At 34.2% G+C, this 72,089-nt stretch overlaps 1 pseudogene; it reads right to left on the reverse strand.

Annotated features, from left to right (window-relative positions):
- Positions 1–25,267: 25,267 nt before the first annotated feature.
- Positions 25,268–26,099, reverse strand: LOC116466443 (nucleophosmin-like; annotated as a pseudogene).
- Between the last annotated feature and the right edge of the window lie 45,990 nt (positions 26,100–72,089).

Below are 72,089 nucleotides of genomic sequence, written 5' to 3' on the forward strand. Positions count from 1 at the left end.
CACAAGCATGACAATATGGCAAGAGTGCTATAGGAATATGAGGAATACATGGAAGAGGGCCCAGTTGTCCCAGCTGAGACCATTCTAAAGCAGCCAGCCATATCCAAGTGCCAACCAACCTAAAATGAACAAGCCCAGCTGAGTTCTACCAAAAATGGCCCAAATCATCACAACTACTTTTCTCGCCTATTGTCTCTAAAAATATAATAAATTACTTTTTTATAGTCATTATGTCTGGGTGGTTTTCTATGCAGCATTATTTTAGTAATAGATAACTGATCTTCCTTGTATGGGAAGTTTACATTGGTCAATACAGCTGATACATTGGATTTTTCTGTTTACAGAAATCAGGCAGAGAAACTAAAAATCTTGAACACTGAAGTTACATAAATGGGAATATTATATTTAAAATAGATACATCATCTCCATTTTAAATAGCTAGATAGTGTTCATGTTTTTAATTTCCAACACAGTTTTCCATAGCTTATTATATATGTGTGCATATATATATCCCTTTCATGAGAAAAGTAAATATTATATATATTATTTGAATTTTTTGATTTATTGCATCATTATTTTAGATTCTGACATAATACTTTGTAGGAGCAAACTTTTTAGTGTTTAAGGTAGATAATTGGCTCAAAAAACTATACATAACTTTCACAAATTTATGTTGACAGAAGATTGTTACATAATCTCCTAAGATAAAAACCTGTGAAATCATTTTAAGTCATTGCTAAAACACAATATCATGGTGAAAACTCAGGATAACGTTTAACGTAAGATGCAGAAAAAAAAAACAACTTTAAAAACAACACATGACTGAACCTAAAAGCTTTTAACTTACGTCTATACGTTTCAGGACTTACATTATTTGTCTGATAACAAAAGCACACAGTCAGGTTAATAATATACCATGTACTTTTTGAAGCAGTATTAAAAATTATATTTTGGCCGGGCGCGGTGGCTCACGCTTGTAATCCCAGCACTTTGGGAGGCCGAGGCGGGTGGATCACGAGGTCAGGAGATCGAGACCACGGTGAAACCCCGTCTCTATTAAAAATACAAAAAAATTAGCCGGGCGTGGTGGCGGGCGCCTGTAGTCCCAGCTACTCGGAGAGGCTGAGGCAGGAGAATGGCGTGAACCCGGGAGGCGGAGCTTGCAGTGAGCCAAGATTGCGCCACTGCACTCCAGCCTGGGTGACAGAGCAAGACTCCGTCTCAAAAAAAAAAAAAAAAATTATATTTTAAGTCACTGACAAGAATCCATAGGCAATAGGAATAGCATTGCTAATTCATCAAAAATACTGAATCCTGAAACACCTGCAGATATTTAATTCAATCTGTTTTACATTTGATGTAATATGCCTGATGTCACATTGCTGGTTTTTGGCAGAGCTTGGATTACTACTCGGGTCTCTTGGTTACTTATTTAGTGATCCTCGTGCTAATCTCTGTTTAGTGATATATTATTTATATATAAGAGCTAAACCTAAGGCAATGAAGTAAAATTATGAATATCCCCTTAGCAATGGGCTACGGCCACATCTATATATTAATGCACCACCAATCAAACAGGAAAATAAATTCTATATGCAGACAGGTATAATTGGTGTGTATAGCTATGCTCATTTTACTATGATCTGCCTAAAAATCACTTTTTTCCCAAAATGACCACTGTGAGGGACTATCTCTTCATATTATTTAACTGGTGAAGAGGGTGTACTTCTAATATTACTTCCCTACTCCTACCTTCGTTGTCTGTTTATAATAAATATTTGAATCTATTTGCCCAACATCATTTTCTGTAAGGGAAGGAATGTTCAGTTCATTGAAATATTTGGATACTGGATGGTGATTCATGTACCATGTGTTTTCAGGGCATGTGTTTTCAGGTGATAGTGAAATGCATGCTTGAATCAATGGATGAATAAATGATTACAGCAGTAAGTAGCTACTGGGTTCCCCAGTGGTATAAAATTCATCTAGAGGGCCATGTGTTATGATTTCTCAATGGCAGCTGTTTTCAAAGGTATAATTATGACATTAAATTTACTTTTAATAGGACTTGCGGAGTTGACAAATTCCTAGTCTGTTTCTTTTGAAAAGACGCTGCTGTTTTTCCTTTTATTATTGTCTGAGAGAACACTGAATTCTACCTCTACCAATTCCCTACTATTGATCTCTCTTCCCCTACTTTTCCTCAGAGTTTAAAGAGCATCCTAATTACTCACAGCTGCTAATTAACTTTCTAGTTTAGTTTGAGATCCAATTTTCTAAAACTACAAAGGGCAAATGGAATTATTTATATAATTGTGCATTTGATGAAATGTTGCATTTAATTTTTTTTAAAAAATCATGTAACAAATATTTACACAGTACTTACTATGTGCCAGCCCCTGTTCCTGTGCTTACAAACTGTTAACTGATTTAATTCTTACAACAACCATATGAAGGAGGTACTGCTTTTATCCTAATTTTACTGATGTGAAAATTGAGGCATAAAGAGATTAAATAATTTGCCCAAGATCATGCAACTAATAAATAGCAGAGCTTGGAGAAATCCAGGCTATCTCCAGAGACTGAGCTTTTATGCTTCTTCTCAGTGACCTCTGAAATCTTACTCATCTTATCCAACTTTTGGCCTGTTCGTATTTCTCTAGAGCATCACTTTGAATTGTACTTCAAGGGCTTCAGAATTTAAGATTTTTTTTTCAAAATTGTTTGGCCAGGTAAATATTTTCATTCGATGTCAAGTTTGAAATGGTTATATAATGCATGTTCTTAATTTTCTGTTATGGTTCTTTTTAATGAATGGGCATTTTAATAATTTGTTGCAGATTTTATTTTTGTCTCTACTTACCATTAAATTGCAATTTATTAATTAGTTATGTTAGAACATTTGTAGAAGTTCAAAGGTTAATAAAGCATAATAGCTGTTCAGAATATTAGAATAATATTACTGGTATCACTGTGCAGATTATTAGTAACATTTGTTGCAACTTGACAGACAAAAAAAAAACTTTCTGAAACTTTGACCACTATGGTAAACTCTAGAATTGTCATTGTCACCATCTTAGATCAAGCCCATTCTGAAGACGACACTGCCTCTGTCATCTATTAATGTTTCTGTACAATAAAAGGTGAATAGAAACTTACTCATCACTCTTGGAAAGTTATGTCTTTTTCAAATAATCTTACATTTATAGGAAGAGAGAAGAGCAAGAGTAAGACAGAGAGAGGAGAGAAATAAAGCAGATATACTCTTTCATATTTATAAAGCAACTATGGTAAGATGAAAACGGTGAATTGATAAAACATCTCACTTTGGTTTTATAGAGTATCTGTCTTAGGCTAGCACCAAGGTTATTTAGAAAAGAAGCTTTCCATTTCTTAGCTGAAATAACTTGTATTTTTTTGTGGATGCTCCTTTAGGGATTATGGTAATAGAGACTATAAGTGCTATCACAGGTTACTAGAAGTTATAGCTGTATTGGAAGTATGTTATGGCAAGAATATCATAAATATGATAAGAACAATGCAATGTTCTTGATTTACATTTACATAGTATATTACAAATGCATTCAAATGCATTTTACTGAATTTAATGTTGGTTGGGGAAAGACTGGAAAAATGCACAAGTCATTTGTAAATTTAAATGACTATAAACTCTTCCCAATAGGAAGTTGGCATTCTATTTAGGTTTACCTAGTGAAAAATTTCTATCTTTTAAAGTAGAAAGGAAGGAATGAGCAGAAATAGAACTAAATGAAATAATCATTGAGACAGCCGACTTTACCCTGTCTGGAAAGATAATGCATTTTTTTCAGTAAAATAAACATAATATCTGTTAAATTTATAAAACCATCGCTATTGAGCATATAAATACAATTTACATTAGTTGCTCTTATTTAAAAAACATTTTTACCTACTTTTTTACTCAAAAATTGTGTTAGTACTCGTACTAAATCTCGATGCTTTAATGTTAGATGAGAAAAGGGTACTCTTACATTACTGTGTTGGTACTCAGGGTTATATTAAAAATAACTTATCAGACTTAATTTGGAGTCAATTGCAATTATATATGATCTATTGTTACATTATATTCCAATAATTGTCTTATGAATCTTTGTATTGACAACTTTGGCATAACATATTTACAGAGCTCCAACTACTTCAAGACAATGGTAATTTATAATTAACAATATCTTTTAAAAAATAAAACAAAACCCTTTTGCTCTATTATTTTAATTGTCATAAAGAACGTATAATATTAGAAGACCAAGAAAAGTATATGAAACTCTGCTTTAATATGTTTAGATTTTTTTGAGAAAAAAATTTAAAAAAATTTAGAAATTGGGTTATTACTTTGATTTTTGTATATTTTTATTAGGTTTTTTTACTGTGGCTTTAAATTTTATCTTTTATTTTAGGGATTTCTTTTGTTTGGTCTTTTGATAGATGCTGTGAGGATCACATGCTGTAAGCCTACCATTTAGAGTTAATAGAAGCCTACTTTACTCAAATTATAAGGTATTTGAAATTGTATAACCCATTTGCCTCACATCCTTGTGCTCTTATTTCCATATACATTATATCTATCTACTAACTTTAAACCACAAGTAGTTATTGATTCAATTAGTCCTATGCTTTTAAAGAGGAAAGTGACAGTATTTTATAGTTTAAACATAAACTATACCATTTCTTGTGCTTGATATTTCTTCCTTTATATTTGACATTCAATTTGCCTTCAATTCCCTTCAACTTGAAGAAATTACTTTAATATTTTGTATCATATATTTGCTGCTGACAAATTTCTCCAAGGCTTAATTTTTTCTGAAAATATCAGAATTTCATTCTTGTATTAGTCTGTTCCCATACTGCTAATAAAGACATACCTGAGACTAATTTATAAAGGAAAGAGGTTTAATTGACTCACAGTTCTACATGGCTGAGAAAGCCTCACAATCATGGCAGAAGGTGAATGAGGAGCAAAGTCATGTCTTATATGGTGGCAGGCAAGAGAGTTTCTGCAGGGGAACTCCTATTTATAAAACCATCAGCTCTCATGAGACTTACTACCACAAGAACAGTATGGAGAAAATGGCCACCGTAATTTAATTATCTCCACCTGACCCCACTTTTGACATGTGCGGATTATTACAATTCAAGGTGATATTTGGGTGAGGACACAGCCAAACCATATCATTCTGCCCCTGCCCCCTCCCAAATCTCATGTCCTCACATTTAAAAACCAATCATACCTACACAACAGTCCCCCAAAGTCTTAAATCATTTCAGCATTAACTCAAAAGTCCAGTCCAAAGTCTCATCCGAGACAAGGCAAGTCCCTTCTGCCTATGAGCCTGTAAAATCAAAAGCAAGTTAGTTACTTCCTAGATAGAATGGAGGTACAGGTAGTTGGTATATACACCCATTCCAAATGGGAGAAATTGGCCAAAATGAAGGTGCTGCAGGCCCCATGCAAATCTGAAATCCAGTGGAACAGTCAAATCTTAAAGCTTAAAAATGATCTCTTTTGATTCTTTGTCTCACATTCAGGTCACACTGATGCAAGAGGTGGGTTCCTATGGCCTTGGACAGCTCTGCCTCTGGGCTTGTGATGGGAAGGGCCGCCATGAAGCTTTCTGACATGTTCTGGAGACATTTTCCCCATTGTCTTGATGATTAACCATCAGCTCCTTGTTACTCATGCAAATTTCTACAAGAAGTTTGAATTTCTTCCTAGAAAATGGGTTTTTCTTTTCTATTGTATCATCAGGCTGCAAATTTTTCAAACTTTTATATTCTTCTTCCTTTTAAACCTAAGTTCCAATTCCAAACCATATATTTGTGAATCTATAAAACTGAATGCTTTTAACAGCACCCAAGTCACATCTTGAATGCTTTGCTGCTTAGAAATTTCTTCTGCCAGATACCTTAAATCACCTCTCTCAAGTTCAAATTTCCACAAATCTCTGAGGCAGTGGCAAAATGCTACCAATCTCTTTGCTAAAGTATAACAAAAGTCATTTTTGCTCCAGTTCCCAATAAGTTTCTCATCTCCATCTGAGACCACTCAGCTTGGACTTTATTGTCCATATCACTAACAGCATTATGGTCAAAACCATTCAACAAGTCTCTAGGAAGTTCCAGACTTTCCCATATTTTCCTGTCTTCTTCTGAGCCCTACAAACTGTTCCAACCTCTGCCTATCACCCAGTTCCAAAGTTGCTCCCACATTTTCAGGTATTTTTACACCAACACTCCACTCTTGGCACCAATTTACTGTATTAGTTTGTTCCCATGCTGCTAATACAGACTTACCCAATACTGGGTAATTTATAAAGAAAAGAGGTTTACTTGACTCAGTTTTACATGGCTGGGGAAGCCTCACAACCATGGCGGAAGGCAAATGAGGAGCAAAGTCACATCTTACATGGCAGCAGGCAAGTGAAGGGGAACTTCGATTTATAAAACCATCACATATTGTGAGACTTATTCACTATGAGGAGAAAAGTATGGGGAAATGGCCCCCATGATTCAATTATCTCCACCTGGCCCCACCCTTGACATGTGGGGGTTATTACAATTCAAGGTGAGATTTGGGTGGAGACACAGCTAAACCATATCAAGTCTTATTTTTAAAATATTTTTAGTTGGGCACAGAATTTGGCATTAACTGTTTATTTCAGCATTTTTTACTATCATTTGATCTCCATGTCCCTAGTGAAAATTCAACCATCTTTCTTACCATTTTTCCCATTTGTGTAATGTTGCATTTTTGTTGGTTCCTTTCAATATTTTCTCCTTTTCATCTGTGGTTATCAGTAATTTGGTTATTATGCCTAGATGGGACTTTCCTTTCTTCTTTTTTTTTTTTTCTTACTTCTGCTTGGGGTTAATTCTGCTTGAGCTTATTGAGTTTGTAAATTGATTTTTTTTTTTTAACCATACCTGAAGACATTTTCATCATTATTTTTTCAGACATATTTCTACCTTAGTTTAACTCTCTTTCTGATAATCAAATTACATATAAGTTAGATACATTTATATTGTCTTATAGGAGCTTGAGTCTCTACTTAAAATTATTTTTCTCTTTGTTCTTCAGATCCAGTAATAACTATATGTCTATTCAAACTCACTGAAAATGTCTTCTGTCTTTCTGTACTCTTACAGCTGTTTATTGATTTTAGTTTTATTTCAGCTACTATAATTTTTATTTATAACATTTTTATTATATATATACATTTTTTTTTGAGACGGAGTCTCAGTCTGTCACTAGGCAGGAGTGCAGTGGCACAATCTTGGCTCACTGCAACCTCCGCTTCCCAGGTTCAGGCAATTCTCTTGATTCAGCCTCCTGAGTAGCTGGAACTACAGGCTTCTGCCACCAAGACAAGCTAGTTTTGTATTTTTAGTAGAGACAGGGTTTCACCATGTTGGCTAGGAATGTCTCAATCTCTTGAACTCGTGATCCACCTGCCTTGGCCTCCCACAGTGCTGGGATTACAGGCATGAGCCACTGGACCCGGCCATTTTTATATTTTATTTTGCTCACAGAAACATGCATATGATTTTTTATAGCAGTTTTATTCATAGTTGCTCAAAACTGGAGGCAATCAAAATATCCCTCATATATAGATGAATGAATAAGCACACTGTGGTACATTCATAAAATAGAAATGAGCTATCAATGATAAAAGGATAAAAATATGATAAAAAGAAATGAACTATCAATGTACAAGAAGATGTGGAGGAACCAAAAATGCATATTGCTAAGTTAAAAGAAAAGGTCTGAAAAGGCTGCATAATGTATGATTTTATCTATATGACATTCTGGAAAAGGAAAAACACATATGGATCAACAAAAAGATTAGTGGTTGCTAGGAGTTGTAGGAAGAAAAAGGAAGGGATAAATAGGTAAAATACAGGAAATTTGGGCACACTGAAACTATTCTGTATGAGACTTTAGTGGTGAATATATGAAACTATGCATTTGTCAAAACCAATACACCTGTACAACAGAGCGAACCCTAGTATAAGCTATGTACTTTAGTTAATAATAGTGTATCAATATGAGTTCATCAATTTTAACAAATATACTACAATAACACAAGATTTTAAGAAAAGGGGGGGTATCGTGAAAGAGGTAAGGTGGTATGTGGGAAATCTCTGTACTATATTCTCAATTTTCCTATAAATGTAATACTGTTTTAAAAGTTGAAGTCTATTAAAGTGAGAGGATCATTTTCTTCTTTTTTTTAGTTTGCATTTTTCTGCATAGATTCCAAATATGTTTATTCAAATAAACATTTTTCAAGTCCTTGAGCATATTATAATAGTTATTTTAAATTTATGCTAATCTCTATGAATTATTATATTCCATATTTTTAAACTCTTTTTCTTTGAAAAGGACACATCATAGAGATTCTGGACTTGTTCCTTCTCTGAGGAGTGCTGATTTCTGTTCTAGCTAGTAGTTTACTTGACCTAAATTCTCCACTCCAAATAGTCTTGCTTAATATGGGCAGCACTTGAAACTATTCAATTCTTTTAAATTCTGGCTATAGATATTTTGCCTGGACGATTGGAGTCTCTCCCATGCTTGCACACGTCTGATGTTAACAAAGGACTAGAGAAATGTTTGAAGGCAGAACATGGGGTTTCTTCCTCTTGTTTCAATTTCTTCCTTAGTTTTTTCTCTTACATTTTAGATTCTCTAGGAATCTTAAATTTCATCCTTTGGATCTTCAAACAAGTAATAATGTTGTACTTTCTTCATCTATACATCTTGTATTGCTTGGTTTGGAGAGCGCCTTCAAGCAAAGTGCTGTGTAAAAATTTTACCCTGTGCAGTTTTCTTTCTGTCACGGTGGAGTCCTTTCTGGTTTCTCCTGCATTAATTTACTCTTAGTCACTTCAAATAGTTGTTTCTATCCAGAATTTGCAATTGTGTTTGGCAAAACACAATTGGTCTGATATAAAATGTACCCTCATTATTGGGAGTAGAAATTTTTATTTTTTCTACTTTTATTTTTTCTGGATTTATTAGAGGAGTTTATTATTTGATGACTTTTATTATTACCATATTATTATTTTATTATTACTAGTATTAATACAACTTTATTGGTAATCCTTAAAATTTGGCTTTCTGAGACCAGACAAAAATATCAATCTATAAATAATTTTGGGATTAAAAATCACAAGCAAGATAAAAAATGTGGTATATCAAATCTTCCTCACAATTATACATTTTGACCATGATATATTTAGGTCATAGTAACTTCCCTCTACCAATAATTTTTTTTAATGAACTCCCAGTTTCAACCCACAAGGTCATATCTGCGCACAGGTTAAAACATGAGAAATGGTGTTGATTGGACCATTAGAAGAGACAGAAACAATCAGCATATAATTGCAGCCACTAACTTTTGCCCTGAGGGTTTCCTTCCTCCTTCAAAAGTAAGCTCCTGGCATTTGGTCCTTGCAACTCCACAATGAAAAGTTTTTTTAAAAATATAACTGGGTTGAGTAATTATTCTTATATTTATTAACTATGTAAACTTTGAAATATTGACTTCTGTTAGTCTCAATTTCTTCTGTCCTGGGATTTTGTGGGAAGAAAATACTATAATTTAAATAAAATTCTATGAAATAAGCACTCAGTCAGTAAAACTTGTAAACTTTCTAAGTATCCAGGGATGTTTCTAACACATAATGGAAAGTATTTGTTTATTCTCTCCCTTCCCCAGAAATGATTGCTGACCACATGCTATCCTATAATTTGGAGACTACGACGTGGATTTCTTCATATTAGCACTAAAATAGAAAAAAAAATTCCCATAAAAAGTTTCCCCTTGCCTTTCCTTTAGTAACAATTGTATTACTAAAGATCTGCTTTTTAGCTAAGACTTGAGGACTAGAAAGTAATTAATTTCATCTTATTTGCATTGCTCTCTTATTTTTCTGTCTTATATTTTGGGTAATATCATGTCATTATGTCTCTTTTCCCCCCATTTCATTTTCAAATCATTTGCTACAAGCCATTCTGCATCTATTCTTTGACAATTATTTTAAGACACTTTCAGGGTCTCTGAAGCTAGTTTTTGAAGTATATTATAGACTACAATATGGCAAGCTAGGTAAGGAAAACCAAGAAGATATGTGTTAGTCCTTATCTATTTCCAATTTATATGGTAAACTTTGACAACAAAGCCCTAGTTTGACATCATCACATGTTCTCATAAAAATGCCTGTCTCACGGGATACATAAAGAATAATTATAAGCCAGTAAAATTATTAGACTCTTCTGCTGTAGATACAACAAATTATCAAGTATTTTGAGAAAATATCTATTTCACTATTACTTTTCTACTTGTAACCTTTTCATTGGTATCAAAATTAATAATAAATTCTGTATTAAAAACAAAATGTTACAACTTTAACACAATTCTTGATTTTGGGGTTGAGTTTAGTTGAATATTATGTTTCTATTTTTTATTGTATGTTTTTTAATTTTATTTTTTATTGATGCATAGTAATTTTACATATTTGTGGGCTACATGTGCTATTTTGATACACGTATACAATGTGTAATCATCAAATAAGCTCAAATATTCATTATATCTTTGTGTTGGGAACATTTCAAATCTTCTGTTTTAGCTATTTTGAAAAGAAATGATTGTTAACTATAGTCACCCTACTGTGCTGTCAAACACTAGAACATATGTGCCAAGAGAAAAGCCGCATCATAATTAGAGTTTGGAATTTTTTTATTTGCACTTTAGGGAGCTTTTGCCAGAGCAGTTAATCAGATATTGTATCTGGCAGGAAGCAAATATTATGGAAGAAAGAAAAAAAACTATACAAACAATTTTTAAAATAAAAAAACTGATCAAGATATTGTTTTAAAATTAAAAAATATAAAAACTACTTTTATTCCATATAAACTAAATACATTATATAAATACAAAAATGACTGAATAATATTATAATCCACCAAACTTCTTTCTCTTCTTTATTGTAATTGCCACAATAGTGTCAGCTACATATCTCCTTCAAAACACTCACATCAAATATGGAGGTTCCAACTTGGTTAAACCCAATAATTTCCAAAGAAAAATATCACATTTAATTGATTTTATTGTAATGTACTTTGAGTTCCGTGTGATGTTATGACCTTCAGCTATAGTCTTATTGCTGTTCCCTATTATCAGTTTGAGGCACTAGATTAAAATATGACCTTTAACAATTACCAAAAGGGATCATCTGTGTTTTCTCAATTTGAGAAGTTATGGGTTCTTTTAACCTTTCGAAGAAAACTTTTATTCATCTAGTGTTATTTAAAAATCCAAATGACTTTTTGAGACCCTTTCAATTCTGAAGAAAGAAGACATTTAAAGAAGGACAAGATAAGTATTAAAATTAAGCATTTAGTAATCAGGGTATGGATTCTTTCCTGTGATGTATTCAAAAGCATGTGAACATTCAGTATTATTGCAACTTGATGTCAACCCTATTTAGAGAACCAAAAACCTTGAAAATCTTTTGAGCTTCTGAATATGACTGAAGAAGTCTCTGGTGATACGCAGTTTGTCCGACAGTGTATAAATTCAAAAATTTTGAAGTTTTACTTTCCACGTAAGTTGTCAAAGACTTTGATTTAACATTTATTTATTTAACATTTTCCATAGATTAAGAGCATTAATTAACAATTAATTAATAAAATGTGAAAAATATTGTCATAGGGAATGCTTGGATTCCATCTCAAATTAACTGGTGAGTTGAAAGAACTATGTCACTACAATAAGGATCTAGTCATGTATTTGGGTATATTTTATGTTGACTGTAATTTTAAGGCAGAGGACAATTTAAATTTGACAGAAGGGGGCAAGTTCCTAAAAATAAGAGGAGGCATATAGACATATCTTGTAGCTCTGGAAGACAAAATTATGTAAGAAATTGTCCCCTACTTTTACCTATGTATAATAGATGGAAATACAGTGTTAGCTATCCTAAATAATATAGCAAAATAAGATAGTTAAGTGCTACATCAGACATAATTGACAATGTTTTAAAATATATAAATGAAGAAATTAAAAGATTTTGTGAATACAAAAAATAATTGTGAAATCAATATCAGAGTGAAATTAAAGTTAAAAATATCAGATAGTATAAATAATAATATTATGTTGTGATAAGAGATGTAGATTTTGAGGGTATTAGAACACACGTAATATAATATATGTAGAAAAACATAGATGCTAAATATCTAAAATAAAAATTTTATAAATGCAAGATTTTGATACATTTTTCTAAGAATTTAAGAAATACTGTACACAAAAAGAAAAGAAATGGAAGGATTTGACAATATAGTTAACCGATTGTTTCCTCTAGTTACTTTCTTAGGGAGAAATTACTTGAACAGAATAATCAACTTCATCAAAAACCCATGGGAAATTTATGATAAGTCAATTTGATAGTTATAAAAAATGCAGCAAAATTAAAAGAGAGAAAAATAGTGAGTCATCTAGTATTCTAAGGTGTTTCTCTTTGACTATAATCCAACATAATTAAAAATAAACCAAAGCATAATAGATGTATGTAAAAGGTGCCAATAGAATTCCATGAAGATAGAAAAATCTTTATAAAAACATCTAAGTGAAACAACTGGATCATATGGTTAAGAAAATGTACCTCAACCCATACTTCAGGAAAAATGCTATAATTTCTAGAAGAAAATAGAAGAAGAAATCCTCACCACATATGGCAGACAAAGATTATTTAGACAGAATACAACATTAACATTTTAAAATGATAAACTGAACTAACATAAACATTCAAACCACCTGCTTTTCAAAAGATACAATTTTAAAATAAATTAAAAGACAAGTAACAGTCAGTGATAAACCTTCTCAATACATATATCTGTCAAAGGACTTGTGTCCAGAGTACATGAAAGATTTTTATGGCTAAATATCAGTAAGTTAAAAAAAAACTACGAATGAATGAAAGACTTGAACTGATACTACAAAAAATATATTATGAATAAATGTCCGGTAACCAAATGAATGAATGTGTAATATAAAGTATATAAGGGAAATGCAAATTAAAAAGCAATAAAATATCATCTATCATTCATTAGATGGCAAAAATTAAAAATTCTGATGATAATTGTTTGCTTGCATGTGGAGCACCTAGAACTCTCACCAATGTAAAAGTAAGTAGACAATGACATGACTACTTTGGAAAACAGTTTGGCAGATAGGACACAGCAATTGCACTCCTAGGATTAATTTTTAAAATGAAAACATTTGGCCAAACTATACCTATGCATAATTATTTATAAGTTTTATATTTAACAGTTGAAACTGGAAACAACCTAAATAACAAAAATAGCAAAGGAATACATAAACCATGGTATATTAATATTGTGGGATGCTAATAAGCCATAAATAAAAAAAGTGAACTACTGATACACAAAACTAAGTGTCTGAATTCCAAAAGGAACATGCTGTGTAAAATCTACCAAGATTTTTACTGTAGGATTATCTTTTCTGAATTTCTGTAAGTAGATTTACTTAACTACGGTAGAAATCCAATCAATGGTGTTTGAAGTAGCGATTGGGGATGAAGATTTACTACCAAAAGGTAAATGAAAACTTAATAGGTTGATGGAAAAGTATTATAACTTGATATAATATAGCCCTGGTAAATAAATTTTTTCAAGTCCACTGAACTGTTAACACACAATATGTGTGAATTTTATTTTAGGTAAATTGTACCTCAATAAAGTCAATAAAAATGAACCAAAATGAGTACAATTTCCTGATTATTAAGAAACCTGTACAGGTAACACAAGTTAGCATGTAATATACTAGTATCAAGCAGAATTTATTAACTGAGTATAATTTGGTTACCTATCAGAAATCTATCTATTTATCTATTTCTCTCTCTCCAACAATTAAAGATGAAAATTCATATGATAATAAACTCAATAATGCTATTTGACAAAGATAAGCTTTCTCAATGAATGAACTATGAAAAATAGGAATAGAAGATTATCTTCCGGAAGAGTAAAAAATATTTATTGTAAAAAGCAAAACAATAAAATGATCTGTTACAATCAGAAACGTTTGAAGATTGCCTCTAGTCACGATGACAGTAAATAGGTTCGTCAGTATTATAACAACTTCAGAAAGGCTAAAAAACAAACTATCTCATGCATATATTAACAAAATAAGCATTTATGCTAATATTAGAATCATATAACTACAAAACTCAGCAGACAAAGTTTTTCTTAAAATAAAGCAATAAAATGTTTCAGAATATGGTTAGGTAATTATGAAATATATATTAAAAACAGGTAATACACTTCTATTACAGGAATAATTATCTTAAAGACAAGGAGGTAATATTGATACCAGTATATTATCAATGGCAAAGCTAAATAATTTCAAGTAATAAAGTAAACACAAAGTCAAAGGAAAAATAGTTTATAAAATTATATTTAGGTATATAAATGGCACTCAAAATTCTGTAATGTTTCTCCAAGGAGTGTGTGTGAAAGAGGAGAAAAAGACACACACACACCACACACACACACACACACACACACACACACACTGGGGTGCTGTTTGGAGGAACATAACAGAATTTTATGACTCTCCAAAATATCATAAACAAAATCCAGATACAATTGACAGAACTCAAATTGCAAAATCTTGACCCTTGTGAAGTGAGCGGCAGTGAAAATCTGTGTTATTAATTAGCCTTAGCTTTTTCTGGGTTGCTTGAAACTGCCATAAACATGTGTGACTGATTCATAATCTCAGGGATGGACTGAATTTATGCTCAGAATTTGGAGTGCCCCTCTCTGTTTAACTCTTATCTGGCATTTCTCCCTTATGTTCCAGTGTCTTCAGTTGCCTCAACTTTGTTCTCTAGTACTCCAAAAGTAAGACCGCTAATTTTATATCCAAGTTTTAGCCACCCATATGACATATTCTGGGTTGTAGTTTAAGACTAAAAGCCATTAAAAAAATAAAAACCACACAAAAATATATCCAGTGATGTTTTCTTTCTTCGAGGTTTCAACTTCCTTCCAGTATCTGCCTCCACTTGGTTGCTGTCCAGTGCCCTTAGACAGCTATTTGTTTGTCTGGAGTTTAGATGTTATCTACAGGGTGGTTGGTTTGAAAGGAGATACTTGTGTTAACACTAGGGGCAGAAACTTCTTTTTTTAATGTTTCCAGAAAAAAATATTATTTGAGCAAAAACAAAAAAGTCAAAATTTACCAGTTCTTGAAATGTTAATTTTAGAGGTACTTACATAATTGTATGAATTGAATTCAAATTCATCTAGAATTAATGTAATTTATTTATTGTGGAATTGAAAGAGAATGAGAGTACAAAAAGATAAAAACCAATGAAGAGAAGACTTGATTTGCAAGATATCAGAATGTTTGGAAATGTAATCAAATAAATATGAATTTGTTATCTGAACAGATTATCAGAACAGCAAATTCAGAAATTAATTATAGTACTAAAATAAGATACTACAAACAAGGCATTTCAATACAATGAGAAAATAATGTGTGATTTATTTAGTGATTTTTTGCACAACTTAATATTTACCTGGAAAAAGGTAAAATTTTATCTATCTATATATAGTTTTTAAAATACAATTTTAAATGTATAACATAAATATTTTAATAAATCTTTGAGCAGTTGTTTGAGGGTGGTGGTAAGAAGGAAGACCTCTTATCCAAAACTTGAAGCCTAAAAACTGTAAAATAAGAAGAAAAAATATTGTGTACAAATTTCAACTTTAGTTTGGTAAAAGATAGTAGAAACAAAAGCAGTATGTGACTAATAAACTTGGATTAAAAATTACGTATAGTACATATTCATGCAAAGAGGACAAAATCTATAATATACAGAAAGCACTTACACGTTGATAAAAGAGAAGACAAAATTAAATATAGAATGGGCAGCACTATGACTAAGATACAGAAAGGCAATCCATTTGGCCATCAAATGTAAGAGTAGAAAATTTAAAACATTTGGACAAGAAAACAGTCAGATTAGCAGATTATAAGAATGAATAACAAACTTTATTTTGCATAGTTTGGAGATGGTAGGGGGTATATTTATACATTGCTACAGGGAAACTGAGTGTTGGAAAGCAATTTATTAAAATCAATTAAAATACAACAAGTTTAATTTACCGATCCCTTGTAGAAATCTACATTACGGAAATAACAGACAAGGCCTCTCTTTACCAAATAGTTTAGAAGTAGTATAAGAATATGACTGAGTGACCATCCACACAGAGAAACTATTCTTTTCTTTTTTTTCCTTTTTTTTTTTTTTTTTTTTTAAGACAGGTTCTGGATCTGTTGCCCAGGCTGGAGTGCAGTGGTGCAATCTTGGCTCACTGCAACCTCTGCCCCCTGAGTTCAAGTGGTTCTCGTGCCTCAGCCTCCCAAGTAGCTGGGATTACAGGCATGTGACACCACACCTGGCTAATTTTTGTATTTTTTGCCATGTTGGCCAGACTGGTCTCGAACTCCTAGACTCAAGCTATCTGCCTGACTCAATCTCCCAAAGTGTTGGGATTACAGGCATGAGTCAGCTTGCCTGGCCTCTTATTAATGTATTTTTTCCCTTGATAGGTATCAAAACCAAGGGTTGATAATTTCTTTTTTTTAGTTAAGTATTTTATTTTATACAAATGTTAATTCACACACACTTGTGAAAAATGTACAAAGGTCCTTTGTACTCTTTACCCCATTTCCTCCATGGTAACTTCTTTCATAAGTATAATACAAGATTATAACCATGATACTAACATAGAAACAACAAAGATACAGAACATTTCCTTCACCAGAAAGATCAGATATGTTGTAGTTTCTTAGTCACACCTACTTAACTCCCATCCACATACCTTCTTCTTTGACCCCAGCTACTGTAATTGCTTTCTAATTTTTATAATTTTGCCATTCAAATTTTTTTCTTTCCTTTTTTCTTCTTTTTTTTCTTTTTTGAGGTGGAGTTTTGCCCTTGTAGCCTAGTCTGGAGTGCAGTGGTGCGACCTCAGCTCACTGCAACCTCTGCCTCCCGGGTTCAAGCCATTCTCCTGCCTCAGCTTCCCGCATAGCTGGGACTACAGGCATGTGCCACCACGCCCAGCTAATTTTTGTATTTTTAGTAGAGACGGGGTTTCATCATGTTGGCCAGGATGGTCTCAATCTCTTGACCTCGTGATCCGCCCACCTCGGCCTCCCAAAGTGCTGGGATTACAGGCATGAGCCACTGCACCCGACCTAAAATATTTTATATTCATGGAATTGTATAGTTGTTAAACTTTTGGGATTGATTTTTTTTCTGTCAGCATAATTCTCTGAAGATCCATGCAAGTTGTCATGTCACTAATTCCTTTTAAAGCTGAGTAGTATTCTGTGATATGGATGTACCACAGTTTATTGGAAAGACGTTTGGGTTGTTTCTAGTTTTTGACTACCTTTGTTATAAATGAAGCTTCTGTAAGCACTCAGGTACAAGTGTTTAGGTAAATATAAGCCTTCATTTCTTTGGGATAAATGGTCAGGAGTACAAATGCTGTATTACATGGTAGTTGCATGTTTATTGTCAAACTGTTTTCCAGAATAATTATAACATTTTACATTCCCATCAGCAATATCTGCGTCATCAGTGTCTCCATATAGATGCTGGCATTTAGTATTGCCGTTGTTTTTTACTTTATCCGTTTAGGTAGGTGTGTTGTGATATTAAATTTTGGTTTTAATTTGCAATTTTCTAATGGTTAATGATGTTGAAGACCATTACCTGTGTTTATCAGAATATCCACTTCTATAATAACTGTTCATGTTTTTTTCTCATTTTCTAACTTAAGTTTTACATAGTAAGAATTTGTAAAATATATACTAGATACTAGTCTTTTGTTGGCCATGTGGTTTCTATGTCTCTAGGTAGTCTTTTCATCTCATTAAAAGGGATTTTGCAGAGCAGAGTTTATAATTTTGATGTTCAATTTGTCATTTTTTTCTTTTTATGAAACATGTTTTTGACATGATGTCTAACAGCATTGCCTGACTTTAGATCCTAAAAATGCTCTCCTATTTTTTCCTAATAGATATAATTTTAAAATTTTATTTCTCTCTACTAGTATCCAATTTTAGTTTTTTAATTTTTATTTTAGGTCCATGGATACATGTGCAGGTTTGTTATATAGGTAAATTATGTGTCATGGGGGTTTGGTGTACAGATTATTTCATCACCCAGGTAATAAGCATAGTGTCTGATAGGTAGTTTTTTGATTCTCCCTCTTCTCCCATCCTTAACCCTCAAGTAGATCCCAGAGTCCGTATTGTCTCCCTGTGTCCATATGTACTCAATGTTTAGCTCCCACTTATAAGTGAGAACATGTGGTATTTGTTTTTTTGTTTTTTGTTCCTGTGTTAGTTCACTTAGCATAATGGACTCCAACTCCATCCATGTTGCTGCAAAAGACACGTTTGTGGTCAATTTTGAGTTAATTTTTGTATAAATTTTGTAAAAATTTTGTATAAATTGTAAAATTAGGTTGAGGTTGTTGCTATTATTATTGTTGTGCTTGGATATTCAATTGCTCTAGCATCAATTTTTGAAAAGATTGTCCTTTCTCCATTAAATTGCTTTGGCCTATTCGTCTGGTCCATTTTTGGGTTCATTCTGCCTTGCTCCCTGTCTTAGGGAGAAAGCATTCAGTTTTTCACCATTAAGAATAATCTTAGCCAGTTTTCCCAGCACCATTTATTAAATAGGGAATCTTTTCCCCATTTCTTGTTTTTGTCAGGTTTGTCAAAGATCAGATGGTTGTAGATGTGTGGTATTAAATGGGATCTAATTAAACTAAAGAGCTCTGCACAGCAAAAGAAACTCTACCATCAGAGTGAACAGGCAACCTACATAATGGGAGAAAATTTTTACAATCTACCCATCTGACGAAGGGCTAATATCCAGAATTAAACAAATTTACAAGAAAAAATCAAACAACCCCATAAAAAGTGGGCAAAGAATATTAACAGACACTTCTCAAAAGAAGACATTTGTGTAGCCAACAGACACGTGAAAAAATGCTCATCATCACTAGCCATCAGAGAAATGCAAATCAAAACCACAGTGAGATACCATCTCACACCAGTTAGAATGGCAATCATTAAAAAGTCAGGAAACAACAGGTGCTGGAGAGGATGTGGAGAAATAGGAACACTTTTACACTGTTGGTGGGACTGTAAACTAGTTCAACCATTGTGGAAGACAGTGTGATGATTCCTCAACGATCTAGAACTAGAAATACCATTTGACCCAGTCATCCCATTACTGGGTATATACCCAAAGGATTATAAATCATGCTGCTATAAAAACAAGTGCACACGTATGTTTATTGTGGCACTATTCACAATAGCAAAGACTTGGAACCAACCCAAATGTCCATCAATGATGGACTGGATTAAGAAAATGTGGCACATATACACCATGGAATACTATGCAGCCATAAAAAAGGGTGAGTTCATGTCCTTTTTAGGGACATGGATGAAGCTGGAAACCATCATTGTGAGCAAACTATCACAAGGACAGAAAACCAAACACCACATGTTCTCACTCATAGGTGGGAATTGAACAATGAGAACACTTGGACACAGGCTGTGGAACATCACACACTGGGGCCTGTCGTGGGGCGGGGGAGGGGAGAGGGATAGCATTAGGAGATATACATAATGAAAATGATGAGTTAATGGGTGCAGCACACCAACATGGCACATGTATACATATGTAACAAACCTGCACGTTGTGCACATGTACCCTAGAACTTAAAGTATAATAAAAAAAGAAAAAAGAATAATCTTAGCTATATGTTTTTGTAGGTGCTTTTCATTAATTTGGAAAACTTCTCTATAGTTCACTGAGTTTTATCATGACTGTGTGTTGAATTATGGTTTTCTTTATCTTAGAATTTCTTGATTTTCTCTTTATTCCTGAAAGATATTTTTGTTCATATAGGATCTGGGTTGACAGTTATTTCCTTTCATCATTTAAAAAATGTCATGCCATTTCCTTATAGCTTCCATGGTTTCTGATGAGAAATCCTCTGTAATTCAACTTATTTTTTTCCACTAAAGGTAAGCTGTCATTTCTCTCTTGCTACTTTCAAGATTTGTTTTGTTTTTAGTTTTCAGAAGTTTGACTAATAGGTGCATTGGTGTGGATTTCTTTAGGTTTATTCTGTTTGGGTTTTGTTCTGATTTTTGAAACTATAGGTCTATGTCTCTTTCAAATGTGTGAAATTTTCAGCTGTGATTTTTTCCTATGCTTTATTGTCCCTGCTCTTTTTCTCCTCTCCTTTAAGAACTGGGATGACACAAAAGTTAGCTTTTTTTTTTTTTTTTTTTTTTTGGTTGTAGTCCCAAAGATCCAAGGGTCCAAGTGTCACTGTTAATTTTTTTTTTTTGGCAGCAGAGTGGGGGATGGGGGAAGTGAAAGATGGTACTATGTTATGAGACTCTGGATCTTATATAAAATTTTAATTTTAGCTGCCTTCTTTTGATAGCACACTGGTAGCAGGTAGAGGGTGCTGCTTTGTTAATGCTGAGGACAGGTGGAATTCCTGGTTCCCTACTCAGCTTCTGTTGACATTATAAGTGATGGGCTTTTCATTATTTCTGGCACAGTGTGAGTACTGCTCTCCATGAAGACTTCACTGATACCTCCCTGACTGGAAGACACCTTGTTACTATTTCCAATGTGGTCTCCACTGACTCCACAGTGGGGGGCTTCATTACACATTTGGATGACAGTCCTGACTCTGTACTTGATTTTCTCAGATAACGCCTTGGTGTGGGAGGTAGGGTGAGGAGTGGTTGAGTGTCTCCTTGAAATGTGGCATGGTTGGAAATCTAGGCTCAACACTTGACATTTTGTAGTGAAATTGAGTGTAGGACCACTGTTATTTATGTGGGCTTTGGCTGCTGGAAAACAATTATGGTCTAAAAGTTTTATATCTTCTTAGATCACCTGTTTTCTGTTCTTTTGGCTGGAAAGAGTAGACTTATGTTTAGTTGGCTGTTTGTGTGTGTGTGTGTGTGTATATGTGTGTATGAGTGTGTCTGTAGCTATTATTGTCCCAGGTTACTAGTTTCTCCAGCATTTATTCTATGATATAGTAGTAAAAAGAAAACTCAGAGGCTTCTCTGCCATGCCCATCTTCAGATTTTAAAGCTCCTAGCTAGTCTTATTTTCTTTACCTTTCAAAACACTACTACATCTCCCCAGCAACAGAGTTAGGCACTGGGATATTTTGAGAGTAAAAAAACACAACTTCCACTGTAAAATTAGGCTAGCATGTACACACAAATACATACAGCCACCCTAGTAATGTGGAATAATAGAAAATAATGTCAATGCTAATCAATAGAGGAATGTATGTTTTTAAAAGTGTGATACATTTCACAAAAGGCAGCCATAGAGAGATAATGGACCCCTTAAAACCGTGACTAAAAGGTTTTAGAATTGACTTGGAAGGATTCCAAAGGTTACTAAGAGAGAAAAAGTGGGATTCAGAATAGTGTGCATACTTCTCATTTTTTAAAAACAATGACATAAAATGAACCTTGTATATGTAGATGAGCATCCATCTTTGTATGCTTATGCGTGTATATACATATTTACATTTTGAAAATTGTTAAGATTGGTTAAGGGACAGGTGTAGGGAAAGTGATGATTTGTTTGAGAGAGTGAGAAATGGGAGAGTCAAATAAAAATATAAAGATAAAACTACAATTAAAAGAAACTCATTTTGTATGATATGATCATATTTACGCATTTTTACAAAATTGAAGGGGCATACAAACCTGCAATCATGAAGGCTTAAAGATAATGATATCATTATTCTCTGCCTGAGGTACTATTTCTTAATACTATCATTTAAAAGAAATGAATATTAGTTATTTTTTTCTCTTCCATTAATTCCTTAATTTTTTTTCTCAGTCCAATTAGCAAAAAGACAAATACAGTCATTTGTCACTTAATGATGGGGATACATTCTGAGGAATGCATCCTTAGGTGATTTTGTCATTGTGCACACATAATAGAGTGTACTTACACCAACCTAGATGGTATAGTCTGTCACACATCTAGGCTCTAGTGTACAACCATTGCTCTTAGCCTACAAACCTGCTCCACATGTACTGCATGGAATATTGAAGTAATTATAACACAATTTGTGTTTGTGTATCTAAATATGTATAAACATAGAAAAGATACAATAAAAATACAATACAAAAGATACAAAATGGTACTACTTTATGACACCTACCATGAATGGAGCTTGCAGGACTAGAAGCTGCTGGAGGTGAGTCAGTGAGTGAGTGGGGAGTGAATGTGAAGGCCTAGCACATTGCTATACACTACTTCATTTCACCTACACTAAATTTATTTTTTTAATTTCCTTCTCCAATAGTAAATTAACCTTAGCTTACTTTAATTTTTTTCTTTATAAACTTGTTTTCTTTAACTTTTTTTTTTTTTTTGCGTGACAGAGTCTCACCCTATTGTCCAGGCTGGAATGAAGTGGCATGATCATGGCTCACTGCAACCTCCACCTCCCGGTTTCAAGTGATCCTCCTGTCTCAGCCTCCTGAGTAGCTGGGACCACAGGCATGCAACACCATGCCTGGCTAATTTTTGTGTTTTTTATATTTATTTATTTATTTATTTATTTACTTATTTTTGAGATGGAGTCTTGCTCTGTCGAGAGTCTCACTCTGTTGCCCAGGCTGGAGTGCAGTGGTGTGGTCCCAGCTCACTGCAACCTCCACCTCACAAGTTCAAGCGATTCTCCTGTCTCAGCCTCCCCAGTAGCTGGGATTACAGGGCTACGCCACTGTGCTTGGCTAATTTTTCTATGCTTAGTGGAGATGGGGTTTCACCATGTTGGCCAGGCTGGTCTCAAACCCCTGACCACAAGTGATCTGCCAACCTCAGCCTCCCAAAGTGCTGGGATTACAGGCATGAGCCACCAGGTCTGGCCTTTTTGTGTTCTTTAGTAGAGACAGGTTTTAGCCATGTTGCCCAGGCCAGTCTTGAATTCCTGAACTCAAGTCATCTACCCACCTCAGCATCCCAAAGTGCTGAGATTATTGGCATGAATGAGTCACCGTGCCTAGCCTTTTTTTTTTTTTTTTCTCTAACTTTTTTGGCTCTGTTATAATAATACTTCACTTAAAACACAAATACATTGTACAGCTGTACTAAAATACTTCATTTCTTTATATTCTTATTTTATAAGCTTTTGTCTTTCTAAATTTTTCTTTTTAATTCTAAACTTTTTCGTTAAAAACTAAGACACAAACACATCTTAGCCTAGGACTACACAGTATCAAGATAATCAATATCACTGTCTTCTAATTCCATGTCTTGTCTCACTGGAAAGTCTTCAGGGCCAATAATATGCATGAAGCTGTCATGTCCTATGATAATGATGCCTTCTTCTGGAATACCTCCCAAAGGACCTGTCTGAGATGGTTTTAAGTTAACTTTAAAAAAAAAAAAAGTACAAGGAATGCCCTCTAAAATAAAAATATAAAATATGTCAAATATATAAACCAATAACATAGTCTCATTATCATTATCAAGCATTATGAATTGTACATAATTGTATGTGCTAAATATTTTATAGGACTGGTATCAAAGTAGGTTTGTTTACAACGGCATGATCACAAACATGAGTGATGCATTGTGTTAGGACATTGTGGCTGTTACAGTATCACTAGGTGATAGGAATTTTCCAGCTCCATTATAATTTTAGGGACCACCATAGTATATACAATCTGTTGTTGACTGAAAAATCATTATGCGGTGCATTCCTGTATAGAAAAATGTCTCTATGGACTCCCTCTGGGCACGAATGTATATATTTTTCTCTAAGTCACCCTCTAAAAAATATAATTCAGGCTTTGTTCATTTCTCATCCACATAGTTACATGTTTAGAACTTGTGCATCAATTTTGTGACACACAAGGTCACAAATGTGACCTAGAGAAAAAAATATATACCCTTCACCTCTACCACAATCTCCATACCCTAAAACCTCTTAAATATCTGATGAAATACATGGAAAAAATCTAATTACTTACCATGAAATAGAAAACCTTTCATGGTGTTATTCTTGTTTATTTAAGTCCTAAATTTATCATATATTTATGAATTAATAAACACTGCATACACTTGTTGGCAAAACTTGCCACACTTAAATATAGTTTTAAACAAATATTCAGATTTGTGCATTAGGCCCAAAGAATGTTGGGTCCCAGAGGCTGGAAAGGAGTGTGGAGAGCAGGGAAAAAAGAGAGGATGGTTAATGGGTACCAGGATTCAGTCAGATAGAATGAATACCTAGTGTTTGGTAGCACAATAGACTATGGCTAACAATAATTCATTGTATATTTTAAAATAACTAATAGAGTGGAATTACAATGTTCCTAACACAAAGAAAAGAAATGGTAATACTTGAGGTGATGGATACTCCAATTATCCTGATTTGGTTATTACACATTGTTTGCTTGTATCAAAATTTCACAAATACCCCATAACTACATAAAACTATTATACACCCATAATAATTACAAATAAATATCTATAATTGATGATATAAAACATATATTTCCCATTTTGCATCTCTTTTGACACTGACAATAACTTTTTAGCAAGTTAAAACCAACATGTAGTTGAAACAAATAATTCTGCCATCACTTTCTTCATTGCTTACTGCCAATCTACTTGTGGCTTCATTTCTCATCTGTGACAAAATTTTCATTTTCAAATAATTTATTTTGTTTCTTTGAATTGTTTGACATGGTGATTAAATTTTAAAGGTAATACATTGAGTTTTCCTTTTTAATACTGTTTTATTTCACATGTATATTTTTGTCTCCCCACCATTTCCATGTCTGACTACCACTACTACTATGTCCTATCATAATACTCCATACATACTTAAAACCAAGCAAAGGGTGGAGTTCCATCTTTAAAAACTAAACAGGCATTTTGGACAACACATCCTTGGTAATGGAATCTGGACAACATTTATCAAACATGGTAGGGAAAGTTCTCACTCTGCATTATAAAAAGGACAGCCAGATATCAACTGTTACAGAAATAAAATAAGAGGGAAAACTTTTAACAACTTGTTTGAACTATTTTCTTAAAGAGACTTCCTCCACTGTCAGAGATCTTGAATAGCCTTCTGCTCAGTCATCCGGAAGCAATTCTTCACATAATTGATGAACTTGGTTTCCACTTTGGGAAAGGAATCACCTTTTTCTATACTTGCTTGCATTTTTGCTTTAATGCCTTCTACAGAACTAGATTCTTTTGGTGTTTTAGGAGTTTTTTCCTGTTTTTTGTAGGATTTTTGTGCTTTCATCTTGGTGTCGATGATGGTTTTCAGTCTTTTCCATTCTGATTTGAATTTTGTGCATTTTTGGTTGGAGTATCTGGTACAGATTTCTTCACTGGCGCTTTTTCTTCAGTTTCCTCATCATCAAAATCATCATCATCTTCTTCATCATCATCAGCTTCATCATTATCTTCATCACTAGCAAATTTACTTTTTTCTGTGGAACCTTGCTACCACCTCCAGGGGCAGAAGGCTTTCCAGATATACTTAAGAGTTTCACATCCTCCCCTTCTTCATCTTCTGACTCTGCATTTTCCTCCCCAGCTACTAAGTGCTGTCCACTAATATGCACTGGCCCTGGACCACACTTCAACCATAAGAGCACTGGTGGTGTTATTTTCAAAGCCCCCAAGGGAAACCATTGGCTCTACAGGCATTGTCAGAGTTGTCAGCGTTACTTTAATTGGAATCCCTTCATAATTCATTGCCTCTGCTTCAACAATGTGCAATTCATCCTTTGCACCAGCCCCAAACTGACCGTTCTTAAAGATAACTGGTGCTCATTTCCATCATTATCCACCTTAAAGTGATCATCTCTGTCGGCCTTTAGTTCACTACTGAAAAAATAATTCTAGGGCCTCAGATAATTCTAGGGAGAAGGCGGATGGAGATAAACGACCACTGATCAAGAGAACAGCCGCTCATGACAGAATCACATCAGGGACATTGAGGGGTTTTTTTGTTGTTTTTGTTTTGTTTTGTTTTTGAGATGGAGTCTCGCTCTTTCACCCAGGCTGGAGTGCAGTGGAGCGATCTCGGCTCACTGCAAGCTCCGCCTCCCGGGTTCACGCCATTCTCCTGCCTCAGCCTCTCTGAGTAGCTGGGACTACAGGCGCCCGCCACCACGCCCGGCTAATTTTTTGTATGACATTGAGTTTTTAATATCGCATATTTTAATCTTATATGAGCTTATAAAAATTTATTTTTAAATTGTTCTCTTCCAAGGGTCTGAATTAGTTCTGAGAAATGTGTGAACAATTTTGTCCTTTTACACCAAAGCAGAAGAATTTCAATTGTTTAAATACATGCTTTCAGCTCTAATTACTCATTAGAGAAAATAAGTTAAAAATGTGTGGTTTTAATATTTATGTTAAAGAACAAAATCAAAACTTTCCCTAATATATGGATTAACTGATTGGTATAATTAACTAGTAATGAATGTAAAATTACTCTGTGGCATATCTCATTATGGTGTTAGTCTAAATTTAAATTTATAATTTAAATTTATAATTATATATAGGCATATATAAAATGAAAGAATTGCATGTAAATCACTTACAAAAAAAGACTTTATGAAATGAGGTTAAAAAAAATCCAAAGATAAATCAAGCTACTTCCCTTGGAAAGCTGACACCTTTCATATGATTTTATTAAATTTTGACCCATTTAAGTCATACAAAATAGTGGACTCATATTAAATGAAGCACGAATAAAGAAATATCCAAACAACAATTTTATCAAGGGGATATGTCAAATTACCTAGAAATTATACTACCCTTTTGCAAGCACTATCCTAAATAATTTGAGAGCAGAGATGACATTTAAAAGTAAAGAAGAAATAGGAAGAGAATATTATAGGAGGAAAGATGTATTTCCTTTGCTGATATTTAACACTATCATTTTTCTTAATTATTCTTGACATTTCAGACATTTCGCCCATTATTCCCTGAGCTCCCCTAGAGCACAGTTTTTTTGTTGTTGTTGTTAAATGTAGGGCTACTTACTGTTGAGGACAAATTGTACATTGCTGTTCTTTAATAAATTCAACCTTTTATTCTTGAACCTATCCCTCATATATAAGCAGATAGCACCACCTGTCTTATAAGCAGGTGCCTTTATGGCATGGATTTCTGTAAATATGCTGCTAAAAGTAGAATTAATTTCTTAGATTGAATGAAGTAGGGAAGCATTTGAATATCTAGCATTTAGAATAAGTAAACTATTGATAATTAAAATTATATACTCTTTAGATATTTACATTATATATTTTGAATTTTAAAGAACATCAAAAGCTATGCAAATTCTTAATTAACATCGATAGTATAAATATCTTTCATATCTTGAACCTACCAATTCAAGAGTCTAGCTATATTGTTATTCTTTAAGCAAAATAACCACGTTTATTACTTTGCTTCTTTTAGTGTTTGTCCTTTAGCCACATATATCCATATTAATTATTTAAAGTACGTGTATTACTTTAAAATTTGTTGTGATACCTTAGATTTCATGTTTACCTATATAATATGCAAAATCATACACAGACATTGTATTGTAAATGAAAGCTTTATCTTATTCTCCTTCACATAATTTGTATTTCAAGAAGTATAGATATTTTAATTAAAATTAGTCTACTTTAGTATCCATAATTTTATCTGTATTGTATGAAATTTACTGAAGAAAAGCTAAAACCAAGTAATTGGCCATTTTTACCTATCTGAGATTTCAGAAAATCATGCTTTCTAAAAAGTAGGATTTTGGTAAAACAAACCAAAACTATAGATTAAGACATTGTCTAGCTGAACTAGATGAAAGAAAAATACAAATATTTGTATTGGTACATCTTCAGTATTCACAAGGCGAGAAAGCATAATAGCAAGTAAAAAGAAAAATTAAAATAAACTAATGTTATCACCTATTTAATGTTACATAGTAATATTGTGGATGAATAAATATTTCTATAAAGTATCAGAAATTAAGATTCCAGTATATAGCTAGAAGAATCACTTTTAATAATACATATCTATGTGTATATCAAGTACAATTTTTTTAAAAAAAAAACTAAAGATATTAAAAGTAAAGTGTCCCTTAATTTATACTCAAATATTTTTGGGAAAAAATATAAAAATCTACTTTTTTCTTAAATGATTGCTTGCCTTTAAACTTTTTATTTTATAAGTTAATTTCTTAGGCATAGAAAACTTTTTAGTAGCATACATTGCATTAAGTCTTACAAGTGCGTGCAACAAAACTAGTGGATTTCAAGATTCCATTTTCGAGGCTTGAATGCTATGCTTAGTAGTGTAATGACACTCACTACTGAGTGAGTGTCAGATATCTGGTGGTGTTTTCTCCAAAGCATAGGGACAATGGGCAAAGCAAAACTAACGATTCTGTGAGAATGTAATTGTATTACCATTATTATACATAAAGGTGTATTTTAAACTGTAATATATCACAACCAAGTTTTTACACTTCTATCCATTATTTGATGGGTACTTTCATTGAAATTTGTAATATTTACAAAACTTATTAATTTGAAAATATGTTCATGTACTTACAATTGCATTAAATTATAAATTAAATAATACTTCAACATTTGAATTATAATATTCAAATGAAAGTTGTGAAGAAAGCAAATGCCACCTATAATTGCCATGCATATTAATATGTGAATAAAAACACATAAGCACAAATACTCAAAAAGAATAACATACTAAAATAATTTCATGCAATACTGCAGTTTTAAGTTGTATGTTTGCTGATTCATTAAAGGAACTTTCGAATAAATATACAAAAATCGCTAGCATTCCTTGACACCAACAACAGTCAAGCTGCAAACCAAATCAGGAATGCAATCCCATTCACAGTAGCCACAAAAAGAGTAAGATACCTAGGAATACAGCTCACCAGGAAGGTGAAAGATTTCTACAGTGAGAATTACGAAACACTGCCCGAAGAAATCAGAGATGACACAAACAAATGGAGAAACATTTCATGCTCATGGATATGTAGAATCAATATGAATAAAATGGCCATACTGCCCAAAGCATATTACAGATTCAATGCTATTCCTATCAAACTACCAATAATATTCTTCACAAAACTAAAAAGAAAAAACTATTTTAAAATTCATATGGAACCAGATAAAGAGCCCAAACAGGCAAGGCAATCCTAAGCCAAAAGGATAAAGCTGAAAGCATTACGTTACCCAAGTTCAAACTATACTACAGGGCTACAGTAACCAAAACAGTATGGTACTGGTACAAAAACAGGCACATAGACCAACACAACCGAATAAGAGCCCAGAAATAATTCTGCACACCTACAGTCATCAGATCGTTGACAAAGCTAACAAAAACAATAGGCCAGTTAACCCAGCACCATTAAAAAATGTGATGTGATTAGTGCTCAACATCACTAATTATCAGAGAAATGCGAATCAAAACCAAGTTGAGATATTACCCCACAGCTGTTAGAATGGCTATTATCAAAAAGAAAAAAAGTCTTGGAGAAGATTGGAGAAAAAGGAACCCTTGTTACTGTAGATGAGAATGCACAACCATTATGGAAAACAGTATTAAAGTTCTTTAAAAATTAAGAATAGAACTACCCTATGATCTAGCAATTCCACTTCTAGTTATATATCCAAAAAGGGAAAAAGAATCACATACTTGCAGAATTATTTGCACTCTTGTGTTCATTGCAACATTATTCACAATAGCTAAAATATAGAAACAAGCTATGTGTCACACAACAAATGAATGGATAAAGAACACAATGCATTATTATTTGGCCTTAAAAAAGGAAATACTGCCATTTGCCAACAACATGGATAAACCCATAGAACATTATGTTAAGTGAAATAAGCTAGACATAGAAAGAGAGATACAGCATGATCTCATTTGCACGTAAAATCTAAAAAAGTGTTAAATGCATAAGTAACAGAAAGTAGAATTTGAGTTGTTAGGGCCTGGGATGTGGCAGAAAAGAGAAGATATTGGTCAAAGGGTCAAAGAAATTTTCAATTATAAAATGAATAAATTCTGGAGGCCTAACCTATACAGTATTAAGTATAATTACTGTAATAACTATACTTAATACTGTATTGTGTACTTAAAATATGTGAAGAGAGTAGATCTCAAGTGTTCTTACCCCGCACTCCCCAAACATACACATACATACAAAATAGTAATTATTGAATTGATGGATATGTTAATTAACTTTAGTATGTTAATAATTTTGCAATGTATATGTATATCAAAACATTATGTTATACATCATAAACATATTCAATTTTTATTTTTCAATCATACTTCAGTAATACTGGGAAAAAAGCACTCCAAAAGGAAACAATGGGGGGCAAAAGAAATAGCTGATATGTTTTTCCATTAAAAAAAATCCAACAGTGAATAAAATTGCTAAGCAAAAAATAAAATGTCCATTCTGTAGTATACCTGTTGGCTTTTTGTTGGCCTTTGGAGAAATGTCTGTTCAGATCCTTTGCTATTTTTAAATCAGTTTTTTTATTTTTTATTTATTTATTTTTTGCTATTCAGTTGTACGAGTCCTTTTTATATTTTTGATATTAACTCTTATCAGATATATAGTTTACAAATAGTTTCTTCCCACTCTGAATATTGCCTTTTCATTTTATTAACTCTTTTCTGTGCGGTAGCTTTTGAGTTTGATGTAAGCCCATTGATTAATTTTGCTTTTGTTCCTTGCACTACTGGTGTCATACAAAAAAATCAGTATCGAGATCAATATCAGGGAGACTTTTCCATATGTCTTCCAGGGCTTTTATGATTTCAAGCCTTTAATTCATTTCTAGTTGATTTTTGGGTGTGGTGTAAAATAAGATTCCAGTTTTACTCTTTTGCATATGGACATCCAGTTGTCCAAACATTATTTCTTGAAGTGACTATCCTTTACCTACTATATGTTTTCAGCACCTTTGTAAATGATTAGTTGACCATATGCATGAGTTTATTTCTAAATGCTCTATTTTGTTTCATTCATATATGTGCCTGTTTTTATGCCAGTAATATATTGTTTTGATTGCCATAGCTTTAAAGTATAGTTTCAAATCAGGAAATGTGATGTCCCTAGCTTTATTCTATGTGTCTAAAGATTAATTTTCCTATTTGGATTTTTTTTTGTGGTTCCAAATTAATTTTAGGATTATTTTATTCTGTTTTGTGAAAAATGCCATGGGAATTCTGAAAGGGATTGCATTTAATCTGTAGATTTATTTGGGTAGTATGTCTTATAGTTTTTACTGTACAGATCTTTTATTTCCTTGGTTAAATATATTTCTAAATATTGTATTGCATTTTATGCTGTTTGCAATGGGATTGTTTTCCTCATCTCTCAGAGAAGTCACTATTAGTGTTATTAGTGTATAGAAATACAACTGATTTTTGCACACTGATTTTGTATTCTGTAACTTTATTGAATTATTTTATTAGTTCAAACAGATTTTATTGTGGAGTCTTCAGAGGATTCTATATATAAGATCAGGTCATCTGCAAATGGATCTAACTTTACTTTTGCCTTTCTCTTTTTGATGTCTGTTACTTCTTTCTCCCACCTAATTTCTTTGACTAAATTGTCTTGTTGAATAAAAATGGTTACAGTGGGCATCCTTGTCTTGTTTGGGATCTTAGAGGAAAAGCTTTCAGCGAATTTTTCACTATTAAGTATGCTGTTAGCTGTGTGCTTGTCATATATGGCCTTTACTGTGTTGAGGTGCATTTACATTCCTTCTATAACTAATTTGTTGATAACTTTTATTATGAAAGGATGTTAAATTTGCACATTGAGATGATCATAGAATTTTTATTCTTCAATATTTTAATGTAGTCTATCACATTTACTGATTTGCACATGTTAAACCATCTTTGCATCCCTGGGATAAATCCCACTTGATCTTTGTGGATGATCCTGCTAATGTGCTACTGAATTCACTTTATAGTATTTGTTGAGAATTTTTGCATCTATGCTTATCAATGATATACGTCTGCAATTTTCTTTTCTTGTAGTTTCCTTGTCTGGCTTTGTTATCAGCATAATGCTAGTCTTGAAAAATAAGTTTGAAAGTATTCCCTCCTCTTCAATTATTTGGAAGAATTTGAGAATTAATATCTGTTTCTTTAAAGAATTGGTAGACTTCATCAGTGAAGCCATCTGGTCCTGGGCTTACTTTGTTGAGAGATTTTTTCATTGCTGATTCTATCTCCTTAGTCACTATTGGTCTATTCAGATTTTCTACTTCATTATGATTTAGTCTGGCTAGGTTAAATGGGTCTAGGAATTTATTCATTTCTACGAGGCTATCCAGTTTTATGTGTATTGTTCACAGCTGTTGCCTATGATTCCTCGTATTTCTGTGGTATCATTCATGATGTCTCCTCTTTCATTTCTGATTTTATTTATTTGAGTTTTTTCAATTTTTTTCTCAGTTTAGCTAAAAGTTTGCCATTTTTGTTTATATTTTTAAACATCAATTTGTAGTTTCATTGGCAGTTTGTATTGTCTTTCTAGTCTCTATTTCTGTTCCTATGTTGATCATTTTCTTCCTTCTGCTAACTTTGAGCTTAGTTTTAGTCTCCTTTGTTTTGTTTCTTGCGATGTAAAGCTAGGTTTTTCATTTTTTTGAGTTCTTTCTTTTTTCTTTTTCACTATGAACCTCGCTTTTAGTAATATATCTGCTTTTCCAGCATCCTATAAGTTTTGGTATGTTATGTTTCCATTTTCAACTGTCTCAAGACTTTTGTTTATTTCCATTTTGATTCCTTCTTTGACACATTACTCTTTTGAAGCATGTGGTTTAATTTCCACATATTTGCTTATTTTTCAATTTTTCTGTCTGTTATTGATTTCTAGTTTTATGCCATTTTATTCAGAAAGATGCTTCATATGATTTCAATATTCTCAGATTTCATAAGATTTGTTTTGTGGCCTAACATATGATCTATCTGGGAAAATATTCTGTTGCTTTTGGAATATTCTATATATGCCTGTTAGGTTTATTTGGTCTGTGGTGTAGGGTAAGTCAAATGTTTTCTATTGATTTTCTGTCTGGATGATCTATCTATTGTTGAAAGTAGGGTATTGAAATTCTCTATTATTTATTGTATTGCTTTGAGTCTGCCATTGATGCTCTAATTTTCAAACTCAGTTGTATTCTGCAGCTCAGAAATTTGTTTGCTTCTTCTTTTTCTTTTTGAACTTCTCATTTTGTTCTTTTGTTGTGGTCCAGGTTTTGTTAAATTGTTAATCTGTGTTCCCTTGTAGCTCACTGAACTTCTTTAGACCTATTATTTTAAATTATTTGTGATGCAATTTGTGAATCTTCATTTCTTTTCTTTTTCTTTCTTTCTTTTTTTTTTGAGATGGAATCTCGCTCTGTCGCTCAGGCTGGAGTGCAATGGTGTGATCTCGACTCACTGCAACCTCTGCCTCCCAGGTTCAAATGATTCTCCTGCCTCAGCCTCCTGAGTAGCTGGTATTATAGGCACCTGCCACCAGGCCCGGCTAATTTTTGTATTTTTAGTAGAGAGGGGGTTTCACCATGTTGGTCAGGCTGGTCTTGAACTCCTGACTGCATGATCTACCCACCTCAGCTTTCCAAAGTGCTGGGGATTACAGGTGTGAGCCACGATGCCTGGCCGGATCTTCATTTCTTTGGTGTCAGTTATTAGAAGTTTACTGTGTTCTTTTGCTGGTGTCATGTTTTCCTGATTCTTCCTGATCATGGCCTTGCATAAGTATCTGCACATTTGAAGAAGCAGTCACCTCTTCCTGACTTATGGACTGGGCTTGGTAAAGAAAGACCTTCAACTGCAGGGTTGGGAGGCATGCTAGAGAGTGCTATAGCACCTTACACCATGTGTGGAGGGATGTGGTTGCTTCCAGGTCTAGAGGAACATGGTGCCTTGTCAGCTCACGCAACTAAGGTTTATGATGTTGGCAACTGTGAGGTCCTTATTGGTGAGAGCTATGGAGGGTCTGCAGGGAATGTAAGGGCTGTTGGAGTCCTCCACAGTGCCTCTGGGCCCAGCAGTGGAGAACTAAGGCTAAAGGCAAGAGTGGCTTCGATTAGCAGTGTGCATGAACATGGTGGCAAGCACTGGGGTCTACTGTATGTACATCCACTGAAGCAGATGCCAGCAGCAATCATAACCATGACTATGGGGTTTGGGGCTGAAAATGTGTATGCAAGTGCCTGCAGGGACCAGCTGTAGGCCAGGGCTGGTGGTGTGGGTATGAGCCATTTTCAGGTGCATAAGCAGTGGCCATGATGAATCTTGAGGCCAGGGTATCTGTAGTGGCACCAGCTGGACAGCTCTTGGGTAGAGTGAGGAAGAGGCATGGAGGTTCAGGCAGCTGGAGCCTGCAGAGGCAGAAGACTGGAGCTCTTGGTGGCAAAGCTGTGGTGGTTGATGTTGCAGTCTTCAGTGGTGAAAGCTGCAGAAAAGTGTATGTTGCAGCCCAACCGCTGTTGATGTTCTCATGGTGAAGGCCGCTGGTGTCCTGTGCAGAGCAAGTCACCAGGGACCATGGTGGCACCCTCTTGTGGCTGATACTGATAGCCCTTGTCCTTCTTTGTTGCAAGCCATCTCCAGATGTCTCAGCTATGCTGATCTCCCCAGCAATCCGGGTGCCCTGAAAGTGAGGCAGGTTCTTTGGACAGTGCCCTAAAAGAGTGGAAAAGCTGGTCATCCATTTGTTCTCCTTTTCCATGCAAGGAAAACCCACAGAACAGGACTTCCCTTTTTCATGCTGAGCAGTGCCAGTCTGCGGGATGGCATAATGTAGGTAAAATGAAAATTTTCATCTGACTTACTTTTAACAGCTATTCCCAGGTTTTTTGCTCTACCATGCTGCTGCAGCTTCTTAAATGGAATCCTGAGCTCTCCAGTGCTGTTTTTGTAAATAGCTGTCTAACTGTTGTCTTCTTGATGTTGTTGCGGGAGAAAGCTGGGATCATCTACTATGCCATTTTGCTGACAACATTTATCCCAACTATTAATTTATTTATGCTCCTTAATCTCCTTAGAAGATTCACCAATTCTACTAGAATTATTTTGCTAAAAATAACTGCCTTATTTCTCTAGATCTTCATAAAAAGATCTACTATTAACACAGAAATTCTAATCTAAGTATTTTTCAATAAATGCTTTATATACGCAGATGAATTGTAATACTTCAATGAAACTGATTGATTCTAAGGGGAAAAAAACATTAAAAACTCTACAGATAACTCAATAATTAAGAATATATACCAAGAACTTTATAGTGGCCTATTTATATTGTTTTGAAAAGCAAGTAATAATAGAAAGCATCCATAAATGCAGTTAAAATGCTATTATTTCATTAACGCAAACCAATAAAGTTTCTCTAAATATTATAAACTCCTGTAATCCAGGAAAACTATCTGCTGAGCATTTAGTAGTAAATATGAACAAAAGCATTTGTTAATAAATGAAATTATAACATTTACATTTATGGTGTTAAAAGGAAACCATATAATTTACCACATACATTATGAATGGCTTTCCAAATATAAAAATAATTAAATATAAATCAAAATAACAGCTGTGAAAACTTATAACTACTTTAATGTGTTGAATGCCTCAAAATTACATATTAATACAGACATACACACACACATGCAGTTATCTCTTGGTATCTGTGGGAAATTTGTTTCAGGACCCCCACTGATACCAAAATTCATGAATGCTCAAGTCTCATATAAAATGGTACAGTGTTTGCACACAGCTTACATACATCCTCTGCTGTACTTTAAATCATTTCTAGATTACTTATAATACCTGATATAATGCCTACACATTACTTCAGTCTCATTGATTTAACATAGTACTCTGGGTTCAACAAATTTAACTTTTGCTTTTTGGAACTTTGTGGAGGGTTTTTCTGAAAAATTTTAATTAATATTTGGTTGAATTCATGGATGTGAAACCCACAGATATAGAGGGCCAACTATATACATACATACATGTACACATATAAGCATACATATAGATACATGTACCTCTGCATATATATATTACAAAATTATATATAAACATTTATTGATGTGGTAAGCAGAATATCATAAGTACATGAAACAGTTTAAGTATTTTCTTTGTAATGAAAATCAAAGTTTGGGAATGGCATTTTATAAAAAATAGAGTGTAGCAAGTCCACAGATCCAAAGAATAGAAGAAAAATCTGAGTAAAATTAATGAGCTTATAAATTAGAAAGTTCTGCTTGGGGAGCCAAGTTACTTAAAGACTCTTTCCTTGCTCCTTTTTCATAGAAACTAAATTTTTTAGTTTGAGCCAGAGCTCAACGCCAGGTAGATATTGAGTCTCTGGGTTCCCTGTATACAAAGCTAAGTTATTCTCCAGAAAATAACATTTTTTAGAACGTTTAGCTATTATATATCAAAATTATTCTGGAATTTTAAAAATAAAAGCATGAGGAAAATAGCGCTGGCAATTCACAACAATAAAAACAATAGAAAATGACCCCAAAAAGGTGTTTCAAATTTATATAAGATCAAACACCACAAAGAAGACATGTAATCTGAAGTAAAAAAAAAATCAACTGACCTCATGGCTTTACAGTGTATAAAGCAAGCACTATTGATTAATACAAGAATAATAAATTCACAATTCTAGTGAAATAATTTAACTTATTTCTTTTAGAAATTGAAAGATGAATTTGATGAAACGCTAATTAGGATATGAAGTATTGATTGAGATGATGAAAATGACAAGTTCAAATTAATGGACATATATAGCATTATTCCCAAGACAGCACACGCATTTCATTTAGACTCTCAAAGAACATTTAAAAGTGTTAATTAGGTAATAAGCATTTAGGAAAAAAATTGCAATGTCAAAAATCTTAAAAACAATTAGGAAAACTAGTAATGTAAAAACACAGTAGTCCTGTTCAAATCATCTGGTGAAACTAATAAAAATTGTTTGCTAAAAAAATTTTAACTTATTTTAAAAGCATAAAACTAGCAAGATAGTGAGTAATTATCAAGCCAAAAATATTTGTGATAGTAGCAACCAAGAGATATAAATATTACTGAAGCTGTTTTTTTATGAAATTATTTTACAAAATAAGGGAAATGGAGCATTGATGTTTTTCTTTTTTTTTCAGTTTTTTTTGAGGTAGAACATATATAAGAACCAAACATATTTAATGTGAACCATCTGATGAGTGTGGACAAATGCAAACATTTGTGATAGCACTACCACAATCAAAGTAATAGACATGTCTAACACCACCCAAAGCATCGTTTTTTATTTTGTTTTTGTTTTTTCTTGTGGTAAGAGCACTTAACATGAGATCTACTCTCATAAATTCTTAAGTACATGTTGTCTATTGTTAACTATAGCCACTACGTTGCAGAGCAAATCTCTACTTATTCATATAGCAGAACTGGAACTTTATAGATATTCAAAAACAACTCTCTACTTCTCTTTTCTTTAGGCCCTGGCAACCACTATTGCCTTTTCTGCTTCTTTGAGTTTGACTATCATGGATACTTCTACAAATATTGATTTTCAAGATCAGGAAAAGTACCGGGACCAGAAGACATACTTCAGAGCCACCTGAATTGTGGAGTCTAATAAAAGATTCCTTTCTCCTAATTATGTGACCATCCAAAGGATACACTCTCAGTGTAAATGTAAACCCAGAATAAAATTTTATCATCAATCTTCAGAGAATGTGGCTTTAAATTAAGCGGAAGTTCTTTGGTGCTAAGCAGAGCATGGGGAAATGATGTTGAGAAAGTGTAAATATAGCGCCTCTCTGGCAGACACTGAGCTGAAGTTCACCATACCTAGGTGGGGAAAACCATCCAATCACTAAAGTAGTTCCTAAAATTAGTGCCTTCTGAAGCATAGAAGTATACACAAATACCTGCTACAGTTACTCCTTCATTCTGAGCCCTAAAATGGCCTGACGCATAAATTTTTTGGAAATGAATCACTCACTCAGAAGCCACTTGGCACAAAGACAAGGAAGAAAATAAATAAATGAATATGTATGTATGTGTGTCTGTGTTTGTGTGTTCACATATAAATGCATATTCATTTATATATTAATATATGTAGGTATATCTGCATATAACAACAGGAAGGAAATAAAAGACCTTCTGCTATTGGAATTACCAGACACATGTAAAATAAAAATTCATAAGAGTGAAGTAATATAGTCAATGTAATAATATAAATAACTCCAGACTTAGAAATCTATACACAGAAAAATCATCCTCAAAAACCAGGACAAATTTGAAATATTTTCATAAAACAAAAGTTGATAGGTTGTACTACTGGCAAAACAAAACCAAAAGAAATTGTAACAGATACGTTTCAGGCAATAAAATAATAATCACAGAATGAATACCTGATATGTAAGAGATGAATAATACAAGCTTACACCTGTAATCACAGCACTTTGGGAGGCTGAGGTGGGTGGATCATGAAGTCAAGAGATCGAGACCATCCTGGCCAACATGGTGAAACACCGTCTCTACTAAAAATAGAAAAATTAGCTGGGCATGGTGGCACGTGCCTGTAGTCCCAACTACTTGGGAGGCTGAGGCAGGAGAATCACTTGAACCCCGGGAGGTGGAGGTTGCAGTGAGCCAAGATCGCGCCACCGTGCTCCAGCCTGGGCGGCAGAGGGAGACTCCATCAAAAACATAAGAAACAAATAATACAAAGTAAATACTTAGATCTATATAAATAAACAATAAACATTGTTCACTAAGGTAATACTGATAATTACTTCTGATTTTAAAGAAAAAATAAACTATTTTTTTAAAAAAAAAGTAATATGCAAGCCTGGTGAGGGACAAATAAATATAAATATTTTCTGATTTTGCATTATCCAATAAGAGGATACATTTTTATTACAATCAGATTTCAAGTGAAACTAGTAATGGAAAATAAAAGATGTTAGAAGTGGTAACATAGTAGAAACATCTTCTAAAACATAGAAGAAAAAACGGAAGATTAACAACAAAATTTTATGAATCCCAAAATACAAAGAACATAGAAAAAGAAACACAAAACAGGTAGAAAATGAAAAGTTATCACAAAATAACTTTCAATATTTGAATATATTGACTATGCCACTTAAAGATTGTCAAATTGGAAATAAATTACATTATCTTCCATAGGGCACAAGTGAAAAAAACTCCAACAATTTAATATACAGAACATATTTCTAAACCTCAAGGCAATTGAGATGGAAATTAATGACAAAAAGCTAATTTAAAAACCCCATGTGTTTAGAAATTTAAAAAGATAATTGTTAATGCACCAAGAACAAATAATAAAACATAAGGACATTAGAAATATTTTGAAATATACTACATGCAAATTATAGCATATGAAAACTGTAGTGAAGCTATCTAAAATATACAAAGTTTAGAGGAGAACTAATATTCTTTAAAGACTAATACAACTGAAGAGATCAACTGTACTAAGCTAGGCATTCATCTCAAGAAGTTATTTTTATTTTTTTATTTATTTTTTATTTTTATACTTTTTTATTATACTTTAAGTTCTAGGGCACATGAGCAAACTATTGCAAGGACAGAAAACCAAACACTGCGTGTTCTCACTGATAGGTGGGGATTGAACAATAAGAACACTTGGACACAGGGTGGGGAACATCACACACCAGGGCCTGTCATGGGGTGGGGGGAGGGTGGAGGGATAGTGTTAGGAGAAATACCTAATGTAAATGACAAGTTAATGGGTGCAGCAAACCAACATGGCACATGTATACCTGTGTCACAAACCTGCATGTTGTGCTCAAGGAGTTATTTTTAAAAACAACAAAATTAACTCCAAAAAATTTTTAACAGGAGGAGAATGATAAAGAACAGTAGAAAAAATTGATTAAAAATCAAATTGATTAAAAATCAAACAAAATAGGCCTAATCAAAAAGAAAAAATTATTATTCAATAAAAGTGATAAAATTAATATATAACAATTGACTCAAAAAACACAACTGACCAATACTGACAATAAAAGAGAAAGAATTATGTATGCTATCGACATTTTAACATTATGAGTCATAAAAATTGTCTGCAAATACATTTGAATAGTTAAATTTAATAAACAATTTTCTAGAAAAAAAGCACTAAGTACAGAAGGATAAAAATAAATGACACAGAAATTGAACAAGTAATTAAAATATTCCCAAGGAAAACTGCAGATCAGGTTGGCTTTTCAGTCAATTAAGCTACACATGTAAAAACCATTAATTAAATAATATATATTATCAGCAATATTAGTAAAAATAATTTAAAAATACATAATAATAACAATAAAACATCACACCCTTCCTGAGACCAGAAGAAGAGACAATTATTCCAAATTACTTTACAGAATTAAAAAAACTAGAAATCGATATAGAGGTGGAGCCAAGATGGCCGAATAGGAATAGCTCCGGTCTACAGCTCCGAGCCCGAGCGACGCAGAAGACGGGTGATTTCTGCATTTGTTTGAGCTTTGAAGAGAGTAGTGGTTCTCCCAGCATGCAGCTGGAGATCTGAGAACGGACAGACTGCCTCCTAAAGTGGGTCCGTCACCCCTGAGCAGCCTAACTGGGAGGCACCCCCCCCAGTAGGGACAGACTGACACCTCACTTGGCCGGGTACTCCACTGAGAAAAAACTTCCAGAGGAACTATCAGACAGATGAATTTGTGGTCTCACGAAAATCTGCTGTTCTGCAGCCACTGCTGCTAACACCCAGCCAAACAGGGTCTGGAATGGACCTCTAGTAAACTCCAACAGACCTGCAGCTGAGGGTCCTGTCTGGTAGAAGGAAAACTAACAAACAGAAAGGACATCCACACCAAAAACCCATCTGTACATCACCATCATCAAAGACCAAAAGTAGATAAAACCGCAAGGATGGGGAAAAAACAGAGCAGAAAAACTGGAAACTCTAAAAAGCAGAGCACCTCTCCTCCTCCAAAGGAACGCAGTTCCTCACCAGCAACGGAACAAAGCTGGATGGAGGATGACTTTGATGAGTTGAGAGAAGAAGGTTTCAGACGATCAAACTACCCTGAGCTATGGGAGGAAATTCAAAACAATAGCAAAGAAGTTAAAAACTTTGAAAAAAAATTAGAAGAATGGATAACTAGAATAACCAATGGAGAGAAGGGCTTAAAGGAGCTGATGGAGCTGAAAGCCAAGTTTTGAGAACTACGCGAAGATTGCAGAAGCCTCAGTACCAGATGCGATCAACTGGAAGAAAGGGTATCGCTGATGGAAGATGAAATGAATGAAATGAAGCGGAAAGGGAAGTTTAGAGAAAAAGGAATACAAAGAAATGAACAAAGCCTCCAAGAAATTTGGGACTATGTGAAAAGACCAAACCTACGTCTGATCGGTGTACCTGAAAATGACGGGCAGAATGGAACCAAGTTGGAAAACACTCTGCAAGATATTATCCAGGAGAACTTCCCCAATCTAGCAAGGCAGGCCAACATTCAGATTCAGGAAATACAGAGAACGCCACAAAGATACTCCTCAAGAAGAGCAACTCCAAGACACATAATTGTCAGATTCACCAAAGTTGAAATGAAGGAAAAAATATTAAGGGCAGCCAGAGAGAAAGGTCGGGTTACCCACAAAGGGAAGCCCATCAGACTAACAGCTGATCTCTCGGCAGAAACTCTACAAGCCAGAAGAGAGTGGGGGCCGATATTCAACATTCTTAAAGAAAAGAATTTTCAACCCCGAATTTCATATCCAGCCAAACTAAGCTTCATAAGTGAAGGAGAAATAAAATACTTTACAGACAAGCAAACGCTGAGTGATTTTGTCACCACCAGGCCTGCCCTAAAAAAGCTCCTGAAGGAAGCACTAAATATGGAAAGGAACAACCGGTACCAGCCACTGCAAAAATATGTCAAATTGTAAAGACCATCGAGGCTAGGAAGAAACCGCATCAACTAACGAGCAAAATAACCAACTAACATCATAATCACAGGATCAGATTCACACATAACAATATTAACGTTAAATGTAAATGGGCTAAATGCTCCAATTAAAAGACACAGACTGGCAAACTGGATAAGGAGTCAGGACCCATCAGTGTGCTGTATTCAGGAAACCCATCTCACGTGCAGAGACACACAAAGACTCAAAATAAAGGGATGGAGGAAGATCTATCAAGCAAATGGAAAACAAAAAAAGGCAGGGGTTGCAATCTTAGTCTCTGATAAAATAGACTTTAAACCAACAAAGATCAAAAGAGACAAAGAAGGCCAGTACATAATGGTAAAGGGATCAATTCAACAAGAAGAGCTAACTATCCTAAATATACACGCACCCAACACAGGAGTACCCAGATTCATAAAGCAAGTCCTGAGTGACCTAAAAAGGGACTTAAACTCCCAAACAATAATAATGGGAGATTTTAACACCCCACTGTCAACATTAGACAGATCAACGAGACAGAAAGTTAACAAGGATATCCAGGAATTGAACTCAGCTTTACACAAAGTGGACCTAATAGACATCTACAGAACTCTCCACCCCAAATCAACAGAATATACATTTTTTTCAGCACCACACCACACCTATTCCAAAATTGACCACACAGTTGTAAGTAAAGCTCTCCTCAGCAAATGTAAAAGAACAGAAATTATAACAAACTGTCTCTCAGACCACAGTGCAATCAAACTAGAACTCAGGATTAAGAAACTCACTCAAAAACTGCTCAACTACATGGAAACTGAACAACCTGCTCCTGAATGACTATTGGGTACATAATGAAATGAAGGCAGAAATAAAGATGTTCTTTGAAACCAACGAGAACAAAGACACAACATACCAGAATCTCTGGGACACGTTCAAAGCAGTGTGTAGAGGGAAATTTATAGCACTAAATGCCCACAAGAGAAAGCAGGAAAGATCCAAAATTGACCCCCTAACATCACAATTAAAAGAACTAGAAAAGCAAGAACAAACACATTCAAAAGCTAGCAGAAGGCTAGAAATAACTAAAATCAGAGCAGAACTGAAGGAAATAGAGACACAAAAAACCCTTCAAAAAATTAATGAATCCAGGAGCTGGTTTTCCGAAAAGATCAACAAAATTGATAGACCGCTAGCAAGACTAATAAAGAAGAAAAGAGAGAAGAATCAAATAGATGAAATAAAAAATGAAAAAGGGGATATCACCACCGATCCCACAGAAATACAATCTACCATCAGAGAATACCACAAACACCTCTATGCAAATAAACTAGAAAATCTAGAAGAAATGGATAAATTCCTCGACAAATACACCCTCCCAAGACTAAACCAGGAAGAAGTTGAATCTCTGAATAGACCAATAACAGGCTCTGAAATTGTGGCAATAATCAATAGCTTACCAACCAAAAAGAGTCCAGGACCTGATGGATTCACAGCCAAATTCTACCAAAGGTACAAGGAGGAACTGGTACCATTCCTTCTGAAACTATTCCAATTGATAGAAAAAGAGGGAATCCTCCCTAACACATTTTATGAGGCCAGCATCATCCTGATACCAAAGCCTGGCAGAGACATAACCAAAAAAGAGAATTTCAGACCAATATCCTTGATGAACATTGATGCAAAAATCCTCAATAAAATACTGGCAAACCGAATCCAGCAGCACATCAAAAAGCTTATACATCATGATCAAGTGGGCTTCATCCCTGGGATGCAAGGCTGGTTCAACATACGCAAATCAATAAATGTAATCCAGCATATAAACAGAACCAATGGCAAAAACCATATAATTATCTCAATAGATGCAGAAAAGGCCTTTGACAAAATTCAACAACGCTTCATTCTAAAAACCGTCAATAAATTAGGTATTGATGGGACGTATCTCAAAATAATGAGAGCTATCTATGACAAACCCACAGCCAATATCATACTGAATGGGCAAAAACTGGAAGCATTCCCTCTGAAAACTGGCACAAGACAGGGATGCCCTCTCTCACCACTCCTATTCAACATAGTGCTGGAAGTTCTGGCCAGGGCAATCAGGCAGGAGAAGGGAATAAAGGGTATTCAACTAGGAAAAGAGGAAGTCAAATTGTCCCTGTTTGCAGATGACATGATTGTATATCTAGAAAACCCCATCATCTCAGCCCAAAATCTCCTTAAGCTGATTAGCAACTTCAGCAAAGTCTCAGGATACAAAATCAATGTACAAAAATCACAAGCATTCTTGTACACCAATCACAGACAAACAGAGAGCCAAATCATGAGTGAACTCCCATTCACAATTGCTTCAAAGAGAATAAAATACCTAGGAATCCAACTTACAAGGGATGTGAAGGACCTCTTCAAGGAGAACTACAAACCACTGCTCAATGAAATAAGAGGATACAAACAAATGGAAGAACATTCCATGCTCATGGGTTGGAAGAATCAATATCGTGAAAATGGCCATACTGCCCAAGGTAATTTATAGATTCAATGCCATCCCCATCAAGCTACCAATGACTTCCTTCACAGAATTGGAAAAAACTACTTTAAAGTTCATATGGAACCAAAAAAGAGCCCGCATCGCCAAGTCAATCCTAAGCCAAAAGAACAAAGCTGGAGGCATCACGCTACCTGACTTCAAACTATACTACAAGGCTACAGTAACTAAAACAGCATGGTACTGGTACCACAACAGAGACATAGATCAATGGAACAGAACAGAGCCCTCAGAAATGATGCCGCATATCTACAACTATTTGATCTTTGACAAACCTGACAAAAACAAGAAATGGGGAAAGGATTCCCTATTTAATAAATGGTGCTGGGAAAACTGGCTAGCCATATGTAGAAAGCTGAAACTGGATCCCTGCCTTACAGCTTATACAAAAATTAATTCAAGATGGATTAAAGATTTACATGTTAGACCTAAAACCATTAAAATCCTACAAGAAAACCTAGGCAATACCATTCAGGACATAGGTGTGGGCAAGGACTTCATGTCGAAAACACCAAAAGCAATGGCAACAAAAGCCAAAATTGACAAATGGGATCTAATTAAACTAAAGAGCTTCTGCACAGCAAAAGAAACTACCACCAGAGTGAACAGGCAACCTACAGAATGGGAGAAAATTTTTGCAACCTACTCATCTGACAAAGGGCTGATATCCAGAATCTACAATGAACTCAAACAAATTTACAAGAAAAGAACAAACAACCCCATCAAAAAGTGGGCAAAGGACATAAACAGACACTTCTCAAAAGAAGACATTTATGCAGCCAAAAAACACATGAAGAAATGCTCATCATCACTGGCCATCAGAGAAATGCAAATCAAAACCACAGTGAGATACCATCTCACACCAGTTAGAATGGCCATCATTAAAAAATCAGGAAACAACAGGTGCTGGAGAGGATGTGGAGAAATAGGAACACTTTTACACTGTTGGTGGGACTGTAAACTAGTTCAACCATTGTGGAAGTCAGTGTGGCGATTCCTCAGGGATCTAGAACTAGAAATGCCATTTGACCCAACCATCCCATTACTGGGTATATACCCAAAGGACTATAAATCATGCTGCTATAAAGACACATGCACACGTATGTTTATTGTGGCACTATTCACAATAGCAAAGAGTTGGAACCAACCCAAATGTCCAACAACGATAGACTGGATTAAGAAAATGTGGCACATATACACCATGGAATACTATGCAGCCATAAAAAATGATGAGTTCGTGTCCTTTGTAGGGACATGGATGAAATAATGGGTGCAGGAAATCAACATGGCACATGGATACATATGTAACAAACCTGCACATTGTGCACATGTACCCTAAAACCTAAAGTATAATAATAAAAATTAAAAAATAAATAAAAAGAAAATAAAAAAATAAAAAATTAAAGACAATGATTTTCAGGCTAGATTGAAAAATATGTAACTGAGTAAAAGACACACATTTTAATTATAAGAAAGGATTGAGAATGATTTACTAGGCAGACAAAAAACAACAGATAGCTAGTATAGTGACATTAGTACCAGACACAATAATAAAAAAAAAACCTAGAAATCAAAATCTAATAATGGCAATAGTAGTAAGATTGTTAATAGGCCTGCCTCACATATCTTAACATATTAGCAAAGAAAAATCCAGCTATATGGAAAATTGTGTTTATTTCCAATTAGTAGAATTTAGTTTTCTATAAACTAATCTTGGGTCAATGTATTAGTCCATTTTTAAAATGCTGATAAAGACATACCCAAGATGGGGCAATTTACAGAAAAAAGAGATTTATTGGATTTATAGTTCCACATGGCCTGAGTAGCCTCACAATCATGGCAGAAAGCAAAGAGGAGCAAGTCACATCTTACACGGATGGCAGCAGGCAAAGAGAGGGCTTGTGCAGAGAAACCCCCATTTTTAAAACCATCAGATCTCATGAGACCTATTCACCATCATGAGAACAGCATAGGAAAGACCTGCCCCCATGATTCAATCATCCCCCACTGGATCCCTTCCACAACAAGTGGAAATTATGGGAGCTACAAGATGAGATTTTGGTGGAGACACAGAGCCAACCCATATCAGTCAATTATATGTTGGGTTTAATATCAATTATTTTAATCAACTGCACTAAAAAATTAACATTTAAAAAGCCCACAAAATTATTAATATTGATGGTGTAATTCTCTAGGAAACTGACTCTAAAATGGAGATGTGCTGCAATTCAAGCTTAATGGCAGCCTTTATCAACTCCTTCATAGTTGTCCTGGGTTATATCCCATGGTCATTTGATGTGGGTTGCATTAAGAAGCTGTCTGAAGCTGAGGCATCCATGAAAAAGCTAAAAGCTGCAGCTGGCCACTGACAGCCCCCTCAGATTTGATGTTTTCATCAGGGATGCCCATAAACTCCACACAGCATATTTTTTTATCACCTCTATTTCTAATGGCACAGTGTGTGAAATTTATGGATCAAGCTTTGGAGCTGCTTTCACTTTAGCCTTGTCCCGATGCAGAGTCCTTTCCTGCTCTGTATCTCACACAAACCCGGCAGCTTTTCAAATCACCCAATGTATGGTGTGGAGCAGCATTCCCAGATGTTGCGTAGGCTGCCTCCAGTGCTTGAATAGGCTACCAGGCACTACTACTTCTTCATGGTGTAAAATGTAAAATATATTAATTTTTCCTTTGGAAGAGTATTTCAACATGCCTCTGACCACTGGTCTCTTGATAATTTAACTGATTTTGTAGAAACATCGGCATAGGGTTTATTTTACACCCTCTGAGGCTTGGGTCATAATAAGGTCTCTAATTTAGCAGTCCTTTCTTATTCATTTGGTCCAATTAACATGATATGAACAGTAAAGTGGATCAATGTGATTTTCAGAAGAACCAGGCAGTGCAAATCTCTGTAGACTTTCTTAATACAAACGGTAAGAGAGTAAGCACACCCCTGATGTTAATATACAGCATATACTATTTTCCATTCCATGTGAACATAAACTGCTTGTGATCCTCTTTTCTGATAAGGAGATAAAAGCAAAGACAAGCAAGGAAGCCAGAAAACAAACAAAAAACACCTTCAACAAATGATGGCCACATACCGTTTACCTAAGGTTGTATTTGTTAGTACACTCTGGCAAAGGCACTGCATTTGGCATCGTGGCTGTGATTAGGGACGTTATTTCATTATGACTGTGATAATCTACCATTATTCTCCGGGATCTGTCTTGAATATTAATTGAGTGTATGTCCAAAACTATAATGCCTGCATTCTTTCCTGGACGTCCAGTCTTTGGGCATCCCCAGGCCACACTGGAAGAAGAAGAATTGTTTTGGGCAACACATAAAATATGATAGCACTAATGATAGCTGATGAACCAAAAAAATATATAGCAAAAAAAGTCTCATGATGTTTTAAGATATTTTATGAATTTATGTTGGGCTGCATTCAAAACCTTCCTGGGCCACACGTGGCCTGCAGGCTATAGGTTGGATGAGCTTGCTTTATATACTTAAAAATGGTAATAAATTTTATGCTCTTATCAAAAAATATATATTTGATTTTTTAATTGTTGTTTTTAATTTACTTATCTGGCTGAGGCTGGGGGCAGAATTATTACAGGCTTACACTTTCCCTTTGCCATGATGATATCATGATCTCATGTCATAGGCCAAAATCCCTGTGCCAACTACCAATTATGTCTGTTTTGATTATACATTCTTAAACCAGGAAACTGATCACTGGATGGATTCAAGAACTAGTGGAGACAGCAGGAGTCAAACCTTGGACAGGACTTCACTTGTTACATGTATTCCAAATCCCCCTGATCTATTAAGAGTGCCATTATGATTCTCCATATCCTTCATTATTAATGTCCCCATATCCAAGACACATCCAAGTATTTCAAGATTTCCCTTTCCTCAGTGCATATTTATCTTTGATTGGTGCTGCAGGACATTTCCACCTGGGATTCGAACACTTGAAGAGTCTGGGTCAAAAAGCATTCTTAGCACTAAAAACTAGGAAAAAGGTGCTCACTTTTTTTTACAGTGATATCCCTCAGCCTCCTGGTCATCCATTTTTGCTTTCATTAAATGATTAAAAATGAGTAGGTCCCTTTTGCTTAATGCCCAGTCATTTTTTCCCTGAGGTGCCAATTTTTATAGTTAGGGATGCCATTTCTGTAATTTGCTAAGAGTGAAGCTCCTCATGTGCCCTTTTGACCTTGCCACATATCACAATAACTGCATCCAGTTAACGGTCAATAATTAAGTACCATTGTTTCAGAGGCCTACCACCCTGCTGGCTGTCAATAAGCCTAGTTCCCTTGGCTTCTCATACTATCAAAAGTGGCTTACACAGAGGGCCACCATCAAACATTTCCTGGTGCCCCCTCACTAACATATTGCTAGCACACTTGGTAAATGGCATATCATCTGATATTCCCCTGCAACATAATCTGACACATTTTGAGCCCTTATATAAAATTGCCATTCCAGTAAGCCTAATTCTGACTATTTTAACCCATTGCTTCACAGTGTGCAATGGCAATTCTGACATTTCAATGTCACTTAGAGTAGTCCATTGATTTTTCCCTGTTTCTACAAGTCATTCTAGTAGCAAGTTTGCCTCATGTCCTGGAGTTTTTTTCAAGTAGCTAAATAGTTTATTTCAGGTCAGTGCTCCAAAATCAATAAATTCTCTCATCATCAAAGGACTTCAAAATTCAGTCCCTCACACTCTTGTTTTCTGGTGGTACATGCTAGCTAGGTCTTTCAGATTCTTTTTTTTTTTTTTTTTTAAGTCTCTTTCCTCTCTGTCTCTCTCTCTTTTTTTTTTCTTTCATATCTTCAGCAGGTGTAACTTAATTCTATAGTACTAGTGGGAAGTGGGAGCAGATCCTGATTGGAGAAGGAGTATTACAGTCCTGAAACAGAACTTTGCAACATCTCAAACAAGAAATGTGTGCCAATGCAAAATGTGGATGAGTGGACCATTTCTGCAGGACCAGTAAGTTCAGAGGAATCTGAATATACAAAATTTCAAAAAAAAAAAAAATCAAACCAGATATTCCTATCACATGGGTTAAGGTCACATTATTTCCCAGCCAAAAATCAGAGCTTCATATAGCACGCCAGCCTTCTTTGGAGCTCAACTATTCTGACAATGAAATCCTCTGCTTGGTCCTCAGCTTTGTTTGCATTTCCACTGCTGCACATGGGAGCCTCTTTGCAAACTGTCTTAAGACTGGCCTTTGAGGATGGATGCAATGGCTCATGCCTGTAATCTCAGTACTTTGGGAAGCCCAGGGGGGAGAATCTCTTGAGCCCAGGAATTTGAAACCAGCCTGGGTAACATAGTGAGACCTTGTCTCTACAAAATGTTAAAAAATTAGCTGGGCTGGGCGTGGTGGTGCATGCTTATAGTTCCAGTTCCTGGGGGGTCGGGGGACTGAGGTGGGAGGATCAATTGAGCCCAAGAGGTCAAGGCTGCAGTGAGCCATGATCCTGCCACTGCAATCTAGCTTGGGGGACAAAGTGAGACACTGCCTCAAAATAAGGAAAAAAAGACTGGCTTTTGTAATTTAAAAACCAAGATTTTGACTCTCTCATTTTCTAAATCTACAAATAATAATAATAAATTAATAATGGCTGGCACTTTTTATGAACTTATTATATGCTAAGCAGCATTTCTCTAAGCACTTTTTTTTTTTTTTTTTTTTTTTTTTTTTTGAGATGGAGTCTCGCTCTGTCGCCCAGGGCGGAGTGCAGTGGCGTGATCTCGGCTCATTGCAACCTCCGCCTCCCGGGTTCAAGCGATTCTCCTGCCTCAGCCTCCTGAGTAGCTGGGACTACAAGCACGTGCCACCATGCCCAGCTAATTTTTGTATTCTTAGTAGAGATGGGATTTTGCTTTGTTGTCCAGGCTGGTCTCCAGCTCCTGAGCTCAGGTGATCCGCCCACTTCAGCCTCCCAGAGTGCTGGGATTACAGGCATGAGCCACCATGCCCTGCCTCTAAGTACTTTTAATGTAGAAAAAGTTATTCTGACAAAAATGAGATTATTCTATTGTGTACATCCTGGTCATGTTCCAGAGAATAACTCTGATTGATCAGCTTACACCTACTGCTCATCTCTGGACTAAGCAATTATGTCCAGAGTTTCATCAGGATGTAACTGCTCCTTGTTGCTGCCACATGATTGGACTTGGAGTGTGAGGTGGAGAGGACAAAGAGTCTTTAAAGGAAAAGATTGATAATGGATAAATGTAATTTTCAATGTAAATTTCAAAGTCCAATTATTTATTAATAAGAGAAGAACAAAGGGCAAATGGGATTGCAAATAATTATGTTTACACATTTTAACTACTCAAAATATTAGATTGGTGCAAAGGTAATTGCAGTTTCTGCCATTAAAGTAATGACCAAAATGCAATTACTTTTGCACCAACCTAATAAATAAGTTGTAATTTGAATTCATTAAGAGCCTAATTATTCAGAAGCAATAGGGTTAAAAAATATTACACACATTAAAGAGGAATCATAAATTCTGAGAACATTTATATTTTTAACACAAAAACTACCATTTTAGTGCAGTTATTAATAATAAATAAATAACATATATCCCTTAGAATATATTTTCTAAAATATACTAATTGGTAACTTTGTTTTCAGTGAGTAAGCATCAAGAATTATATATTTTCATTAGTGAGTCTACAAACACACACACACACAGAGGCATGCACACAGACTTTTTCACAGTTTTAACTTTGTTCACCAATTCAGAATTCAGATTTAAGAATGTTTGAGAGTTTTTCATGGAATCTTCAATGTATATTTATTTATAAACCAAACATTAGACCATTTGAAGTACTAAAGGATTCTGTCAATTTGGAAAGAGTTTGAATCTTTCTATGTCATTATTGATTAGAACAAACATATGTGCAGCTTCTAACATTTTACCTTCTTCCTTCATCATCCTCATTTATGTATATATAATATGGTTCTGATATTTATACATAAACTTGATTAGCTAATACAAATGATCATTGGATATGGCTTTGAAATTAAAAAGTAATTATATTACTTATTACTTTTCTATCTATAGTAGTTCCATTGTGACATTTTGATACCAATATAATTTCAAGAAAAATACAAATGAATATTTGTGGCTATTATATGTAGCCAATATAATTTAGGTTTACTGTTGAGTTATTTCTTCGATCTGTTAACTGGAAGCAGTAGACACACTAAGTTGTAATGTATAACACTGAACACTATTGGTCAATTCATTAATCTTGATATATGATAGAATAGCACATTCTTCTCTCCTTTTCTTTTTATACCTGTATCTCTATATATACAGATATACACCAAGACATACATGAACACACATACAGAGAATACTTGGTGCAATGAGACTTTTAAACTGTAATATACATATTATAACTTCCTCAATCTATATCAACTACTGCCTTGAAAAGGATTGAAGTTTAATTCATTTACTGTAGATCATATTAGAAAGCAAACAAGTGAAGCATATGGCCCCATCAATGTGAGTCACTTTCTGTAACTGTTATTAATAATAAGTAAATGACATATATTTTCAGTTCCGAGAGAAATAACTCAATGAAGTCATGCAGGCAGTAAGGCAGCCATTGTACTAACCCTTCAAGAATTTAGGACTATAATATGAGTAGAGGACACACATAAACCAACAAAATTCAGCTTTGCTTCTGATTTGTAAATGAAGTTCAAAAATACAATTTTGAAATTTAGGAGAGATAGTAACTATGTTAAAATATGTGGACATTTGACCACATCACCTAGTGCCTTATTTTCTAAGCGTCCAGCATTGAACCGAAAGTGCTAAAGTAAATCAGATGAAATACCTTGATGTCAGTCAAAGGGAATATAGCCTGATTGCTCAGCCATCCTTTACAATCTCCCATTGAACCAGGGAGAGGTGAAACGATGTATATAGCAAAGTCATGAAGATTGATGGCACCCGCTGCTTCCAAATGTGCCCTATCTGCATGCAAACCACTTGACACATGAACTGATAGAAAACAAAGAGTGTTTGCCCAGGAAAAGTGCTTCAGCAAGCTTAATTTCCATAGCCATTTGCACAGCAAAAGCAAGATCTAATAGGTCCCAGAGAAATCAGCAAAGTCATGATAAGAATTCAAAGCCACAAACTAAATAAAAAGAGATTATTAGCTACATTGCAGTAGGCAAACAGTAAAGACTTAAGTGATCAATACTTGACAAGAGACATGCCACAAGCTTCATGTATAGGTCAGTCTCACACACCGTTTTTTAAATAAATCGACTGACTTTTGGACAAGGCACATAAAATGTCACTTTTTATCTCTCAGTTGATATTTTCCTCCAAGAGGGAAAAAAACCTATCTATTCACCTCCCTAAGAGATTTGATCGAAAAGATAGTCACTCCTGATATAAGGTTTAAAGGGGAAAACTGCAATCAAGTGGAAATTTTTGTCAGTACCTTAATCTCTGATTTGTAGAAGGTTTTGCTTTGGGATATTTGGTATGTCTGAGGACTGCCACCAAAGAGCCCTTCTGTTCTTTAATGGCTGCACTAAATCTTAACAAACGTGAGCATGAAAACTATTGTGCTGCACTTGTGAGACATATATCAAAGTTATATTTTTTAAAGCTTGGGAAGGCAGTTGAATCATGCATGCTCTTTATGGTGCTCTGATCAGGCTGATAAAGGCAGTTCAGCTTCAATAAATGCTTTTTAAGTGAATGTTTTGGAAAGTGAATAGGAAATTCAAAGCTCAAACTGTTGCCAAACTGCTCCCACAGCACTTTGATCACTTTGTTTCTGACATTTCGTTGAAAATGTCTTTTTTATTAAAATGTTGGCATCTAGAGACCGAGAAAGTTAACTGTAGTCACCAAAAATATAATATACAGTAAATCATGGGATGACATGACTTACTAAGTACTTTGTACACATTCCTTAAAAAGAAAAATATTTCCCTGTGGGGTCACACACAGCATTGCACTTGTCTGAGAAAAAGTTTATATTGTTAACAGAAAGACAAGTACAGAAGATAAATCAAATAATAGCACTGCCTCAGGCAAAAGGATAAGAAGTTATACAACTCTACTATCAAAAAATTAGTAATTTTATCATATAAATATTTGAAAAAAGTATAGAGACAAGTGTTGAAATAAACCTGATGCATTTGTATGCTATCTTTAAATTATGATCACAGAATGTATGTTTAACTTGAAGGACAGAGAGGATAAGATATTATGACCCTTTCATATTTTACATGCTGGAAGAATGTTTCAATAATTAGGGAATGCAGATTTCTCTGATCACAAATGTCACAGTTTAAACTGTGTGGCTTCTGCAGTTGAGGTGTTGAGTCAATCTGAAGAGTAAGGTATATGTGCAAATCAAAAATAGTAACTAGAAAATTACTCAAATACAGACACAAACATTGGTATTAAATCTATAGGATGTTCTTAATATATTTGGACATATGTAAAAGGCAAAGCATAACATTCTATGCTGATGTTGCTAGCAAAGTAATAATGATGATGATGACTTGAAGAATAAGCAGTACATTGCTTTCTTCCTTGTTCTAGTTAAAAATCTAATCTCTCCAACATTTGCTTCAATATTACCAGCTGTAATTTTTAATACCTCTTTCCAAAATTTTCATTTCATTATCTTGTTAACTAATGATATCCCTTTGAGCCACTACATGAATTTGTGATAATTTTCATAGTTTTCATGTGCTCTGCAGTATCAGGGAACATGAAGTAAAATGATAGATCTGAAAAACTGAGAAAAAAAAGTCAGCAAATAAAAATTCAACTCCAAATCAAACTATCAAGAAGTACCAATAATAGGAGATATACATATATACATATGTGGATATATACATACTCATGCATATGTTTTATATATACATATGTAGTTATACATACACACACGTTTTATATATACATATATAAACACACACTCATGCATCACTTAACAATGGGAATACATTTTGAGAAATGTGTCATTAGACAATTTCATCACTGTGCAAACATCATAGAATGTACTTCCACAAACCTAGAGGAAATAGCCTACTGTACACCTAGGTTATATGGTATAGCTTACTGCTTCTAGGCTACAAACCTGTACAGTATGTTACTGTTCTGAATATCAAGGCGATTGTAAGTTAATGTATGTATTTGTGTATCTAAATATATCTAAACATAGAAAAAGTACAGTCAAAAATGGCATTATAAACTTATGCAACCACTGTTCTTGGCTGACTGCAATGTCATTATGTGATACACGAATGTATGTAGAGCTTTCCACCCAGAGAATTACAGCATTATTACTAAACACAGACCTGGATGTTTAAGTCAATATATTGATATGTGCCACTATTTCAAAAAAGCTTAGATTTTTTTGATTAAATAATTATTGAACCAGAGATTTGATTGAAGATTCATAAAGACAGGTATCTCTTTAATAATAGTGAGTGAGTAATGTGGAGATAAACTCGTGCTGTTAGCAGGGCATGGCAGGAGCCAGACCAACTGTGTGGGTGAGGCCTACTGCTACCGGCTTTTCCCCCACTTCCCTGGCGACAGATGCAGCCATAATTCCCTCTGAACCCCATTGGCTCAAGAACCACCCCTCCATCCCCCACCCAAGGATAGTCTGAGCTCAGATCCCCCTAACCCTGCCCCCACCTGATACTATTTCTCTACTGCCCAGTACCTGAACACAGAAGACATAAACTCTTGGGAATTTTCTGACCTCGCCCATCGTCTGAGAAACCCGAATGCTTATCCTGGGCGTCTTGGGGCAAGCTTATATCCCCCTTCCACTAACGCAGCTGGTGCTCTCTTAAAAGCGTCACCTCCTGGCTGGAGGCCAACCAACTCAGGACATTACAGCATCTGGTAACAGAACAACCCTGCTCTAAGGAAGGAGAAAAATAATGGTGAGTTAGTAATTTGGAACAAACCTCACTCAGGATTGCTGCTGAACAGCAACAGCAATAGTAATCTCCTTGAATAAGTGAAGGCACTGGCAAATTAAGAAGATAACAAATAAATACCAGACTAGAAGCCAGGAAAGGCTCAAAACCAGGGAGTGAGCCTGGCAATAGAGACTCCTGAAGCTATTTAATTCTGGAGGTGGCCGCTGAAAGTTAGGAGGTAGAGTGGAGCATTGATAGCCTTCTAGGAAGGTGGGGAGAAGGATTTGATTCCATGTCTTGCCAAGGAAGGATAGTCTAGTGAACCCTATCACAGTGGGTGGAGATACTGAAGGTCTGAATTCTATGAGAAAGGTTAATTCAGAATAATACAGAGACTGCAGTGCACCTTCAAATCATTCTAATCTTTGACACTGCGTTAGGATGGTGCTGGAGTGATTGTGCCCTCTATCTCCTTGGAAGAAAGAAAAAAAAATCCCTGGAGGATGATATTGTTATAATCTTCAAAATATTTCTAAAACAATTTTCTAAATATAATATCCACACACAAACAAACATAGCTAGGTACAAAGAAATGCTGGTAGACAACATGTAGAAAAATCAGTGTAACAAAAAGAACCTACAGAAATTATGTGTAGAAATAAATATAATTTCTGTATGCTAGACAATAAAATAATAGATAATTTTGTTAGAAATCTAGAAACTCTTAAGCAAAACTTAAAAATAAACTGACTAAAATGAAGAACCTAAAGGATGGATTTAATATAACATTAGAAAAGGTGAAGAGATTTTTAGTTAAATAGAACACTGCTCATAAGTAAATATTTAGACTCAATTACAAAAGGACAGAAAGTTTAAAAATTAAAAAAAGGGCTGGGTGCAGTGGCTCACACCTGTAATCCCAGCACTTTGGGAGTCTGAGGTGGGTGGATCACCTGAGGTCACATGTTGGAGACCAGATTGGCCAACATGGTAAAACCCTATCTCTACTAAAAATACAAAAATTAGCCGGGCCTGGTGGCGGGCGCCTGTAATCCCAGCTACTCAGGAGGCTGAGTCAGGAGAATCGCTTGAACCTGGGAGGTGGAGGTTGCAGTGAGCCAAGATCACACCATTGCACTCCAGCCTGGGCAACAAAAGTGCAGCTCCATCTCTAAATAAATAAATAAATAAATGACATGGTAGGGTATATAGAATACAGTGATATGGTTTAACATATATGTAATTAAAGATCTATAAAAGAGAGAGAATGGACCAGAAACTACATTTGAAGAGATTGTGGTTGAGAATACATAACATTGATTCAAGATAACACACAGATGCTAGATTTGCATACCTTAAGCAGAAAAAATAAGAAAGTAATCCACATGTAGAAACATCACAGTACACCTTCTGATAAATCAAGACAAAAAGCAAATCTTAAAAGCAACTGCAGAAAAAATTCAAGGTTACCTTTCAAAGTGCAAAATGCAGGATGAAAATTGATTACTCAACACACACGTACACACACACACGCACACACACACACACACACACAAATAGAAGCCAGACTACAATATTGCTAGCCTAGAATTCTATGTCCTTCAATTATTAAGCTGAAATGAAGACATCTGCAGACACAGAACCCATTGGTTGGCATAGTCCAATACTATTAAATACTATTCATATGTTGATTACCAAATACCTATCTCAAACTCCTGCTCTATTCAACTCTTTCACATCTCTACTTGAATGTTTCATAAATATCTCAAGCCCTATACAGTATCTTCTATTAAAAGTGAACTCTTGATCTTAATGCCAAAATCTGCTCCACCTACAGCCTTCACAGATGATAGCAGTTGCATGTGCCTGACTACACTCTTCCCTATATTCACTAGGCAATCACCATCCATCACTTTTTTTTAACCAAACATATCCAATAAACTGCTAAGCCATAGCAGCAAGAATTATCCTTTCACAACCTCATTCCGATCATGTTACTCTTTTCCTAAAAACCTTCAATGACATCCCATTTCACTCATCAGAGATATATTTTTCTTTCCAATGGACTATAAAATGCTGCATGGTATGTCTTCCTTCTTTCCATTTCCTTCCTCTTTGACATTATTGTATAATACCACTCTACCAAAGCAACAATTGAGCTGGAAAGAGAGATTTACAATTAAGTAATTCAGAACAGTGGTACCTGCTTAAACACTTACAACAAGAAGCAGAGTGTTGGATGAAGGGAGGGGTTGCTACATTTTGGCAAAAATGTGGCATGCATAACCAAGCTACCATCTCCCATTCCTCAGTACATAACAAAAGCTGGGGAAGAAGGAGTGGCCTGCACTTCAGGAGCAGCTGGCCTGTGCCAGAGCAGGCAATTGGATCCATGTTCTCCGAAACTTTGGGACTGTGCACTTTAGTGGATATGGCAGTGCCCTGAGGAACTGGCATAGATTTTTGCCTTGGTTTTAGTCCTCTAGGACACCATAGCTTTCCCAGATACATTGATCAAGAAGACTTAAAGCATCAGTGTACCTTTGTTGTTTTGTAGTTTTTTTTTTTTTTGGAAACAAATTTTAAAAAATCTTAGTCACTGGCCGGGCATGGTGGCTCATGCCTGTAATCCCAGCGCTTTGGGAGGCCAAGGAAGGTGGATCAGGAGTTCAAGACCAGCCTGGCCAACATAGTGAAACCCCATCTCTACTAAAAATACAAAAATTAGCTGGGCATGGTGGCGTGTGCTTGTAGTCCCAGCTACTCAGGAGGCTGAGGCAGGAGAATCGCTTGAACCCAGGAGGTGGAGGTTGTGGTGAGCCGAGATCACGCCACTGCAGTCCAGCCCCGTAACAGAGTGAGACTCCGTCTCAAAAAAAAAAAAAAAGGACAACAACAAACGTAGTCACCATTAGACTACAGAGCCAACAGAACAGAAACTTCAGTGACTGCACACAGCAAGGAATACACAACTTACAAAAATAATTTGGAAAAATAAAAAACAGCTTCACATGTCACCAAACAAAAAATCAGAAATCCCAGAGGAGTTAGAGAATCAAATTTCTAGAGTTACTGCATAATAATACTAAGAATGTCTCAGGCTCTTTTTTGGCTCCACATGAATTTTAGAATTTTTTTCTAATTCTACGAAAAACAGGGTTGGTAATTTGATAGGAACTGCATTGAAACTGTAGATTGCTCTGGGCAGAATGGTCATTTTTGTGATATTAATCTTTCCAATCCATGAGGATGGAATGTTTTTCTATTTGTTTTTGTCATCTATGATTTCTTTCATCAAATGACTTGTAGTTCTCTTTGCAGAGATTTTTTCACATCCTTGGTAAAATATATTCTTAGGTATTTTATTTATTTATTTATTTGGTGACTATCATAAATGGGATTGAGTTCTTGATTTGATTATCACCTGAACATTACTGGTGTATGCAAATACTACTGATTTTTTTACCTTGATTTTGCATCTTGAAATTTTACTGAAGTTTTTAATCAGGTCTAGAGTCTTTGGGGAGAAATCTTCGGTGTTTTCTAAGAAATGAATAATGTAATCCACCAGGAGATAATTTGACTTCTTTTTTTTCATATTTGGATGCCTTATTTCTTTCTCTTGTGTGATGGCTCTGGCTAGGACTTCCATAACTATGTTGAATAGGAGTGGTGAGAAAGGACACTTTTGTCTTGTTCCGCATGTTAGGGAGAATGCTTTCAGCAAACATGAACATGAGGAAAGAATACCCTATTCAGCAAAAGGTGCTGAGAAAACTGGCTAGCCATTTATAAAAGAATGAAACTGGACTCCTACTTCTCACAATATATAAAAATTAACTGGATTAAAGACTTAAATGTAAGACCTCAAACTGTAAAAACCCTAGAAGAAAATCTAGGACAAACTTTTCTGGACCTTGGCCTAGGCAAAGAATTAATGACTAAGTCTTCAAAAGCAATTGGAACAAAACTGAAAATTGACAAATGGGACGTAATTAAACCAAAGAACTTCTGTATAGGAAAAGAAACTATCAACAGAAAAAACAGACAATCTACATAATGGAAGAAAATATTTGCAAACGATGCCTCCAACAAAGGAATAATATAAGAAATCCATATGGAGCTTAAATAAATAAATAAGAATAAAACCATTAAAAGTGGGCAAAGGACATGAACAGACACTTAAAAGAAAACACATATGTGGCCAGCAAACATGAAAAAATCTTCAACCTCACTAATCATCAGAGAAATGCAAATCAAAACCACAATGAGATATCATCTCATATCAGCCAGAGTGAGTATTATTAAAAAATAATTTAAAAAAATAGATGTTGGCAAAGATGAGAAGAAAAGAAAATGCTTGTGCGCTGCTGATAGGAATGTAAATTAGTTAAACCCCTATTAGAAACAGTATGGAGATTTCTCAAAGAACTAAACATTTCACTCAGCAATCTAACTACTAGGTGTATACCCAAAGGAAAAGAAAGTATTTTATTAAAAAACAAAACAAAACAAAAAGAAGACACCTGCACTTGTATATCACAGCACTATTCACAATAGCAAAGTCATGGAATCAACGTAAATGTCCATCAATGGTGGATTGAGTTTAAAAAATGTGGTACATATATGCCATGGAATACTACACAGCCATAAAAAAGAATGAAATCATTTCCTTTGCAGAAACATGGATACGGTCATTATCTTAAGTGAATTTACTTAGCAAAGCAAATACTCTGTTCTCACTTATAAGTGGGAGCTAAACAATGAGTACACAGGGACATAAAAATGGAAACAATAGACTCTGAGGACTCTGAAAGGGTAAGGAGAGTGGGTGACAAGGCCTGAGAACCCACCTGTTGGGTACTATGTTCAGTCTTTGGTGATGGGTTTACTAGAAGGCCAAATGCCAGCATCACTAAACATACCCATGTAACAAGCCTGCACATGTACCCTCTGAATCTAAGATAAAATTAAAATTAAAATATCAACTGTCTCAAATACACTCAATGGGATGAAAGAAACCATAGTAAAGAGCTAACTTAAATAAGGGCCAGTCACCGTGGCTCAAGCCTGTAATCCCAGCACTTTGGGAGGCCGAGGTGGGTAGATCACTTGAGGTCAGGAGTTCGAGACAAGCCTGGCCAACATGGAAACACCATCTCTACTAAAAATACAAAAATATAGCCAGGAGTGGTAGCACGTACCTGTAATCCCAGTTACTCATGAAGCTTAGTCTGACTGTCAAACCCAAAGACAGAGAATTTTGAAAGCAGCAAGAAGTAATTCATCAGGTACAAGGAATACTCAATAAGATTAATAACTGATTTTTCATCAGACTATGGATTGAGATAATATATTTAACCAGAAGGCAGTGGGATGGCATATTTAAATTCTTGGAAGAAAAACAAAACAGAAACAAAACATCTCAACCAAGTTTTTAGTATCTGAAAAAACTATTCTCCAAATATGAGATGAAATTGTGATATTTCTGGACAAACACAAGCAGAGGGAAATTATTACTAGTCAATGTGTATTACAAGGAATCCCAAATGGGTGTCTTTCAGCTTGAGGTAACAGGACACTAGACAGTAACTTGAAGCCATGAGAAAAAATAAAGAACACTGGTAGAGATAACTGCATAGATTAAATATAATTACCAGTATTATTGTATTTTTGGTTTGTAGCTCCTTTTTTCTTACATTATTTAAAAGGCAAATGCATAAAACAATAATTATATACTTATCTTAAAAGACAGACAATGTATAAAGATGTAATCCGTGACAATAAAAATATGAAGGCAAAGTGACAGAGATGTATAGGAGCACAGTGCTTGTATATTAATAAAACTATGATAGTATTATTCAAACTATGTTGCTATAAGGTCAAGCGATCAATTGCAATGCACAAGTTAATTACTAAGAAAATAACTAAATACAGAAAAGGAAAGAAGTTAAAATAATAACCAGACAAAATTAATGAAATACAAAAATAATCAGTAATGGAGGAAATGAAAAGTACAAAAATATCTGATAGAGAAGCAAATAGTTAAATGACAGAAGTAAATTTTTCTTTGTCAGTAATACTTTAAATGTAAATGGATTAAACCCTCCTTTAAAAGGAAGATACTAGTAGATAGGACTTAAAAAAAGATCTATCTATAATACAAGAGATTCACTTAGATACTAAGACACAAAGAGTTTGAAAGTCAAAAAGAAAAAAACATATTTTATATAATATTGCCACCAAAATACACTTCAAGTCCAAATAAGGTAATAATGAACAAATAAGAATCTTACATATTGATAATAAAATTTCATTCACCAAGAACATATAACAATTAGAAACATATTAACAACAGACCCCCAAATGTAAGAGACAAAAATTAACCAAATTAAAAAGAGTTAAACAATAATAATTGGAGACTTCTAAACCAAATTTTTAATAATGAATAGAAGAAGCATACAAAAAGTCAATAATAGAGAACTTGAAGAACAGTGTAAAAATATTAGACCAACTAATTATTTGTTGGAAAACTACTCAACAGCAGAATACGTATTTTTCTCAAGTGCACCTGGAATGTAAGATAGATCATATATTAGTCCACAAAAAGTCTGATATTTTAAAAGATAATAAGCATATAAAATATCTATTTTGACTGTAATGGAATAAAATGAGAAATCAGCATCACAAAGATAAACTGAAAAATTACTAATATTTGAAAGCTAAACTATACACACTGGAACAATAAATAAGTTTCAACTTTTTTTAAAAGAAATATTAGAAATACTTTGAAAAAATACAAATAAAAGCACACTTTAAAAAAATTATGAGATTCAGATAAATCAGGGCCAAGAGGAAAAAATGTAGCTTTAAACACCTACTAAAATCAGAAAGATCTAAAATGAACAACTTTATAGTACACCTTAAAGAATTAGGAAAAGAGAAAACTAACTCCAAATCTAGCAAAAGAAAAGAAATAAAGTTTAGAGCACAGAAAAATACAATACAGAATAGAGAAACAACAGAATTAACAAAACAAAATTTGGTTATTTGGAAAAACCAATTATGTTATCAAACTTTATCAAGATTAAGATAAAAAAGAAGATATATATTACCAACTTAGAATAGAAAATGGGGTAATACTAATAATTTTACAGAAATAAAAAGAAATATAACAGAATACTATTAACAATTATATGTCAAAATTGGAAAACCTAGATGAAATGAACAAATTTCTGTAATCAGAACTGACTCTGGAAGAAATAGAAAATCTGTACATACTTAACAGCAAATAAAGAGATTGAATCAGTAACTGAATTCTTCCATATAAAGACAAGCCCAGGACCACATGACTTCACTAGTAAATTTTTTTCAAACATTTGATGAAGAATTGAAATGAACTCCTCTCAAACTCTTCCAAATAATTGAAAAGGAGGGAACACTGACTAACTCATGTAATGAAGCCAGCACTACCTTGATATAAAAACCAGACAAAGGTACTACAAGAAAAGAAAACTATAGGAAATAGTCATTTGTGACTATAGATGCAAAATAAACTCAGGAAAATAATAGCAAATCGAATCTAGCACCATATTAGTATCATTATACACCACGAAATAGTTTTACCCTGGGAATATAAGGGTAGTTAATATGGTTTGGATTTGTGTCCCCACCTGAATCTCACATCAAATTTTAATCCTCAGTGTTGGAGGTGGGGCGTGGTGAGAAGTGATTGGATCATGGGGGCAAATTTCCCACTTTAGTGCTTTTCCCTTGATGGCGTTCTTATGATATCTGCTGTTTCAAGTGTGTGGCATCTCCTCCCTCTCTTGGTCTTCCTCCCATTCTGGTCACGTGAAGCACTCACTCCTTTACCTTCTACCATGTCTGTAACTTTCCTAAAGCCTTCCCAGAAGCCTAGCAGATGCCAGCATCATGCTTTCCTGTACAGCCTGTGGAATCATGAGCCAATAAAGCCTCTTTTCTTCATACATTACCCAGTCTCAGGTATCTATTATAGCAATGAGAGACTAAACTAATACAGCAGTTTAACATACAAGAACCAATCAATGTAATACAACACATTAATTGAATGAAGGAGGAAAGGAGCACATAATTATCTCAACTGAGGCAGAAAAAAACTTTCAAAAATATCTAAAACTTTTTCATTACTTTTTAAAAAACTCAATTATGATTAGAAAGGAATTTTTGCACTATGATTAATGTCATATTAAAAATTCACTGTTAACGTCATATAAATGATGAAGGACTAATAGTGTTTAATCTAAGATCAGGAACAAAAACAAAAATGCCCACTATTATCACTTATATTTAACATAGTGCTGCAAATTTTAGTCTATGCAATTAGATTAGGAAAATACATAAAGCATTCATTTTAGAAAAATAAAAATAAAATGTTCTCTCTATGCAGATAACATGATCTTAGTTTTAGATACTCTTAAAGAACACACATACACACGAAAAGAAAAGAAAACAAAAAATTGTTAGAGCTAAAAAACTAATTTAGCAAAGTTATGGAACACGCAAACCAGTTGCATTTGCATAGTCTTGCAATTAACAGTAAAAAAGAAAAATGTTTAAAACATGCATTTGCAATAGCTTTGAAAATAATAAAACGCTTAGAAATAAATTTACCCAAGGAAGTAAGACTTATAAATATTGCTGACAAACATTAAAGAAGACACAAATAAATGGAAAAAAAGAACACATGTTCTCGGTTAAAAGGAATAAAATTATTAAAATGTCGATACTACCCAAAGTGATCTATAAATCCAATTCAATGCCTATGAAATCTCAGTGAATAATTCTTTTCTGACATAGAAAAATTCAACCCCAAATTCCTGTGGAACTCCAAAAGATCCCAAATAGCAGAAACAATCTTGAAAAAGAGAAAAGTTAGGGGACTCATATTTCCTTATTTCAAAACTTAATGCAAACCTATAGTAATCAAAACTGTCTGGTACTGGCATATAGACCAACGGTGTAGAATAGAAAGGCTAGAAACACTCATATAGGTAGTCACTTGATATTTGACAAGAGTGCCAGGGTCATTCACTGGTGAATGGATGGTCTTTTCAACTAATGAGTGATGGGGAAACTGGATATCCACAGGCAAAAGAATGAAGTTGATCTCTTACCTTACACCTTATATATAAACTAATTCAAAATAGATGAAAAACTAAAAATAAAAGCTGAAGCTACAAAAATCAAAGAAAACGTAGGGAAAAATACTAATGATGTTAGATTTGGCAATGCTTTCTTTGATATGACACCCAAAACATGGGCAACAAAAGAAAAAAAATAGATCGAACTTTGTTAAAATTAAAAATGTTAGTGCATCAAAGCACACTACAAAGAAGGTTAAAATAGAATCTATAAAAGGAAAGAAAATATTTGCAAATAATATATCTGATATGGAATTAATATGCAGAATATATAAAACCTCTTTCAACACAATATCATCAGCAACAACAAAATGCACTAAGCGCTTATATAGATATTTCTCCAAATAAGATATATAAATGGCCAATAAGCACATGAAAAGATGTTAAACATCATTGGTCATTAGAGAAATGCAAATTAAAACCACAATGAGATAGCACTTCACTTCCATTCAGATGGCTGTTATAAAACAAAACCAACCAAACCAAACAAAACCCTGAATATTCTATCTGTTGGAGAGGCACTGTGGAAAACAGTTTGTGGTTCTTCCAACAGTTAAGGAATACCGTGTTACCAGCAATTCCACTTCTAGGTATATACCCAAAAGGATTGAATCAAGGACATAAAAGATATTTATACACCAATGTTCACAATAACATCATTCATAGTAAGCAAAAGGTGGAAAGAAACCAACTGTTGATCAACAGATGAGTAAATAAACAATGGAATAATATTCAATCTTAAAAAAATGAAGTTCTGATATGTGCCTCAACATAGATGAACCTTGAAAATATTCTAAGTGAAATGAGTCAGTCATAAAATGACAAAGGTATAATTTTACTTCTATGAAGTATCTAGTCTGGGAAAATTCATAAAGACAGAAAGTAGAATTGAAGTTATCAAAGGCTTATGGAAGGGGTAATTGGGAATTATTTTGTAGTAGTTACAGAGATTCTGTTTTGATTGATTAAAAACTAGGAAATAGAGCATGATGGTGGCTATACGAGATTGCAAATGTACTATATGTCACTGAATTGTACATTTTAAAGTGGCGCAAACGGTAAGCCTCATTTTTTGTATATTTTACCTAATGGAAAAACAAAAGAACTTTGCTCTAGCTGTTCCTTCTGTTTCAAATGTGTCTATTTGACTAACTCTCTTACTTCTTTCAAGTCTTTCTTGAAACTCTATTTCTTACTGAAGCCTATCCTGACCTTCCTATGTATAATTTCAAACTTCAACCTGACCATAACACCTACTTTTACTTTCTGACTCCCCTTTCTCTTTATTCTTTTTAAAATAACTCACCATTTTTTAATACATTATTTATCTCTTTTATGTGTATTGTTTGTTTTTTAACCAGGTATAAACTAAGTTTCCCCAAATTTGTAATCTCTGTTTTACTCAAATACAAACAGCAATGCCTAGCACACAGCTCATGCTCTATCAATATTTGTTGAATGAATGAGTAAATGATTAAAATCCTATACTAAACAGCACTTTTCAGTGGAAGAATGCTGGATTTTATTTGAAAATCACACATGGCAATATGTTGGGAATTTTTGTGATTAGGCTTAGTGAAAGAAGGCAGTTTTCATACTTATTTATGCTTGTTAGTCTTTAACTTATTTCATACTTGTTACTCTTTCCTTTTGTTACCATAAATGACTAAATAATATAATATCATTTGAGGAATATATACGGGTTTCATTCAATAGAATGCCCTTGTAAATATGCAATATATGAACATGTTTAACTGAAGATTTTATATTCTTCACTGTTTTTCTTGTCCTATATTTTCTGACAGTCCTGCCACATAGGCTGAGAAACACAGGCATTGATCTAGTTATCTCTGGAGTAATCATATATTTTTTAAATGCACATTGACTTTTGGGAAACGCCTTTTGATACATCATACAAGAACAAAATTGTATCAAGGCTAACATTAAGAAAAGAAACTCACTTGTTTACCGGATCAAAATTAGTCTCTGTGGGTGTGGAATTGAAATCAAATTTCTGTTAAACAGGGCCCCAAGAAATCGATTGTAACCAGCAGTTAATGACCAGCTTGCTAACGGCTTGAGGCAAAGCCAAGGGCAGTTAACACTCCAACAAATTAGTTGTTAACTGTGTTAATGACTGATTTTGCAGGGATTATTGCTATTATAAACAGTCATCAATCTAGCTTTACCACTGAGTCTAGAAAAGTTTGCAGTTAAAAAAGATTTTTATGCCTTCAGTTTGATACTCTGGATTCTAGTTAATATGATCATCTAAAATCATAAAATGCCAGATTTCCTGCTTTGTTGAGAGTAAAACTCATAAAAATTTATTTTTCTTCTTCTTATTTGTAGTATAAGTATATAAGATAATTTGTCATGAGAATCAATAAGAAAATATAATATAAATATGCAAATTTATTCTTATTTTGCATGTATATTCGTGCTTAATTTGTTAAAATATGCATTTTAAAATCACAGGACACCATTTAAAAAATGGTCAATGATAGTAGTTTAGCATCTCTGGCAAAATTTTCAGTCAAAAATGGCAAACAGAAAATATAAAATAGATTCATATAAGATCAAACTAAATTTTGGAAAGTTAAGTCCAAAATTATTTAACAACAAAATGCATACATTTGAGATCTATATTAATCTTAAATTGTGGATATTGTTTTAAAGTAAATTTCTTGTTTACCTGTGAATAAATTAGAAAAACATGAGAGTATCTTTAAACTGTATTTTAACCAAAAACATACTATTAGACTAACATTTAATTTTATAATATTTTGGAATTACTTGATGTTAATTAACTTTTAATTCTAATCCATTGCCCATATCACATTTTTTTGTAATATATATTTTTAACACAAAGTGTATATTGTTTTTTCTATGGTTTAACACTGGTTTATTGTGTTGTTGAAGTTATTTTAAATGCAATTGCAGAAGTGTCATTATTTACATATTTGAAATAGCTTCCTTTATATATTTTATAAGTATAGATATAGCCACTGGAATTTACAAGAATAAGGTATTTTTATTGTTATAAATGTATTTTTAATTAAATGGTTATAAAGATAAGTTATTAATGGTTTTACTACACTCTCCACATCCAAGTTTCTGCAATTAAAGTTGCATTTCAAAGTACGTAACTATTTGCAAAATTAAAATACACAGTGTTCTGTTTTTCTTAAACTATAATGAAGTAAAGTACGGTTCCTTTTGTAACATAAACCCTTTATTTCAAAAGTTATTTTTCTATTTGACTAAAAATGTATTTGCAATTTGTTATATTAACAAAATACCTAGAAATAACCTGTGATGTTAAGACAATAAAAATCAAAGCAGCTAGTGCCCACATAATTAAAGGTAATTATAGAGTTTGTGTAATCATCTTAAATCTCTAATTTTGATAGGGGTACTAGAAGTAATGGAAATAATGTTCATCTTGAATGAATCTATTTTCACTCACTACATTTCAATCTGTTTCAATCTTCTATTAATGTAAAATTTGAAAAGTTCTTTGCAGACTTTTTACAAAACTCCCATTTATTTTATAATTGTCTCATGAATTATCTTTTTAAAAAATATTTTGTGAGCAATCTGTGACCTTTAGACTGCTTGAGTCTATATAACATTGACATAAACTCTGTTAATTTAGTAACTATTTCAGCATATTTCCAAATGCTTTGACTTATATTTATTCTCAGTTAAGTTTATAATCTTTCAACACAGAAAATTTATATAAATGCATTTTATCTCCTTAATAAAAATATTCTAACCTTCTCTATAACATGATCAGTTTTAATGGTCAGTTCCACTTTTTCTTTTTCTGTTCCACTATGTATAATAGCTGTTTTCACAGTTGAATTCTGCAACACATATAGAAGTAGCAAACATGGATGCAACGCCTACACTCAATGCTGGTCTTCACATCAAGATTACATATTTCATATTTTAGCAGTTTAATATTTTAATCAAGAATTTTAACTCACTGTTTTACTCTGGCCTTTGATAATGTCAGACTCTTTTTTGTATGCTTTTAAAATCCAATGATTTAATTGAAATTTTGTTGTTTTTCTTTCCTAGGGAATATATATCCTGTTTAGTTCTTTTGATCTATTATTTTATTCTAATAATCTTTGGTTTGTCTTATCTTTAGTACCTGGTTCTCCCGGAACTTTTGTTTTATACTGATTACTTACAATGCTGTTTATGGCCTACATATAATTTACGGTATTGAAATTATTGTCCCCAATATACTCTTTAAACACGTACAAAAAAAAAATGAGGGACTTGACATCAGAAGAACATTCAGTTTTTCTTATGCTATTTCATCTTTCTTTGTTTTACTTAACAGAGCGTCAAGGGTTAACTGCAGTCTTCTTTCACCCATGATGTCTTAAATGTAACTAGATGTCTAAATAAGCTTAATTCTTATTAAAATTTATCTGTGCCACACAATTTATCACTGTCCGATGTTATTAACTTTTCTCTTATGTTTATTTCACTTGTTTTCTTAACTAATTTTAAAGTTTTTGTATATAAGAAATTATTCCATATTGTTTCTTGATATTCTATACCTTCATTTGGTGTATTATATTAAATAGAGGGTAAATGCCTATAGTATGAAATTTAGGCCAGGCACAGTGGCTCTAGCCTGTAATCCCAGCACTTTGGAAGGCCAAGGCAGGTGGATCACTTGAGGTCAGGATTTCAAGACCAGCCTGGTCAACATGGTGAAACCCCCCTCTCTACTAAAAAATACAAAAATTACACAGGCTGTAATCCCAGCTACTAAGGAGGGTGAGGCAGGAGAATCATTTGAACCCGGGAGGCAGAGGTTGCAGTGAGCCAAGACTGTGCCACTGCACTTCTGCCTGGGTGACAGAGTGAGACTCCATCTCCATCTGGAAAAAAAAAAAAAAAAAAAGAAAAAGAAATTTAATGAATTAGAGGAAAACTCTTACACTTACACACATTTTAGGTTACTAAAATTAACTACTGGACTAAATTAATTCATGGACATCTTCAAGTTAGAATTGTAGAAAGTCACAAGAGATTGTCACTCCCATCCTAATGATGAGATCTACTAGATACATTGCAAAATCATAAAAAAAAAAAAAACATATTGGGCAGTTGAGCAGTCCAAACAAGCCTAAGTGAACTAAAATTCAGAAAATGATGAGCCTTTCCCTCCAGTGGCATATTTTATAGCTGCTTTCCTCCCTGGGTGACATGCAGGTCTTGGAAGATCAAATATGGATGAGAGTAAGGAGGAATTGATTATGTTTTAAATAACTTTAATGGTTGCATATCAACTAGTGTCAGGGATTAGAATTTTGTGGGGTCCTAACCGCAACCCACCAACTCTATCCCACAATCCCTTATAAGATCTCAGAGTTAGTACATCAAACAGCCAAAGAGCTCACTTATATTCATATCCCTTTAAATTATCCCAGGACTTCACAGATTGCAGGACATTGGCTGCTGAAGATGAAAGTGGGCAGATATACTGTGATTCTTACAGTGTTTTTCCTATGGGCAAAGCTGTGGTTCACAGAATTCAAGGAGAAGGGCTGCAGAGCTAAAATAAATTGAACTTATTTGCTAAAATAATTAAATCAAAATGCTGAACTCATTTGAAGGGTTTTCCTGCACCCTGGACACAACTAAATAAAGTGTCAATGACTATGAAAAGAGTTCACTGGAAATTATCCAAAATGGAAACAGAGAAAAATGAAAGAGAGATAATAGGACAAAAGAAATATCTGGAGAGATAATGCAAAAGGCTTAAAGGTAACAACTCATAAAGGATCTGTGATCAATTCACAGATCCAAGATGCTCAGCAAACCTCAAGCTAGATAATACAAATAAAGCCATGCAAATCAGAGTCAAATGGTTGAAAACCATGGAAGATAGTTGGCTTCTTAATAGAAACAATGGAGACCAGAAGACAATGGAATATTATTTTTTAATTGCTAAAAAAACATGAAACCTAGAATCTGTATGTTGGAGAAATTACACTCAAAAGTAAAAACAAATAGATTTAGCTGGCCAGGAGCTGAAATAACTAGTTGTCAGACAAACTACGCTGAAAGAAATGTTATAAGAAATGTTTGAAGCTAAAAGAAAATAAAAGAAGATAGAAGCCTGAATTTGAGAAAAATCAAAGAATAAAATTTTGTATTTTGCAGTCCCTTTTCTATAAAATTGAGTAAAATAATAAATAATTGTGGTAAATATTAGCAATACAAAAGAACCTACATATCGTATAGGCTTTTGAAGAAACTTGTTCACAGAGCATCTTTTTTTGACCTTTCAGAAATTTCCTTCAGTGCCCAAGAGCTGGGACAATTTCTCTACGGGCTTTGAGGTATGTAGTACTATTTTCTCGTGTATTCATCAATAATCTCTTATATTAATTTAATTAAAATCCTATTAGATTTACTTCTGTCATTATAACTATTTTACAGCATATTTATATAGGAAGGAGCCTCTTAGGTTAACAGCTGCTTACTGAGAATATGTAATATTATGTAATGCCCCAGGGTTTCCCTAAATCAGGGGTCATCAAGTCCCGGGGCCACAGACCAGTGACAGTCTGTGGCCTGTTAGGAACCAGGCCACTCATCAAGAGAAGAGGGGAGCATGGGCAAGGGAAGCTTCATCTGTATTTACAACCACTCCCCATCGCTCGCATTACTGCAGGAGTTCCGCCTCCTGTTAAATCAGCTGCAGCATTAGATTCTCACAGGAGCATGAACCCTAATGTGGACTGTGCTGCAAGGGATCTGGGTTGCACGCTCCTTATGAGACTCTAATGCCTGATGATCTGTTACTGTCTCCCACCACCCTCAGATGGGACTGTCTAGTTGCAGGAAGACAAGCTCAGGGATTCCACTGATTCTACATTATGGTGAGTTGTATATTTCATTATATATTATGATGTAATAATAATAAAAATCAAGTGCACAAGAAATGTAATGCACTTGAGTCATCCTAAAACCATCCCTTCACCCACATCCCAGTCCATGGAAAATAGTCTTTCACGAAACCCAGTCCCTGGTGCCAAAAACTTTGGGGACCACTGCCCTAAATGTATTAGTTGTTTGACAAGATAATATTGCTGCTCCCTCCTTTTATTAACACGATCTGTTATATTA

This window comes from Hylobates moloch, unplaced genomic scaffold (genome assembly GCF_009828535.3).
Source record: "Hylobates moloch isolate HMO894 unplaced genomic scaffold, HMol_V3 SCAFFOLD_4, whole genome shotgun sequence".
Taxonomy (NCBI): Eukaryota; Metazoa; Chordata; class Mammalia; order Primates; family Hylobatidae; genus Hylobates; species Hylobates moloch.